The 72,089-nt window shown below is 41.6% G+C and overlaps 1 protein-coding gene across 1 annotated transcript; it reads left to right on the top strand.

Annotated features, from left to right (window-relative positions):
- Positions 1-12,500: 12,500 nt before the first annotated feature.
- On the top strand, positions 12,501-41,981 carry LOC145404848 (uncharacterized). Its single transcript, XM_080276348.1, has 6 exons — positions 12,501-14,109; positions 25,789-25,955; positions 27,127-27,337; positions 33,575-33,719; positions 39,230-39,369; positions 41,677-41,981. Exons 1-6 carry the CDS (start codon positions 12,648-12,650, stop codon positions 41,880-41,882), a joined length of 2,331 nt encoding a protein of 776 aa, XP_080132474.1. The 5' UTR covers positions 12,501-12,647; the 3' UTR covers positions 41,883-41,981.
- Positions 41,982-72,089: the final 30,108 nt, after the last annotated feature.

The following is a 72,089-nucleotide window of genomic DNA, read 5'->3' as shown; positions in this document are numbered from 1 at the left end:
CTCCATTCTCTTTCATTTTCACACACTCACACCTTCCAGAACCTCGGCTAATCTCTTTCCCCTTTACACGCTTGTCCTTCCCCGCTCCCTCCCACACCACTCTTACCCTCTCTTGCGCACCTTCGTTCACACTCTCACATATGCTTTAGATCCTTTTTTTCATTGTCACACCCACTCAGTTGCTCACACTTCCTTTGTCCCCCCCCCCTTTCTCTCTCTCTCTCTCTCTCTCTCTCTCTCTCTCTCTCCCCGTAACTAACTTACCACTCGCATACTAACATTCACACACCCTCCTCGAAATTCCCATTTGATCCTCCCTCTCTCGCACAGCACTCACTCTCCTTCTCTCATAAATCTCAGCCTCTCACTCTCTCACGCACGCAACTCCCTCACACTAGTCTCTCTTAAATGTTTCTTCTTTCACACTCTACTCCCTCCCCCTCTCTCACAGCTCTTCCCCTGCCCACACTCCACTCTGCCCCTCACACTTCCACAACTCCCTCCGCCTCTCTCGCACGCTCTCACACACACCCAACCACTCACACACCACACCTTACCCCGCCACCTTTTCGAGAGCCTCATCTTTTACACGTTAGTGCTTGTTGCCAGTTTACTGAGAGAGAGAGAGAGAGAGAGAGAGAGAGAGAGAGAGAGAGAGAGAGAGAGAGAGAGAGAGAGAGAGAGAGAGAGAGAGAGAGAGAGAGAGAAAGAGAAAGAAATTATTTGTGTATGAATGTGTGTGTGTGTGTGTGTGTGTGTGTGTGTGTGTGTGTGTGTGTGTGTGTGTGTGTGTGTGTGTGTGTGTGTGTGTGTGTGTGTGTGTGTGTGTGTGTGTGTGTGTGTGTGTCAGTGCATTGTGTGGGCGAGTGAGTTTTCTCATTTTCTGCCTTCTCTTATCATAATCATTTTCTCGTTGCTCTTTCCTCTCATCATCATCATTATCTCCAAAGCCTTATTGTGCTTCATCAGTACGCTTCCTTTATTCTCTCTCATTCCAGCATTAGTTTTTTCCCTCTCTCTCATCTCAACCTATATTATTTGTTATCTCACATCTCCTTTCTATTTTAGTTTTTCGCTGACTCTATTCTCTTTTCCTCAGTTCCATTCTTTCCTAAAATTTCTTATATTTCTTTCCTTATTTTGTCTTCTCTTATTTCACACTGTTTTTCCTCCTCAAATGGGAGCATTGTTCGTAGTCTGTCTGTCTATCTGTCTGTCTTTCACACACACACACACACACACACACACACACACACACACACACACACACACACACACACACACACACACACACACACACACACACACACACGGCTTTAGTATTCGAGGTGCCTCACTCGATCTTGACTTTAGCGACATTAGCCAACTTCCACCACTCCACACCACACATTATCACCTCCCACACCACATCACACCTGTGGCATTGATTGGAGAGTCCTGCAGCACGTTTTTCTTGGATTTCCCTCTCTTCCTTTTTTCACATTCTTTCTCACATTCTCCTCTCTCTCTCTCTCTCTCTCTCTCTCTCTCTCTCTCTCTCTCTCTCTCTCTCTCATTTCTATCATTTTGAATCTTTGCAAATAGCCCCTTCCTGAACCTTTCCTTTCCAACCTACCTACTTCTTTCACTCCTATTTTAGTTTTCCTTATTCTAAAGTAAACTCACTTGTTTTTATGTTTTCGATCCTCTACTATTGTTTTCTTTCCACCTACCTGCTCATACTTTCTACTCTGTAGGCCCGGGTTTTGTTCTTCCTGATAATGGAGGCAGTGAATGTGCGAGAATGCGAAGTTGTAGAGGATTTGGGACGTTCTCTTTGATGGTTGAGGTGTGAACTGTATAGCATATGATATGAGGGTTACACTTTTATATTTTCATCTGTGTTTAATCTGACAGTCGACGTACTGACTGTCTGACAGGTGTTGCACAAGCCCATCTGCAAATGAAAATACCCAGGGAAAAAAATGTGAAACTGGTTAGGCCTGTGACATGGAGTCAGGATTGCCGAGGCTGGAATGATGTGTTGATGATTGTGTTACTAATTTCAAAAGGCATGCTGTTAATTGGCCTCAGTTTCGTACATTCATTCTCCATATTTCTTGATCGTACTTCATCGCACGTTTAGGGGGTAGAAGCAATTAGGCTGAGGACTAGCATCATCTTCATCATCACCATCATCATCGTCATCATCATCATCATCATTATCATTATCATCATCACCATCATCTTTTCTCATCGCACTGAACTCGATTGTGTGTATATCTGTACTGCAGCAGCATATCTTGTTACTGTCCTCTGTGTGTGTGTGTGTGTGTGTGTGTGTGTGTGTGTGTGTGTGTGTGTGTGTGTGTGTGTGTGTGTGTGTGTGTGTGTGTGTGTGTGTGTGTGTTTTCTGGCAGTTCACTCAGATGATTGATTTGTCATTTTGTGCTCTCTCTCTCTCTCTCTCACACACACACACACACACACACACACACACACACACACACACAGAAGAATGAAGATGAATTACACAGTCTCTGTCCAAAGAAAAGACAAAGTAAGAAGCAAAGAGGAGGCTAGCAAAGAAAATATAAAAAGACCCTCAGCTGAAACTGCAAGAAAATAAAAAAAAAGTCAAAGCGAACATTGGGAAAACTGACACCTAGGATTTTTTTTGGAATGGAAAACTGATAGAAATGTAGCCTGGAGGAAAATATTACGGAAAAAAAATTGACAAAAATATGCGCTACATTGTTGGCATTGTATTGCTGTTTCGGCCTTGATAAAAAGAATATCCACAGTAATAGCGATATATGGTCTGTATCCTGATTATACTAGAAAAGAAATTACATGGATAACCAGGATTTTCTGCGGAGATGTACATGACATTTCTAAAGTATTCATGGAACTTGCTCCTCTACTGGTATTAATTCTATCTCTAATCGACTTGTTTCACTAGTTCTCTATTGTCTTTTCAAACCATTACCTCCTATATGCAAAAGAACATGAAGTTATTGTTATCTGAAATGATTTGCTACAGTTCCATCTCGTTTACTCCAAGCTGATTCATTTATTCAATCACCCAAGTCGCTTAAATTCATCAGCAAAGACAACCTGATTCTCTCCTTTGCTGATAACAATAAATGTAACCTTATCTAAAGTTTCTTATTTAAAAGGTTCCGTTTTAGTAAGAAAGTATTTTTGCTCACTGATTATACAAAGGTTATTAAGGCAGATAACGACTATGTGCTCAAGATATGAGGGCGGGGGGGGGGGGGTGGCTCTGGGATCTCCATCTCTTTTCTGTGGGGTTACTGATGCTGTGAATCATTTCATCATTCTTTTCTGAGCACAGTATGATTACAGTATCATCTCTAAATTATGGGCACCAAAACTGCACTGTAAAGCCCAGATGTTGTCTTAGTATACAGTAGTAGGACAGAACGCCAGTGTTATATCACTTTATGTCATCTAGCCAAAAATCGTTTTTACTTTACTTCAGACACCAGTATATTGCTGTAAATAATACTTGGCTTCTTTAGGTGGTTTTCATTAGATTGTAATTAGTTGACACATTTCTACGTTATTCTTCATATGGTATTCGTCTGCCCATTGGAAAGAATGTCAACGTCAGAATTACAGTAGTTACTGAATCTTTCTAATTTATTGCTTTAAGAATTGCATTTACCAGCGTACAGTATATCCTTTAATCCAGGTAGCTGGTGTATATGATAATCAACAAAGCATCACCTAAATCCTGAGATACTCCTCTGGTTACCAATCCCCAGTACAATGCATCGCAAGAGGTCTCTCCTATGATTAAGTAGAACAGCGAGATCGTTTGATACCACACCCTTGTACACGACCAAGTGAAAAAATTCTGTTATGCTCGCCAAATTCCTAATTCGCACTAGAGTTGCTGGCCACCGTTTTACTGGCTCAGATAAGCTAAAAATGTCTCAGTAATGAAGGTGCCTCTGAGGGAAATAAACCCCTGAAACTCTCCTGGAAGCTCTGTTGGGGTTGCAAAAAGCTAATTTCAGAATGATCCTCAGTAACTCAGTGACAAAGGAGGATTCTGCAATAAATCATTCATAATAAACTTCTAACATGACTAGGACTTCTAACTCCTTCACTTCATTTGATGGCCAAACGTATTCAGATTAAGGGAGTCATTTCACTAGCAACCAAGGGGAATTATTTCTACCGCACGATTATGGTTCATCAAAGCAGGCTATCACCCAAACACTACTATATAATCAAGTTGTAGGAGTAATGCAGCTTCGTCATGCAAACATAAATGACTACAGTGGCAGCAAGAGGAATTTAAAAAGGATACCCTTGTACTGAAGAGGTTATTGATACTTTCTGGTCTCTTCACCTCATGAAGTCTCCTATTATGTAAATAAAGTCGTCGGGCTAAATTATAAAATTATTGCCCTACCCCTGCAGCTTCGGTGGCTCAATCGACTGAGTACACTCCTCGCGATGGATGTGCACCGAGTGAAGGGTTCAAACTCAAGAAGTGGCGGACATTTAATATGCGCTGGTGCAGCAGTGCGCCTTTCACGTGGCTGTATATGTTCGCATCATGTCCGTTCTACCAAGGCATGTCATACAGTTTCTTAACACACACACAGAAGCATGGCCATTACATCACTTCTATCTCAACATGTTTCACTCTTCCTACAGAAACCCCTTCCTCATTCTTACTTGCCAGCATGTGGAAGGAATACCTCTGGCTATCACTCTCCTTCTGAGGAAAAGGTGTGTTCTTGGAAAAGCCTGTTATATGCTAATTCAGATACAGATATCCATCAAGCTGAATGGGTTTATTCAATTGACGTCAGTGTTTGCTGCTTCTCGTAATCGATGAAAACCCATCACTCTCACTACTCCTCTCTCTCTCTCTCTCTCTCTCTCTCTCTTTCGTTTATGGATTGTTTGTGAGTTGCCTTTCCGTGGTGGCGTCAGCAAGTCTGGATTTAGAACCTGCCGGGAAAAAGTTATCCCAGCCCAAACGAAAATTCTAGCCTGGCCTGCAAACGGCCCTCAACACACCCCATCTCCCCTAAAAGGAGGATGGTGGCCTGCAGTGCTGGTATAAAGCCACACTTCTGGAGAGGGTAGAAGTAATTAAGTGGATGTGGCAGACACAGAGCGCTCCACCGACGACGACCTACCGATTTAAGAACCAAATGTTTTATATTCCGTATGACTTAACCTTCGCCAGACTAATCTCAGATTTGACTTCCTTAATTCTTACCCAATTCTTGACCCTTTCAGCAACTGTGGTTCAGATAGAATCACATCTATCTGAGATGACATTCCCCAGTGACCTTGAGATTCGACCTTTTCCCGTTACCTTAATCTTTGGCCGACTTTTCTTAAATAGACTTTCTTTATTCGTACTTCAACCTGAACCCATCCACAAAATTAGTTTACATTAAATAAATCCTGATAAATTTAATCTTGCCATGTGATCTTGACCTTTGACTCATTGTTCTCAAAAATAAAATGTCATCCTCCTCGGTGATACTTAACTCATCCACCAAATCTGACCCAAATCAGCTCCAAATTCTTGCAGTTATTTTCTTCACACACAAACACAGTGGGTGAACTTATCTTGTCCTGTGACTTTTACCTTTGACTGAATGATCGCAAACTTGTTTTCCCTCGTTCTTTCCTGACTCTTAATACTTCCACCAAGTTCGGTTCAAATAAACAGAAAACTATTTTACCTATACTTGCCCTGTAACCTTGGCATTTCCTGTGACCATTACTTTTGATCTATAGCTCTAAAACACTATGGGTATATCCTATGCCTGATCGTCAACATTTCCGCCAAGTTAGGTTAAAATAGAATCAAAACTGTTTGAGTTATCTGCATAACAAAAACATATGCGGGACAGATGTGACCTTGCAGTGTCGCTTTGAACTTTGACTGATCCTTTCAAAACTAAACTACATAAATCTTACAGTACTGTTAACATTCTCCCAAAGCTTGGTCAAAATAAAATAATAAATATATATTAATTCTGCTAGGTCAACATTTGACCGTTTGACCTAACCCCGTGACCCTGACCTTTAACCTAGTGTTCTAAAAAAAACATTTTTACTCAGGGGCTATCGCTTACCTTTCCACCCACTTTATTTAAAATCGGATTAAAAGCTTTTCCATTTACTCTCTCTCTCTCACACACACACACACACACACACACACACACACACACACACACACACACACACACACACACACACACACACACACACCAAAACATACTACCCACTCTCGTCGTGCGAGTTGCGGGTGCAATATGTAGTCCCCACCTGAATGCTGATTAAGAGGAAAAATATAAATGCTAGCAGAGGTACCCGGCATTACCTGGGTAAGAAAACCAATACCGTGAATACCAACATTGTTTGGAATTCTGGAAGTCCACCCCTCTGTTGGACACTTCTCTTGAGTCCCATTTCAGTCACTGGACTTATGCTGAACATGCCCACTCATAAGTAAGAATAGCTAAAAAATAAGTTACACAAATAAGAATGATAAGATTAAATAAGGCATGATACTGAATTAACAAACAACAGTCATTTGCTTACCATTGCATAAGAGAGTCATATAAAAGTAAAAATGACAAAAATATACCCCACCGATAACACTGACAAAAATTAAAGAAGGAATGAAAATAAATACTGCTGGCAAAAAAATGACAGATATACATGACATTAACATAATCATCATTCAGTTCCAAAATGAATCATACTGGCAAACAATACACTTTTCATCTTAATCTGACCTAGATTTTCATTCTGTTGTGGTGTCCAACCCTATGTAGGAGGCAACCCTCCAGAGCCCCATTTTACTCATTGTACCCATGTTCCTCTTTGGACCCAGTTCTCCAGAGATGTATTCCACATGGACCCATTCATTCCATGGACCTAATCCCAATGGACACATTTTTTCCCTTTCACCCTCCCATTCACTCTTCCCAACCCTTATCACCCATCTGCTCACTCTTCCACCCTCATCCACCCATCCTATCTACCCCCTTATTTACCTGCACCGCCATATACTTGCCCACTAAATCCATTGTAGCTAATATTGATATGGTTCTAGAAAAAGTTAAAAACCCTGTTGTAAGTAGTCACCATGTTTCTACGATGTTGGCTTTATGGGCTATAATTGCTTCTAAATTTGACCATTAGGGACGCCACATCAGCAACTTTAAACCACACCAGAAACTTCCCCGTAAAAAGCAACCCTGTTAGACCTCTTTGGAATCCTCTAAATAGTTCCCCTTTAATTTCCATGAGAGAACAAACACACAGACGGACAGACACACTCTCAGAAATATAAAACAGTTTGTTGAAATAACTGCTGAAGATAAATGCGCAGACAAAGACAATTTCTTCACAATTGTACCAGTTGTCTCTGTGCGTGGTTGTAGCCAAAATTGTAGAATATTCCTGACGCCAAGTTAACTGATAAATACACCCCTTATTTCTTCACTATCGATGTTACTAAATCTTGGAAAGCGTTATGGAGAGCACGTCTGTCATCATATTCCAGGATGGTCAGCTGTGTGCAATGATATAACTGAAATCAGGTAAGACATCTCCCCCTCCCCCCAAAAAAAAATGACTAATGAGTTGTGGAGATAACGAGTTGAAGCATCCCTAGAAATTATAATAAAAACAGTTTGACATTTTTACCATCCCAGTTCTAATTATTTTCCTTTTCGTACTAATTCTATCCTTACAGTTAAATTTCTTTCAGGCATTTTCATCCAGCCAGTTGCCTCTTTCATCTTATTTCCCTTACATTTGATTAGGGAAGGACTTGGTGAAAGACGGAAAGGCTAAAACTTCTTCACCTTCTTCTTAATCACCATTAGTTAAATGAAAGTGTTAATTAAAGCCGAGGCACCAAAAACGTACTGTGAAGTTTGTGTGGTCGGTGCAACTATTGAAGACACACACACACACACACACACACACAAAATCTCTCTCTCTCTCTCTCTCTCTCTCAGTCGTGTTCAGTCTTATTTTCTTCCTCTGCCCTTGGATACACAGACCTCTCATACTTTTGAGCGGCTTAGCTTTTTCTTGCCCCAAATCTCTGTCTGTCTGTCTGTCTGTCTGTCTCTCTCTCTCTCTCTCTCTCTCTGCTTGTCCGTCTCTCCCTCATCTTTTATCCCTTCCTAGATTTTTTTTACCATCATTTAGTTTTTCTTTTCTTTAGTTCTCTCTCTCTCTCTCTCTCTCTCTCTCTCTGTTATCTTCAATCCACTCTAACTTTTTCTCTCGTTGGGTCGGTTCTTTCAACACATTTTTCTTGTTATCTCTCCCCCCACCTTCTCTCTCTCTCTCTCTCTCTCTCTCTCTCTCACACACACACACACACACACACACACACACACACACACACACACACACACACACACACACACACACACACACACACACACACACACACACACACACACACACACACACACACACACACACACACACACACACACACACACACACACACACACACACACACACACTGCCCTGCTCTGTACTCCCCATCTCTGCTCCCCTACTATAACTCCTATCTGCCCATTTTCATTTCTTATTTTGCACTGTCTCATCCCCTCCACTCCCAACCCTCGATACTTTCTCCTCCCTCCTCTCCACCCTTGTTTCCATTTCCCTCCTCTCCACACTTCATACTTTCTCTGCCTCTTCTTTACACCTTCCTTACCTTCCCTCTCCTCTCTTCTCCGCAACATCCATAATTTCTTTCCCCCTCTGCATCTTCCATACTTTCTCTCCCTCTCTTCTCCACCTCCCATACTCTCTCTCCCTCTCTTCTCCACCTTTCATATTTTCTCTTTCTCTCTTCTCTGCATCTTCCTTACTTTCTCCCCCCCTCTCTCTCTCCACCGTCCATACTTTGGCTTCCCCCTCTCAAACTTCCATACTTTCTGTCTCCTCTCCACCTTCAGCACTTTCCCTGCCAATTCTCTTCATTCTACTTTCCCTCCCATTTCTCTCGACGTTCCATGCTTTCTGTCTCATCTCAGCTTTCCCTCCTTCCCTTTCCCTACCTCTTCACATTTCATGCTTTTACATTCCCTTCCCTTCCATCTTCTCTATTTTTCCCTTTCCCTTATCTCCACCCTGCAAGCCTTCTCTTCCCCTTCCTTCCACTTTCCACACTCTCTCCTTCCTCCTTTCTCCTTCTCCGAACGTTCTTCCTTTCCTCCCCACTCCCTCCTTCTTCCCCGTCTCATCGTATCCTTTGCTCCTCTTCTCTCTTTTCACTCCTCCTCTCTCCCTCTTTCCACATTTTCCAATCCCGTTTTTTCTCTCCATTCTCCTCCCTTCCTCTTTGTTCCTCTTCACTATTTCCTTTCTCACTTCCCCCGCTCTCTATCCCTCCACATCTCCCTCCCCCTCTTCTCTCCTCCCCTCCTCCCACTCACCCCTCCTCATTCTCACTTATTCAAGGATGCGAGATGGCAAACTCAGACTCTGTACTCTCTGTGTATTTAAGCCAGTTCCCATATAATTCCAGGAAAGTTAAACCGAGAGAGAGAGAGAGAGAGAGAGAGAGAGAGAGAGAGAGAGAGAATGATACATATATACATACACGTACATATATACATCCATTGATATAAGCATATGTACATGCATGCGTACATATATACTGATGTATATATAGACTTTGATTCAGAGAGAGAGAGAGAGAGAGAGAGAGAATGATACATACTGTATATACATACATACTTACATACATATATACCTTCATTCATATATGCATACGTACATGCATGCATACATAACATATACTTTTGTATACATTGACTTCGATTCAGAGAGAGAGAGAGAGAGAGAGAGAGAGAGAGGAGGATGGGGGAAAGGGAGAGAGATGAATTTTAGATAAGAATAAAAGTCTGCAGGATAAACAGGGTAGAAAAACATCCTGGTAGGCTCCTGTAATTGCTAGAGCCATTTCGTATTAATGCGTTGGATGGGATCTGTGAAAACAAAATACAAAATTCAGAAGTAAACGTTTTATCTGAAACCTTTAGAAATTATGACTGGCTTTCCTGTTTTCACTCTATATCTCATTCAAAACTCAACCTTCCCGTTTTGTCACCTTCTGAGCCGGGGATATCTTTTGCCTTTTATAGTTGATGTCTCCTGATGATTTGATTTAGCATAGGATTAACATTTCGAAATATAGGGGTAAGAAATATTCATAATAAACCCCACTGATAAGAGAACCATCCATGAATAGAGAAATATCATCAGGTAGAAACAAGAGTAAGCTGATAATTGTTAGCCGCTTTCAGGGTGTCATCACTTCCACTCAGATAATAACTCTTCGTTGTTTATTTTTATTATCAATCAGGTTTGTCTGGGAGGAAGCAGGAGGCCAAAAGGGATAAGAACAGCCTCCCTTAAGCTCCCTTACTAAAAAAAAGGTCCCCCATAACTTAAGAAACATAACAAACAGGTGGCAGAAAGAACAGGATGAAAAATATACCCCCTGAGTAAATGGTTTAATGGGATGTGTATGATTTAGAGAGAGATAAGAAAAAGGTAATAAGCAATCCCATTTAATCCCACCAAGGCGCTGGGTACAAGGCTAGACTGCCATAGTCCAGCACATTTATGGGAACAGAGTAGGCTACTTTTGGTAATATTACGTAATCGAAAATCCTTCAGTCACTTCTTGGAGTTCAAAGTTAAGCAAGGTCGTCACTCTGGCTGGGACGTTCTTATCACTAGACCACCAGGCGCCTGTCATAAGAACAAACATAAATTTTTTAAAAAGTGTTATTTCAGGTGTTTTACATATGCTCTCTATAGCTCTACTTTCCTTTTTCGTTTCAGATGGAGGGGAGGTGGTAGTAAGACAGCTTGTGCCATGGAAGAGGACGACTCCAAACAACAGACTCAAGCAAGATAAGTCAGTCCAAGTCCACTGTCTTATATCATACCCCCCCTGGACTGCACCTTAACAGGATAAGTAAAAGCAGTCACCAACTTGTACTACGTAACAAAACAAGATAACTACAGTAAAGCCAAGGAATGCAGTCTTACTCTCCCGCATCCTTTGAACTACACAAGGAAACATATAAATAAATTCAGAGTTCATGGCGGTTTCCCTGAACTACACAACAAAACGTGATTCCTAAATCCATAATACCTTGCTTGAAATATATACTAGAACGGAATGTCGAAAACAGTGCATCGCTTAAAATAAATGAAAGTGTGAACTATTAAAACCAGTGTATCTCACTTGAAAAACACCTGCACAGGAAATCGGGATATCTAAAGCCAGAGCATTTCGCACGAACTGAAAAACTCATATCAAGGTTTCTCGTCCCAAATAACAACAAAAAAGGAAACCTAAAACTAAAGTACTTTGCTTGAATTATGTGCCAGAAGTGATGATTTAGAACGAAACATACACGAAGCAGGAAACATACACTGGAAACATACACGAAACTGGAAACCACAAACTAAAACATTTTTCTTGAAATGTACATCAAAACGGAGCAACTAAAAGGAAAGTGTCTGGCTTGACCTTCTCGCCTAGCTTATGAACACCCAGCTTCCCCCCCCCCCACCCAAAGGTCAAGACGAGGGTACGAACTGGGAGTTTTATCTCCTAAATGGATTCAGTGAAAACAGCAGCGGCGCTTGGAAGTAATGGCAAAAGACCGGGGGAAGAAGTAAGCAGCTTTCCATTACCGTGAGGCAGGGAGAGAAAGTGAGGAGTAGTGTGAAATACGAAGGCTTACCTCGGCCGAAAGCGAAGAGCAGTGTGAAATACGAAGACTTAGCGAGCCAAAAGTGCCGAGGCGTGAGAGACGGAGCGTTTTTCTTATACTGACTCACAATAGAAGCTTCCTGCATGACGGACAAGCCTACGTAAAAGCGGGGCTGGAGGTGCTTGGAGGTGATGGAGGCCCTGTCTATCTCACCTGATAACATGGTGCTCCTCATATCTTTTTCTTGACTGACTCCCTGACCTGATGAAAATTTAATATTAACATGAGATAAAAGACGTTGTTAAAATTAACTATATGCAGAAGTAAGCAAAGCTCCTGAAATCATCTGTTTGGGATATAAATATGTATTGCTCCTGAAAGATTCGGTCTAGTGACTCTGTGATTTAATATTATTGAAGAAATTCGTTCCCCCAATGAATTTACATTATGTTGTGTAAATCTGCTCGGTGAAAAATTATTTGAACTGATGGAGTGATAAGAAATACCGGTACTTAAATACTGTGAGTGAGAAAATAACAATGATATCCTGTCCCTCGAGACTATGTGGTGAACAGATACTTATTTCGATGAGAAATGATGAAAGTAAAAATGTATGATGTATCTACACGACTCTGCTTAGTGAACTACATGGCCTGATTATAAGTGATGATGTGGAAACCCAGCCTAGTTAAAGTGAGAAATGTTGAATCGAATGATGTTCATGAGAGACTGCGTTTGTTGAACAGCTACATATCCTAACAAGAAAGTGACATGTTGAAATGTATTAAAAGTTATGGGAAAATGTTGACTTTTTGCAACTGCACTCAGCCAGAAAATTTGTAACCTGAAATTCTCCAATAGTGATTTTGTAGAATATTTCCATTTATGAGAAAGGTAACGAAAATGCCAGAAAACTTAGACAAAGATCAATGGTGGTGGAAAAACTCGAACCCTGTGAAAAGCAGTAAAAAGCGTAGAAGCGTGGAGGGCAGCAAGACTGCGTGGAGAGGTGTTGTCGATAGTGAAGCCAATGGTAGTAAAGTCTGCAACCTTTATTGTGAAGACCTTGACATTCCTTACCTAGTCACAGAAGGAGACATGAGTTGCAGGAGCACCAGCGTTGTTACCTGCCACAGTATAACAACGAACCGGTGTGACCAACCAAATAGAGTTTGCCAAAATGTCGATACTCACAAGACCCCGACCACCTCCTCTACCGGCACTATCAAGACGCCAGATCAGTCCTACCATGAACCAGGAATATCCACCTTCTCCCATTCTTTCAGAATCAGGGCAAATCCGAATTCAAGCCACACCCAGATCAAAACTATCATTCCTACCACAACTACCAATCCTACAACCCACGACACCATTCCTACCTCACAGAGCTCCATTCCTATCAGTTACGACCACATTCCTAACAAACACGAATCAATCCCTCTCACAAGTAACATAAATTTTACCAAAGACGTGTCCCTCACCACACCCGTATCCCTTCTTGCCAAAACCACCGCCATTCCTACCACAACTACCATCCCTACTACACCCAGTGCCACCTCTACCACACAGCTCTCTCCTTCCCCTAACTCTACCACATACTGCCCATCATACATAGACTCAAATAGCCATGGTTCCGCTACTAATGATCTGACACCCACGACGAGCCAGATCCCCATTACCCATCAAAGTCCCATTCTAAATCGATCTGATGCCAAAAATCATGACAGCACAGGCCAAGTTGCTGTTACGGGTCAAGTCCCCACGCGAACTATGGATGCTACTGAGAGCCAGGATCCCATAATAAATCAACGTACCTTTATAAACCAACCACACATTACACAAAGGATCTCTGCATCAAATCATGAACCCTCTTCCATTCTGGCGCCTTTTAATAGCCACACTTGCTCTACGAATCAGGGCTCCATTGAAACTCTAGGTACAGTTACGAGTGAGGTAAACAATCTGTGGCCTGTGTCAGAAGAGAGCCTCATTACATTTTACATCCCCATTATAAACGAGACCAAGCGTCAATACCCATTAACTAATAAGGATTCCATTAAATATCAAACCCTCATAACACACCGGGACTCCATTAAAAGTCAGGGTACCATTACAAGTGGGGACAATGGTCGGTGCCCCATATCAAGTGAGAAAAGCAGTCAGTGCCCAGCTTCATGTGAAGAGACCATGACGAACCCTATCCCCATCAGAGGCCAATGCTTGAACAGCGGGTTGATAAAGGGGATGAGCACCAGGCATCATGGAAGAGGAGGCAAGGAAAGGGTGGCGACCGTGTGGCTCCCGGTGCTGCTGACGCTGTTGGGGGTGGTACCGGGACTGGCCAGAGGTGAGAGAGAGAGAGAGAGAGAGAGAGAGAGAGAGAGAGAGAGAGAGTGTTATGAAAAACGTGAGTAGAAAAGATATCTAATTATGGCATCAAGGGATTGGTGAGAGATGTAATTAAGTAAGATCGATCCACCCGGCTGAATACAAAGAACTGCTGAATAATTAAGGCTGACAGGCGACACTCTAATTTTGCTTCCATTTTTCTTACCTGAAAAAATCATCAAGCGTTATTGCGAATAATTTCCCTAGGTGCATCTATCTATCTATCTATCTATCTGTATATCTGGTGATATGCATTGCGGAAGAGACTCAGTTTCCTGGCATGGACGTGTGCGTGGCAGTGGGAGTAGGAAATGAATAAATTACGCACGATGTATGTACATTGACAACTTTGACTGAGCCGTCCTTGCTCACAAGGAATTGGCCGGAGGAGTGGAAAAGGAACATTATATACTGACCACCCAGTATAGACAGTAAGAAGAGGGTTAATTGAGCCTTTGGAGGTCGTCTTTACCTTTTTATTTATTTATTTATTTTTTTTGGCTATCTGCTTCTGGTTATTTTATATTTAGGGGAGGCATCAGGGTGAGAATGGATAAGGATAGTTCTATAAAAGAATAACCTCTACAGCTTGCATATCCTCTCGTAAGATGAATACAATCGTTTGGTATGAACAAGAACAAATTGAAAATCACCTTCAGGTTATGAATTTTATAGGGTACTTTTAATGAAGACCATTTTGTAAACCGAAAGTTATTTGCTGCTGCTTTTTTTTTTTTTTTTTTTTTTAAGGTTAAGAAATCATACGGTGTTAATCTGATTAAAACTCCGAAGTGCATCCGTAATGGCCAAGGGATTAACAGACATATTATTATTATTGTTATTATTATTATTATTATTATTATTATTATTATTATTGTTACTATTATTATTATTATAATTATAATAGGCTTTTGGAGAGAGCTTATGACAGAATAGATAGGCTAGGTATGTGGAATGTATTAAGAATATATGGAGTGGAGAGGAAATTGTTGAGTGCTGTGAAGAGTATGTACGAAGGAGCTAGGGCTACGGTGCGAGTGGATGGTAAGCTGAGTGATTTCTTTGATCTAAGTGTGGGACTGAAACATGGATGTGTGATGTCTCTATGGCTGTCTAATATATACACGGATGGGGTTGTAAAGGAGATGCAAGGTAGGGCAGTGGATGTGGGGGTGGCTCTAATGAATGAGGGTGAGAAGTGGAAGATACCGGTGTTGCTGTTTGCTGATGATACAGTATTGTTGAGTGAAGATGAATGGGAGTTGCAAGGTTTGGTGAATGAATTTGGGACAGTGGTGGTAGGTGGTGGCGACCATCATCCACTCACTTGATGTAGTGCTGCCTACTTCTTTCTTGGCCTTTATCATTCTTTTTCTGTGCCTCCCCTCCTCTCTTCCTATTTCTCGCATCTTTCCTTTCACTTCTTATTGCTTTTCTTTCCTTTACAGGTGACTTTACATTGAGTGACAAGCCAAATGGTTTCCTGTAAGCCAAGAAACCATTTACAACGCTGGGTGGTAACCATATAACCAAACCATACGTGCTCCCTACGTGTGAACAAGTGGGTTGGTGGAGGGTTAGTGCCCCTCCCCTTAAAACAAATAACTCAAAGTCAAATGGCCACCCCTTAAGGGATTATGGTGTCTGGCAATAGATAGATAGAGATAGTGTAGGAAGAGGAATCTGAAAGTTAATGTAAACAAGAGTAAAGCTATGGTGTTTGAGAGGAATGAAGTTACAGAATGTACAGTGAGGTTGGATGGTGAGGATATGGAGAATGTGAGTGCATTCAAGTACTTGGGTAGTGTGATGAGTAAGAATGGAATTTGGGGGGGATGAAATGCTTGAAAGGGTACAGCAGGGAAGGAAGGTTGTTGGTTCACTGAAAGCAGTGATGAGAAATAGGGAGGTGAGTATGGAAGTTAAGAAGTCACTGAATGATAGTATTGTGATCCCTACCCTGACGTATGGAAGTGAGGCATGGACCTTGCTAGAGGCGAACAAGTCATGAGTGAGAGCAGTGGAAATGAGTTACTTGAGAGGAGCATGTGGAGTGACATGGAAGGACAGGTTAACGAATGAAGAAGTGAAGGAACGTTGTGGGGTGGATGTGGATGTGGCTGAGAAAATTAGGAGAAATACACTGAGGTGGTTTGGACATGTGAAGAGAATGGAGAATGAAAGACTGACTAAGAGGGTGTATGTGGGTGAAGTGGAGGGAGGGAGAGGGAAGGGAAGACCTAGGATGGGGTGGAGGGATGGAGTTGAAGGTATATAAGGGAGGGGGGAGTGAGTTGGGGGGAGGGCAGTCAAATGGTGGGTAACAGAGCGACTTGGAGGCGTTCTGTCTGCGGCCACCCTTTGCGGGATTAGGGCATAGGGCTATACTGTAGATAGATAGGTAGATATATTATTATTATTATTATTATTATTATTATCATTATTATTGTTATTATTATTATTATTATTATTAGACAAATAATGATAATGGACAAAATAATGACGTTCATGATTGCTAGTCCCTTTAATGATATGAAAGGCAGAATGTATTCAGCGTTTTCAATGTCTGTACCTCAGGTGATTGCTCCCCCCCCAAAAAAAAAAAATAAATAAATAAAAGGAGCGTGTCGGTCATAAGTCCTCCGCATAGGACATCATTGTGGGCTGAATTCGGAGTGTCACCTATTGGACCCTCAGTAGTTGAGTGTGCAAGATTTCTTTACAAAAGTTAGTCAGGGATCGTAGTTTCGTTACATACATACATACATACATAACGTGAACAGTATTTTACATAAGGTCATCTTAATCTTATTCTTGGCTATGTAAACGATATAATCTAGCTTATGAAAGATTTTTGCGAAAGGAAAGAGTAAGAACTGCTTCAAATAACCATCCAGAGCATTTTTTTTTTTTTGTCTTACTGTCGTCAGAGGAAGGTATTTCTGTCACCTTAAGGGAAACCTATCGTATTGGAAAGGCTGTGAACGGTCATCTTTAAACCTTTCGGTATTCTGACATCTTACTTAACCCCTACAATCTGATGACGCATGTAGGCACTTTACTCTTAAATCTACTAGGCAATTTCATCAAGGCCAATAGATTCATTTTGTAAAGATGAGGCCACGATGAATTTATCTAATATGTTTGGGTTGGAAAGTCTACCTAACCCAAATTAAACAAGTACCAGAGAGACTATATTCCGCTTCGTTACAACCTATAAACCTATCTGTGAAAGTAAAGATAATAATCATCTTCTTTACTTTAACAGATAGGTTTACAGGTTTAAGTCCTTTATATTATAAAGGATTTAAAGATTTACAAAATAGAAAATTGGTCATAAGCCGGCCATCTTGGATTATTTCAAAATTTCGAAAAGACGGGCATCAACCTACAATCATACAAAATGTGAGAAAATTCCAACGAATGGTTTCTGAGATACAGCGTGGAACGGACGAACGAACATACGGACGGACGGACATGACCTAACCTGATATTCCATTTCGTGAGAAATGAAGTAGAATAAAAATCAGGAAAAAAGAGCAACTAAAACAGTACCTCATCGCATTCGAGAGTTTAATAAACTCTTGCTGCCGCCAGATTATATAATTCAGCTTAAGGCAGAGCATGCAGTGAGGGAATCAGTCTATCAGCCAAAGTATGTTTTCTTTATTTAATTCTGGCTACGTTCAGAAAACTATATTCAATTGAGGAAAGACTTTCCGAACAGAAGAGGTTAGATATTGCCTTGATTAGCTCCTTGTGCAAAAAATATCTCTCCTAATTGATTAAAATCATCTTCACGTGGGAAAAACAACCTCCCTCCCCCTCACCCCCCAAAAAAAGAAAAACGTCCTGAAAGTGGCGGAGTTAACACTGTGGTTTGGTAAGATTCAGTTAAATGAGAAGAATCGTCCGACATGAGCTGGAACAACACAATAGTTTTATGATTTTTTTTTTTCATCCTACATTACCCTTGATCAGAATAAAATTGTTTTCCGGTAACTGGAAAAAAGTGCAGAGTAATTATCTTCTCTTTCACACATAAAGATGGGGTTAGATACGGTCCAGAATGAAGGAAGGTACAAAATGGGGTTAACTGTCTCATGCTCTAAGTCACTCTATGCTCAATAAAAGTCATCCGATTTTCGTTAGAACAGATTAACTATACCATGAAATGCACAAAAACATCAGAAGTTATTTCGCTCGATATTTGCCCTCTCATGGTTACTTTCTAAATTCCACCCATTCCTTCTTGGCTATTACTGATATCGTCTCGCAGTGATGGGGTTTATGTTTCTTGGTAAAAAAACTATCTATCTATCTATCTATCTATTGTCAGACGCCTTAATCCCGTACGGGGTGGCCACAAACAAACCTCCTCCACGTCGCCCTGTCCCCCGCCATTTGACTGCCCTGCTCCCAACTCACACCCCCCTCTCTCATGTACCTCTCCACTCCAACCCTCCATCTCATCCCCGGCCTCCCCTTCCCTCTCCGCCCCTCCACCTCATTCACATACACTCTCCTCGTCAGTCTCTCACCCTCCATCCTCTCCACATGGCCAAACAACCTCAGTGTGTTCCTCCTAACGCTTCCTATCACATCCACATCCACACCACAAAGCTCCTTCACTTCCTCATTTGTCAGCCTGTCTCTCCATGTGACTCCACAAGCTCCTCTTAAATAACTCATTTCCAGTGCTCTCACTCTTGACTTGTGTTCTTCTAACAATGTCCAAGTTTCACTTCCATACGTTAGAGTTGGTATCACAATAGTGTCGCGTAGTCGCTTTTTCACTTCCATGCTCACTTCCCTGTTTCTTATCACTGCTTTCAAGGAACCAGTTATCTTTCATCGTTGCTGCACCATTTCAAACACTTCACCCTCCAAACTTCCATCCTTACTCATCACACTCCCAAAGTACTTAAATACTTACATTTACTTCACCTCTCTCAAAGAGCATCACTTTACTCTTCCCTACATTCACCTTTAGATTCCGTTTCTTACACACTCTCCCAAACTCATCCACCAAGCCTTGCAGCTCCCCTTCGTCTTCACTAAACAACACAGTATCATCTGCAAACAACAGTACAGGGAGTTTCCAAACACTATCCTCTCTCACTAGGGCCATTCCAACATCCACTGCCCTACCTTGTATCTCTTTTATTACCCCGTCCATGTACTGATTGGACAACCATGGAGATATGACATGTCTCTGTTTCAACCCAACCTTCAGTGAGAGAAATTCACTCAGTTCACCATCCACACGCAATGCAGCCTTAGCACCCTCATACATACTCTTCACAGCATTCAACAACTTCCCATCTGCTCCATATATTCTTAATACTTTCCACAATCCTTGTCTATCCACCCTGTCATATGCTTTCTCCAAATCCAAGAAGGCCACAGACAACTTCTTTCCCTTCTCTAGAAACTTTTCCACTAAATATCTAAGAATGAATATCTGATCTACACAACCTCTTCCCTTCCTAAAGCCTCCTTGTTCTTCTCCAACTAATTCCTCTGTTATTTCCCAATAAGTATCCTACCATACACTTTTCCTATTACACTAAGAAGACAAATGCCCCAATGATTACAACACACTTCTTTTTCACCTTTTCCTTTGTACAAGGGAATAACTATACCTGACTTCCAATCCTCCGGGACTCTACCTTCCTCCCAGGCCAATCTGCACATCGTCCATATCCATTCTACTACTATCTCTGCCCCACGCTTCAGCATTTCACCACACACTTCATCAATTCCTGGGGCTTTCCTCAATTTGACTTTCTTCATTGCTTCCACAACTTCTGTCCTACTTATTTCTTCCTGTCTTCTCACTTCCCTTCTTCTCCTAGACATTCCTTAGCCACTTATACCCGCATTACTTCCATTCTCTCTGTTCAACAATTCCTTAAAGTGTTCTCTCTATCTGCTCACTTTTTCTCCCTTCTCCACTAGTAATCTACCATTTTTATCTTTCACTCCCCTACTAACTTCACTGCCACCCTGTCTTACTCTCTTCACCTCTTTCCAGAACATTTTCTTACAGTCCCTCCACTTTACACTCAAATTCCTTCCAAATTCCACATCCACTCTCTTCTTACTCTCTCATACTAATCTTTTCACCTCTCTCTTCCTTTCTACATATAACTCTCTCTTCCGCCTCTCAACTTTTTCCACGCACCCATTTCTCATCCATTCATTGTATGCTTTCTTCTTTTGTGTCACAGCCTGTCTCACCTCTTCATTCCACCATGCTGTTTCTTGCACCCCCTTACATCTTCTCTTCACCCCACGCACCACATCACATGCTGCACATATTTCTTTTGTGAATATCTTCCACACGCCTTCCACGTCCCCCATCTGCTCCAATTCAAATTTACCCAGTCGTTCCTCCACTTCTCTCTTATATTCTGCCTTTCAGTGTTGTGGTTTTTGCTTCTTGTTAAAAAAAATGATTTGTATTATCAATGCATCACTCAATTCAGTTTTGCTGTCAGGGGCACTGGGGTCCGAGTATTCAGTCCGACGTTTGATGCTAGGGTGACCAGCATGGCACTTCCCTGAGTGGCATTATGTGAGCAATAAACCCTAACTATCCCTCCGATGGGAATACTGCGGACCCCATCTACTGTACTTGGAGCGTCTTAACCCACTAGACTACCAGACGTCCATTTGGGTGTATAGTTACCTCCCTACGTTGTAACTGGTTTCCTGGATTACAAGAAAACATTGAGCTTACCACTCAGTGATGAGAAACCTTAAGGTTGCACTTCAACAAGTGGATGGATTGTGGGCACCCCCACCCCACATTCTCATTCCTGCTTGATCTTTAGTGACATCGTTCCGCACAGTGCTGGGGCTTGTGCTAAAGTCCTAGTAATGAACCCCATAATCCAACTAATGACTTACTGACGGTCATTGACATTATTGTAGCGAATTATCCTTTCATAAATACCTTCACAACTAAGACAAATTGTGTGTCTCCAAATATGCCTGAACAAAAGTCATATCTGCCTTCAGTGGTTGCATAATTGTCAAGCGGATCTTCATCAATGTCTTCAATGTCTTCATGAATGTCCCGAAGGGAGCTGGAGGTCACAAAACCTCTCCTCTTCACAATTTAAGCCCATAGCAATTATCCTCTTTTATAAGGCCCTTATGCAATCGATAGGCATATATCTGTTTAATGAAAGAAAAGCATTTGGGAGCCGAATGCTAATCGCCCTCCAGAATATGCTGTTGGACAAGTCCAAAGTTTTGGCCATATCTTGACACTCTGAAGGTTTCATGTTGATAGCTAACGCCGTTCATGAGGTATAATGGGGCTAAAGGCGGGCGATAAAAACTAGTTGGCCACTGGCAGCCATTTTGGTGACCTTGACCTTGACCTTGACTTCGAGTGCCCATTTTCGAACTCGGCAAAGATTTTGGCCATATCTTGATACCCGAAAGGTTTCATGTTGATAGCTCAAGCCGTTCATGAGATATAATGGGAACACACACACACACACACACACACACACACACACACACACACACACACACACACACAAGCGGACAAAAACATTATCGCCCCGCTTTGTAAAGGTGGGCGATATTAAAAAATATTACCGTGTTCAAATTGTTCATTCCATTAATACCGATATACCGGTATATAACCAATACCGTGTAACATTCAGTCATTAATTCACAAAACTATGTAAGCCAATAGAAAGCATACGCCTTTTCGAACAACAAGTTTTATCTACAAATAAGTAAATATTCACAACATTCTCCATGAGCCCGGCAATGAATCATTTTCATTTTCTGTTTAACATTTATGGAATCGAATCAACAATTTGGACAACATTTTGGATAATTATTAGCCTTTTCGAAGTCGGAACACACTAGTTTTATACCAGATGATTTTCTATCAACTAGTGAGTCATAGGAGTCTGAATATAATAAGGCTGCCATTTCTTCTTTCATAGTCGAGACAATTTTTAGTTTTTTTCCAGATAGAACCAGAGGATTCTATTCAGATGAGGATTAGTTACAGGATTTTATGAGTGTCAGTATTGTCACCATTCACCCTCTCATGGTCGAAGCTGCTTTAGCATTAAAAGAGTGTTAACGCCAGACGATTCTTTTCAAATGAAAGTGAGTCAGAGGGTCGTAGAAATGAAAAGAGTTTAAATTAATTTCTCAGCTTTGGTTATCGAGCTCATAACTTTTTGAAAACTGAAATATTATCAAAGTTCGGAGATTTGCGACACTGAGCACCGGTCACATAAATATTCGTCAGACCAAGGACTTTGGCAGAAAGTTTATACAATCTGAAATAATTCACATCTACATATCGCAAACCAGAATCCCTTCAGTCCAATGACGTCCCCCCCCCCCTCCGTTCTTGTTACAAATTCCTTGAAGTTTATGGGCAGGCGGCTTGTTGTAAATAGGTTAACGAAAGGTACATTAACTCCTCTGATTTAAAAAAAAAAAATTATGCCCAGGTTGATTAAATGGGCTGGGAGAAGCAAGAATAAAATATAGAAAATTCACTAAAGCAAATGGCTTAAAAATTATTTGGTCGAGAGTTAAAGCTTTCTTCACCAATGCCACGATTTTTCATCAGCTTCAGCATTCAGCAGTGAGGTTTTAAAGCCTTCGTTATGATCATGTTTTTTTTTTTTTAGACTTTATTCATGGTGACCAGGCTACTAGTAAAATTTTTATCTGGCTAAGGGGTATTTGGTTCAAGGTAACGAGGCTAGAAATTATATCCACTGTTTTTGTCAATCCAATTTCTCTCCCTAAAGCTGCTTAAAACCGTATGCCTGCAACTATAATGAGAGAAAAAAAAAATGTCCTGTGTGTGTGTGTGTGTGTGTGTGTGTGTAATTCACCGGGTCGGTCAGGATCACTTGATGGTCGTCATCGTCAGCTTTTACCCTCCCGGAAGGGAGCTGAGAGCTCATATAGTCCGATCTAAGGGCAAGGCTGTGACCTTCACACACCCACACACCCGTCCCCTTGCTCAAGGGGGACAGTAACCACCCACTTCGTCAGTGAAACTTTTCGCAACCTGAGCGAGGCGCGAACTCCCGTCTACCAGATGGCAAGCGAGAACGTTACCACTGCGCCAGCGAGCGGTGTGTGTGTGTGTGTGTGTGGGTGGGTGGGTGGGTGGGTGGCTGTGTGTGTGTGTGTGTGTGAAGCTTTGTCAGTAAATTGAGGTGGTGAATTATTTCTTTCTTTTTACCCCATTTTTAATTCTTCAGATCTTATTCCAGGTCACCTGGTCTTTTATCTCACAAATAATTGCTCTGTATTTAGTTCGCTATTTTTCTAAATTTTCTCGTCTTTTCCATTTGTTGTTCGTATATAATTTTCCATTGTCTTCTTGTTTTATTTTATGGAAATTATTCCTCTGCTTACGAATTTCATTTGCACTGTGTATTTATTCTTGGTAATCCCTCCTCTCCTTGTATTATTATATTGTTTGCATAACAAACATATTTCCTCATAAAACGAGTTTCAAATGTATGTATTTAGAAATATCTCCTGTAATTCCTCCACATTTCATCCCCTCACTTTTTTCTTCCCCTTATTCATATTCGGATGGCATAAAGCTCCATAATCTTTTTTATCTTTCACTCCATCTGTCTCGTCTATTCTGCTTTTCTCTCACCTTAATACATCCTACTTGGCTACCCTTACCTTGAACTCCTCACTTGTAATAGTCATTGTGTTTTGTTACTCACACCTTTCTTTTGTACTCCTTCATTTAGTTTCTCCTCCCTTCATTCTATCTCTCACTCTAGTAAATCACGCTTTCCATCACACTATTTCTCACTTTTATCCTCTGGCTTCTCAGTATACTATATCCTCCCCGTCATTAATCTCTCGCCTTCAGTCATTGTCACGTCGTCACATCACATCTCACTCTATTCCTTTTAACCTCTACCTTTCTCTTGCTCTTTCTCTCACCAGTCAGTCTGTTTCTTTCATGCTCTCACTCTTGATATTTCTCTTTTCCTTCAGTACCAGCTCTCATTCTTCGCAGTCCATTCTCCCTTCATGCCGTCTCTCGTTCTCAGTCATTCTCTCCTTCTTTCCTGATATCTCTCACTCGTCACCAGTTCTTCCTCCCATCAAGCCATATTTTAACTCTTCGCAAGTCTCTCGTCTCTTCATACTGTCTCTCTACCATATTCAGTCTTTTTCCTTCACACTGTCTCGCTCTCTTCTCTTTAGATTTATTATATTTCCCCTTAATTAATCTATATACAGTCTCCAATCCCTCAACACAACCTTCTTTCACACAATCCCTCACACTCATCACTTCTCTTCCCCTGTCACACTCTTTATCTCCTCAATTTCTACAGTATCTCCTACTTTTATACTCCCTCATCACTCCATATTATCATTCCTCCCTATAGGCTACCTCACCTCTGGTTGTTATTACTCGATTCTTATCGTACACAGGTCTTCAGCTATAGCTCCACACTTTCCCCACACCTTTAGCTAATCTCTCCTCTCTTCATCGTATCTCTCACTGCACTCAGTTTATCTCTCTATCTTTCATAGTGTCCTTCACTTTTCACTTGTCTCTCTTTCCATCGCACTGTCTCTAACTCTCCAAGTCAAATTCTGTTCCCTTAACACTACCCGTTCACCCCTCAGCGATCTACCCCTTTACGCAGTGTCTCGCACTCAGCTTATCTCTCCATTTCCTTCCAAAAGCCTCACACTTAATGCTATCTCTCCCTATATTCAGTTGATTCCCTCCAGCGACCTCTGTCTTCATGTTACATCTCTCCCATTATCAGCTTTATATCTCCTCTTCCTCCGAGCAACCTTTCTCTTCGTACGATCCCTAACCATACTCATATTTTTTTTCTTCTACCTCCCTCCAACAACTTCTCCTTTCTTAAGATCGCTCTCCTTCCTCAGCTTGTCCCTCCATTTCCAGCAGCCTTTATTATTCTTACGATCTCTTCTCAAACTCAGGTTATTCCTCTACGTCCAACACCCTCTCACTTCTTGCGATCTCTAACCATTTCTCTCCATTTCCATTTCCTCCTCTCTATTTCCTTCCAACAGTCTTTCTCTTCATATTATGTCACCCCATCCTCATTTAATCTCCCCACTTCCTTCCAGCAGCCTCCCCCCTAACTCTCTCTCTCCTTATCATCATTTTATCTCTCAACTTCCCTCCAACAGCTCCTCCCTTCACACCATCTCTCCCTATTTTCATTTTATCTTTTTACCTCTCCGAAACAACCTCTCTCCTCTCTTCTTACGGTCTCTTCCCTCATCATTCTATATCTCCACTTCCAACCATCTCTCCCTTCACATTATTTCTCCTCCCATTATTGTGTCTCACCATTTCGTTCCAGCAACCTTCCGCTTCACACAGTCTGTTCCCTCGCCATTTTATATCTCCACTTCCCTCCAGCAACCTCTTTCCTTTGACGATCTTTCCCCATAATCATCTTACCTCTCCACGTCTTACAATCTCTCCCCTCACACTATTTCCCTTCTCATTATATCCTCTCTCAGCTTTCCTACACAATTTATCTCGCCACCTCCAACAATCTCTCCCCTCACACTATCTCTCATCATTTTATCTCTCCCCTTTCCTGCACAGAACCCCAAGGCCACTCGTCTAACAGCCTGGGTGGGTATGGATACGGTCGGAGCAAGGTTGGAGCAGATGGACTCTTTATGCAGTCCAATAATACGGAGATCAAGGCACAAGCTGGCTCCACCGCTGCCCTCCCATGCCGCCTCACTACGCCGCTGGGAGATCGAATGGTGAGGAGATAGATGAATAAACATATAGTATGTAGGTAGGTAGATAGACTGTTTGGGGTGGTGTTACATGGAGACTCTTTATATAGTACAATAACACGGAGACACAGGGTGGATTTACAACTGCCCTTCCATGTTCCTTCACCATGCCATTTCTGGATCGCATGGTGAGACGAGAGAGAGAGAGAGAGAGAGAGAGAGAGAGAGAGAGAGAATAAAGTGCTCCTAGGCACAAAGTGGAAACCTTGCTAGAATATTGCTGTCCATCTCAGTTGTCAGTTGTTCTTTCATGAAAAATCCTGAGTGAAAGCCAGAGTGAAACCGGATCGGAGAGAGAGAGAGAGAGAGAGAGATAGCACAAATCACACAAAGACAGAGAAGTCCTATTGCCACACATCTAGTTGCACATCAGTTACTTCACACAGCTAAAAATAATTAATGATTTGAATCTAAGGACGTCTTGTTTTTTATTTTTTTCATTCTTTATTCATTCTTAATTTTTTGGCTATCACCATCAAATTTTACATCTTAAGACAGAGACTATCTAGTGGAAGGATTAAAAACAAAGTCTGTTCAGTCTTTCATTACAAGGGATTTTCCTAAAAGTCAAAAACATCATCTGCTGGTAGATCGAATGCAACATGAGAAACGACATATATTGAAGAGATTAAGTATACAGTTCTCCCATCCTCCCTCAAGCCTTCTGCCATTATCTGTTTTTAAGCATTTTACGGAGAAGTCTCGTGGTGAATGACTTAATGATCACCCTCCTCCTTCCTGGGCTGATTTTTGTATCAGTCTTACAACTTTGCAATAATTTCCTTTAAAGTAGACCAGAGCTATCCCTATGTTGATTGATTTTTTTTTTTTTTTAATTTTCTTGATGCAGTGCTATAATTTTAATCATCTTTAGGGAGATATAGTGAAAGACTTAACCCCTTTAATCTGATCGTTATTTTAGTCATTTAGGGGATACGTTTCTCAACTGAGAGGGCTGATGAAACCTTCCTCATTAATTACAACGATGGAAACCTTATATGTTGAATAAATCGTAAACCAATAAAACACATCAATAAATTAATAGGGTAAATAAAAATATCCCCCGTCCTCCTCTTCTTATTTTTTTAATAATTCTTATCACCGAACTGCAATTTTATTTTTCTGCTTTGTTCAGGTGTCGTGGGTGCGTCGACGTAACTACCAGGTGCTGACGGTGGGGAGACAGGTGTACTCCAGCGATGCACGGGTGGGGGTGAAGGTGGCGGAGGACGGCAGGGAGTGGGTGCTGACGGTGCGCTATGTCGACAAGATGGATGCAGGCGCTTACCAATGCCAAGTCTCTTCTCACCCACCCAGGGCACTCACGCTTTACTTACAAGTCGTTGGTAAGTGTAAATTGTTCATGAATTTCGTAGCATACCTCTAGATCGTTTAAGTAAGTTTTTATGTATCAAGATGTTCTAGTCCGTTCACTTTCACTTAGTGGATACTTGCATCCTTTTTGCAGCATATTTCTCTTAACTCGATTGATGAATCAGACTATGCTACGTATCTACATCGTCAATGAACAGCATCTTATTCTAGCATTAACTTTTTGCTACATCTCACCACTGAAGATGGAGAAATAGAAACTTAGGCGAAGGTAAACTTGACATACTAAGATACAGTGAAATGCTAAGCAACATCATGTAATGACATAAGGGGATGAGGCTGGTTTCGCCTGCCCGAGAATTAATTACGCACCACATCACGGTGATAATGAAGGAAAGTGGTGATCAAGTCTCATTAGCACCACTTCTAATGAAGTGTGCCCCGGCTCCGCGCCGACAGGAGCATCTTATTTATTAAGCAATAAGGACACTTCTGTATCCAGGGATGCGTAGACTAGAGATCGGCAGCACAGTCTTATACATCTATAGTGTACCCTCTTTCTGGTACAGCTCCTACCTCCCAGAACTCTAGACAAACAGCTTCTCCTGCCACGAACAGTCTGCCCTTCCCTCTTCCAGTGCTGGCCCACACTTTCTCTGCCATCATTTTTGTACCCTGCCCTTCGAACCCTTTATTCCCATGCCGTTATAGTACGTTTATCCTACTTTATCGTCGCACTGGATATATCTCCTGCTGCAAGAGAATCATCTGGGGAAAGCCCACTGCCTACTGGTACGTCACCTCGCCCTTACACTGCTCCAAAAGGCACTGTTCCTGTGCTACACCCTGCATTTGACTCCCACTCTCCCTTCATTTTCCTCAATTCCCACTCATTATGTTCATCTTATAAGGGACTCTTCCATGGCATACCGTTTATCAAGTAACCAAAACCTATTAACCATTGCTGCCTACCAACAGACCGTCGCACGTATCCAGGGCGCTGACACTTTACTCACAGGTTGTTCTCTCCGACAGGGAGAGTATGTTTTCACCCCAGTTTGTTAGTTTGTTTGTCTGTTAGCAAGATAACTCAAAAACTAAAAAAGGGATTTGGACCAAATTTGTTTGGTAGATAGCCTATGTCACAGGGAACAATCGATTAACTTTTAGGAGCGATCCTTTGGTGGTGTAGTGGTTAGAACGCCCCAATCAGAGTTACAATCTTGATTACTCGAGTATTTGATCCACAATGACTGGGTATTTTTCCTTTCGACAAGGAGAGGATGTTTTCACCACTGTTTGTTTGTTTGTTATGTTGTCTGGTAGCAGGATTACTCAAAAACCAACAGAGAGATTTGGCCCAAATTTGGTGGGTTGGTAACCTATGTCCCTGGGAACAATCGATTAACTTCTGGGACAGATCCGGATCGTATTACAGATTCGGGATCCGGAAAACACTTTTTGCGAAACCCTAATCAATGATGGGAAGCCCTAACCCATTATGAAGAGTGGTTTGGAAAGTGCCTTGCCCTAGTCGTAGAGATGCACTCCAGTGAGTGCCCCTCTAGTTGCAAATATTGTGATATTAGTGGGATAATGGGTAACTGGGTGTTCCTCTTGATCATTGCAGTCTACCTACCGGCTGTCATAACCAGGGTACTTACGCTTCCTTAAAGGTAGTTCGTATTATCAGCATCTATCCACACCTAATCATAAGTTAGTGAAGTTCTTCGTATCACACTTGCCTTACTTAAGAAAGGAATCTACCCACATTGGTCACAACCCATCTACGGGAAATAATATCCAAAATTTCTTACACTCTTCATATAGGTCATTGGCAGCTTGATAATTACTTACATGTTGTCGACAGTGGGTAGAGACTTTTAGTAGGTATTAGCATCTCATCACACATCATTAATGAGAACTGTAACAACGTCCACTTGTCACTTCGGGATAATTAAGAGCGATGGTGAATTAATCATCATCATCGTCATCATAATCATCGTCATTACCATCATCATAATCATCGTAATTAAAATGTCCTTAATAAAAATGTACTCGCTTAATGAAGTGGTACTTTGAATAATGAATTGCTCCCCATGGGCGCTCTTTTATGTAAGTGGGCTTTCATTAATGTTATTGCTCTCTCTCTCTCTCTCCCCCTCTCTCTCTCTCTCTCTCATTCCTCAGATCCACCCACCACAAAATCATCATCACTAATATGTACAGTCTAATGCTGGACAAAAGCCTATCCAATCTTCACACACTATGTTATTAGCTCTAAGATTATTCCATTCCAGTCACAGAAAATATCCCAACTTTATCTCGCTGTCTTACTCTCTGTCTGTCCTCTTCGCTCGAGATCCGTGTTGTCTCTTAGTCACCGTATTTGCCTATCGGTTATCTATTCCACTTATTTTTCTGGGGATCTCATTCTTTTTCGACCATTTTCCCATTTTATCGTTCCATGTGACTCCTAACAAAAACCTTGTCATTCATATCTAAGCATTCCTAAGAGACATTCTGAGGATTTTATTTCTTGTTTTTAACTTTGCGTTTTCGATCGGTAGGTTAAAACAGGAAGGACACACTGCTTACATAACCGCCTCTTATAATATGACAGCTGCTTAGTCTTCACATAGCTGAAGAGTTTACCGAAGCCTTCCATCTCAACACAGTCTTTTGCTATATTTCAGTTTTATATTCTGGGTCTGTCTGAACTTCCAGTCCAAGGCATATTTTCCCACAACACTGACTGAATATGTGTGTTAAGCCTGATTTTCGCCTTAAGCATGATTTTGTCTTCCTCATATTCATTTATTGTCTTATTTCTCTTCGTTTCAGCTATCGTTTTTTTGTAGTTCCTCCCCTGATGATTTGCTGAACGCATTAATGTGGTCATCAAATCAAAGACGGATCAGTCCCTCACCGTAAATGCGAATTCCTTTGCTATCCCAGTGTAAATTGCTGAATAAACGTCCTGTAAACATAACATGAATAATGTGGGTGAAATTGTATGTCCAGGTATAACACCTCTGTTAATTATTACTTGTTGGCTGTCTTTATGGATCTTGATGAAGGCAGTGCTGTTTCTACAATATAATATCTTCAAGTTCATCAACAAAAGCTTTTCCACACCCTGACCTCGAATTGCTTTCATAGTTGCAACTGTTTCAGCCGAACCAGTTGCTGTCTCATGATCAATAAATGCCATGCACAAAAGTGTCTTATGTTCAGAAGTATTTAATTCGTTTTTTAATAACATGAATAATAACTGGTGTCGAATAACCACTGCGAAATCAGACCTGTTCTCTTAGCTGATTTGCATCTAGTGTAGAAATTAATGTCATATATTATGATGTTTATGAAGAGTATTTACACAACAGAAAGGAGACTAATTGGACGGTAGTTTTTTAAATTTACAATGTCATCTTTTATGACTCAGAATGTAAGATCCGTTTTCCATCTCCATTATATACAGCATATACTTAGTAAAATAACCCATTACGAAACAACACACGTGAAAATTATTCTCCAAGCTAACGATGTTTCTCTGTTTGAAAGACCTGTGGGCAAATCGTGTGAAGCCAAGGGGCACTAGCGCATGCATCTTTTTTTTTAGGAACGTTCCTAATCCCCACTTCTCAATTGACGTTGCCATAGAGTAAAGTATGGTAAAATAGTATATGCTTTTTGACACATCCTTCCAAATGAAAAAAAAAAAAAAAAATCCATGTAAAGGCATAATCGTGTATTTTCTCTCTTTACCCCTCCCCTCACTCAGTCATCACTCGTGGCTGCGGAAACTTTCACACTCTCCTATGATCCTGAGTGAGCATTCAAGAATAGCAAATAAGAATCAAAGTACGATTTCTCTTCGCACACTGCTGAGCTAAGAAAGACGAGAAAAACGATCGGAATATGGATCTGTAATTCCTTACTGCGGAGGCGCCGGCGTAAATCAAAGGGAGTCCATAAGTTATCTTCGTAACTCAAATTGTATGTGATCTACGAACTAGCCAAAAATACGGAAACCCGGAAACGTGCAGCAAGACCTAACGTTACACTTTGGCTAATGCAATGGCCTAAACAAAGAAACTGGGTTCAGAAACGTAGCATAAGGTTGCAGACAACTGGAACTACTAGCTACACATCCACTGGTTGGTTGGATGTACTTGGCTGTCCAGACACAGCAATATGTAGTATTTATGAATGAACTTCTCATGAATTAGTTCATACTTCTTGGTATATATGTTCGTATTAATATCCAGAAATTTACTGAGTGATATAAATACCAGTAATCCAACTGTGCTACAGTGGTAGATTCAGTTGCCTGCAATTTTACAGGCTTTTATTCACTTTTGTTATTAAATATACAGGAGTGTGAAGTGGATTTGGAGTGGATTACTACCTTCAGTTCACTGGCCGAGTTGTTACTGCTCTTAAATATGAAGCTGCCCGCCCCATACAAAAAGAGTCTGAATCATGGTTCGCGTAGTTGGTGGTACTGGACTCATGAACCCATCCACCCTTTATGGGCTGGTGGACAAGATGCTAAGGGTAGGACCTATGGGAGGTAACTGGGGGAACTTGGCTGATACAGTGGTCTTGTAACCCAGAACAATTAGTAGAAAATCGGTCACAAACTCAAAAACCAAAGTTACAGCTATGAGCTATTTCCTGGCATCTGTTCTCACATTTTCCTCCACCATGCTGTCTCTAAGCGATTATACCCAGTTTTGGTGAGGTTTTCTGAACTGAAGGGGATAGATACAGCCTTCTTTAATGCCTTCACTATCAAAGCATTCTTCTAGGCTGATGAAAATGTCTGATAATAGCCAAATGAAGTATTTAAAGAGGACACCACATCGAAGGGATCAATATAAAAGTGCTATATATTATTACCATTGCAGGGACACAGACGGAGATTGTAGAGAGTCCAGAGAGATATAGTTGTTGTATTCCAAGAGAGTCCGTAAATTTCGTAACATCTCATCTTTAGCGATTTATTCTGCACTTTATACCCCGATATCTTCTGTGTTATTAATGCTAACTACATCAATATTAAATGCAATACGATAATATAGATCAGACTGTTAAAGTGTAATCTGTAAAATAAAACCGCCAAGGAAGAGGGACTAAAACCTGCTATGCCAACTTGAATACATCCCATATTAAAACCACATCTCTCACATCATTTAAACTTCGAACCAAAAGCACAGGGAGAAAGCATGTTGTCGAGAGAATGTTGCATCACAGACTTTCGATGCATTTTTGCCATGGCCGAGGTGCAGGTGGAGGAAATGGGTTCAGACCGGTACATCACGAATTCACAATACATTTTCGCTATTGCAGAGGTCCGAGCGAAGAAATCAGGGGGTCCAGATGGGTGCAATAGAAGGCTATGGTATATTTTCGATATTGCAGGGGAAGAGGAGGAGGAGAGCACAAGGAGACAAGAGGGGACAGAGCCACAGCACTCAGATACAACTGACAATAAGAGTTAATTACAAAGTCTGGGTATTCCAGGAACCGAAACGAATAAAAATATATCAAGCCCAAAAAAGGTGTATTACAAACTTCCGATGGATTTCTCGCTATTGCAGGGTCGCAGGCAAAGAGCGTAGATAATCATGGAGGTTATATGCACAGCACTAAAATAAAATACAGTATGAGCTAAAGATTCGAAAAATGGAGTACCAAAAAACTGAAATACAAACTTTTCGATATCTAGATTTTTTCTATTACGGAAGTACAGACAGAGAGCGTAGGTGATGCAAAGAGAAATTGGAAATGCAAACTTTCGAAACATTTTCACTATTTCCTAAGCGGTGGAAGAGATTGAAGGCACAGAGACGAACCACTACAACGCAATCTACAGCACGAGCTAACGATGTGAAAAGAAAGTCCAGAAAAGTAATATATAAACTCACAATACATTTTTCTCTGTTTCAGAAAAGCAAGTATTCCAGAAAGTTACAAGTATATTCATAACATACAGGAATATCACCAATTTTAGTTAACCATTATCTGGACGTAGCAGGAACCCAAATGGAAAAGAAAAAAAGAAGTCCAGAAACTGATAATGCAAACTTTCAATATATTTTCACTGTTTCAGAGGTGCAAGACAGATTTATAGGGGGCTCCAACACGTAATACTTCAAACAATATTCAGTAAGACCTACGAATGTGAAAAAATTTAGCCTAGAAAGGTGAATTATAAAGTCACAATTCATTTTTCTCTATTACAGAAGCGCAGGCGGAGATTGTAGGTAGTCCAGAGAGATTCATCCACCACGGTTCCTCTCTACTGCTGGTGTGTCTACTGAAGGGAGCTACCGAACCACCAGTCTACGTGTTTTGGTACCGAGGAGACAGGATGATAAACTACGACCAGTGAGTACCTGAGTGTTGGGGAGACAGTGGGAGAAAGTAGAGTGGGATGGTGGTAGATGGACAGAAACATGGGTAGCATGGTAGGTAGTATACAGAAAAGACAGGTAAGAATAGATTGGTTCACATGAAAGTAGGTTGTAGACAGATAGACAGGTATATTAATATGAAGGTACACAAGTAGGGAGGTAGGTAGACAGATACGCATGTGCATAGGCTGTAGGTATGAGATGGATATATCGATCGACAGGTGAGACAAAAATAAACACAGACAGGTAGGCTGATAAGCAGCATGAAACTGAAAGAGATAAATAATTAGAGAGATAGACAGATTGATACATAGATAGGTATGTAGGGAAATAGGAAAGACAGACAGACAGACAGTTGTGCTAGACGAGAGAGAGAGAGAGAGAGAGAGAGAGAGAGAGAGAGAGAGAGAGAGAGAGAGAGGGGGGTCATTACTCCTTTGTGTGTGTGTGTGTGTGTGTGTGTGTGTGTGTGTGTGTGTGTGCTCGCAAAGGGGGTATGCTCGTCCTAAATATATTATTAACGTTGATGCGTGTAGCTTCACTTATTCAGTTAGTGTAATTTCACCACTGGGGTGCGTCAGTTACCCAGCATACAACAGTATATAATTATTTCCCCTGTAATGAATGTGTCGGGTTTAAAGGAAATACATACCTAAATAATTCTCAGGATCAAAGCACACAAATCGCAAGAAATAAAAGTTTTAACACCTTGCTCTTTACTGCAGTCTCGTTATCCTGAAACTGATTTGTTTGGTTCGAGAAATTCTACTCTGTTTAGAAGGGTTATTTACCGCCTTCATTAACCTTTACACAAAATATACTGCTCTCGAGTGGAATAAAGTCGTATGTAACTAGCAAGAATAAACCAATGAAAGACGTCACCTAACTCAAGAGTTTCCTAGGGCATCTCAGAGTATGGTTAGTGAGGAAGACCATAAGTTAGACGCTGTTTGAAATATGCATCTTACAGTATTTTCAGTGTGCTTCTTGTATGTATAAATTGGTGGGAATAAGTTATCTCGGTGTACAGCCATTTTCTTTGTATAATAATAGATTCTTAGACAAACCACACCAGCGTACAGTTATCTTGCTGTGTCTATGAACAAAGCGTTAAGAAGCACGTTGTACAGCAGAAGTCAGTACCACACCCCACACTTCCCCCTCCCCTTCATTAAATTACCATTGCTTACTCTGGCACTCCTCAGCTCATACTTTACACTGCCACCACACCTCGCATTAACACACACACACACACACACACACACACACACACACACACACACACACACACACACACACACACAGTATTATGATGGCAGACTCATGAATTTATGTACATACTATCATTAAAATTTACGCCTCTTTAATACTGAAAACGCATCTAATTTGTGTACATACTGTCATAAAAATTCATGCCTCTTTAATACGAAAAATGCTTCTGCTTGCTTCTTTACTGAATACCTTGTGTTCGACATATCTCCTTACATTTTCTTGAATTTACTCACTTTTTTATTTGTCTATCTATCTATTGCCAGACGCCTTAATCCCTTAAGGGGTGGCCACAAACAAATCGCCTCCATGTCACTCTGTCCCCCGCCATTTCACTGCCCTGCTCACAGCTCACATCCTCCCTCTCTCATATACCTCTCCACTCCATCCCTCCATCTCATCCTCGGCCTCCCCCTCCCTCTCCCTCCCTCCACCTCACTCACATACACTCTCCTCATCAGTCTCTCACCCTCCATCCTCTCCATATAGCAAAACCACCTTAATGTGTTTCTCCTAACGCTTCGTATCACATCCACATCCACACCACACCGCTCCTTCATTTCCTCATTTCTCAGCCTGTCTCTCCATGTGACTCCACATGCTCCTCTCAAATAACTCATTTCCACTGCTTTCACTCTTGACTTCTGTCCCTCCAACAACGTCCAAGTTTCACTTCCATACGTTAGACTACGTATAACAATACAGTTGTGTAGTAGCTTTTTCACTTCCATGCTCACTTCCCTGTTTCTTATCACTGCTTTCAAGGAGCCAGCAACCTTTCTTCCCTGCTGCACCCTTTCAAGCACATCACCCTCTAAACTTTCATCCTTACTCATCACACTACCCAAGTACTTAAATGCACTCACATTCTCCATTTCCTTCCTATCCAATCTCATTGTACATTCACTAACTTCACTTCTCTCGAAGACCAAAACTTTATTCTTCCCTATATTCACCTTTAGATTCCGTTTCTTACACACTTTCCCAAACTCATCCATTAAGCCTTGCAGCTCCCCTTCGACTTCACTTAACAACGCAGTATCATCTGCAAACAACAGTACAGGGAGTTTCCAAACACTGCCCTCTCTCATAAGGGCCACTCCAACATCCACTGCCCTACCTTGTACCTCTTTTATTACCCCATCCATATACAAACTGAACAACCATGGTGACATGACACATGCTTGTTTCAATCCAACCTTCAAATAGAAAAATTCACTCAGTCCACCATCCACATACTCTGCAGGCTTGGCACCCTCATACATACTCTTCACGGAATTCAGCAACTTCCCATCTACTCCGTATATTCTTAATACTCTCCACAATCCTTGTCTATACATCCTGTCATATGCTTTCTCCAAAACCATGAAGGCTGCATACAACTTCTTTCCCTTCTCTAGAAACTTTTCCACTGAGGATCTAAGAATGAATATATATACCTGATCTACACAACCTCTTCCCTTCCTTAAACCTACCTGTTTTTCTCCAAGTAATTCCTCAGTTATTTCCCTAACTCAGTCAGTAAGTATCCTACCATATACTTTTCCTTTTACACTAAGAAGGCAAGTGCCCCTGTGATTACCACACACTTTTTTTCCCCCTTTTCCTTTGTACAGGGGAACAGTGTTATACCTGACTTCCAATCCTCCGGGACTCTACCTTCCTCCCAGGCCAATCTGCACATCTTCCACATCCATTCTGCTACTATCTCTCCCTCATTCCTCAGCATTTCACCACATACTCCATCAATTCCTGGGGCTCTCCCCGTTTTAACTTTCTTCATTGCTTGCACAACTTCCATCCTACTGATTTCTTCCTCTCTTCTCACATCCCTCCTTCTCCCAGCCATTCCCCAGCCACTTATACTCGCATTACTTTCATTCTCTATGTTCAACAATTCCTTAAAGTGTTGTCTCCATCTGCTCACTTTTTCTCCCTTCTCCACTAGTAACCTACCATTTTTATCTTTCACTCCACTACTGACTTTCACTGCCACCCTGTCTAACTCTCTTTACCTCTTTCCAGAACATTTTCTTACATTCCCTCCACTTTACACTCAAATTCCTTCAAAATTCCTCATCCACTCTCTTCTTACTCTCTCTCACTAATCTTTTCACCTCTCTCTTCCTCTCTACATATAACTCTCTCTTCCGTCTTTCAACTCCTTCCACGCCCCTGTTTCTCATCTACTCACTATATGCTTTCCTCTTTTGTGCCACAGCCTCTCTCACCTCTTCAGTCCACCATGCTGTTCCCTGCATGCCCTTTTGTCTTCTCTTCAGTCCACACAGCACCTCACATGCTGCACAGATTTCTTCTGTGATATCTTACACACACCTTCCATGTCCCCCATCTGCTCCAATCTATACTTACCCAATCGCTCCTTTACTTCCCTCTTATATTCTGCCTTTTTTCCATCCTCTTGCAGCTTTTCCACCCTCCTTGTCAGAACTACTTCCTCCTGTCCTTCCCTTCTTCTATTTCTCCATTTTGTTTGACCACTGATTCTTACCACCACCAAGTGGTGGTCTGAAAGTCCACTCCCCCAACCTCTATATACTCTTTTATCCACCACACAGCTGCTCATCCTTTCATCCACACACACATAATCAATCATTGCCTTCCGTTCTTTCAGTTTACCACCCACCTTTCTCATCACTCGCCGTGTATACCTGTGGATCATTTTGTGCCTGAAGAGGGTATTAGCTATCACCAACCCCCTCCCGGCACAAATGTCCACTAAGGCACTGCCATTTTCACCCACCTCTGCAGGCACACCCCACTCACCAACTACTCCACCCACCTTCACATTCCCCACTTTTCCTTCATATCTCCAATCAAAAACACTCTCTCATTCCTTTCAAACTTTTCCAAGCACACTTCCACATTTGTCCAGAACTCTTCTCTCACTCTACTTGCACGTTCTTGCGTTGGCGCATACACACACATAATCACCCACATTTGCAGTCCAACTTTCACTCTTACCCACACAATCCTTGAGCCAATTGATCCATACTCTCTTATGTTTTTCTTCCACCTGTTACTCACAACAATACACACTCCTTCTTTTGCCCTCTCATTCTCACCTACTCCTGCACATATACAGTACCCCATCCATACTCCCATTCTCTCACACTCTCACATCTCCATTTAGTTTCAGTTAATCCACATACATCCACTTTCGCGCCCTCAAGCACCTTCACAATCTCCCTCTCTTGCACCTCATCATTCGCACCCCTTATATTCCATGTAGCTATCCGTACCAAGTTTTTTAGTTTCTTCGAATTATTTCTGTTATATATATATATATATATAGTAATATCGGTGCCATCACGTGAAGTAGTTCCACTCTAGGTGCTGATAAAAGGGATTAAGTTGTTATAAGTCTGGATAAAATACTCCCGCACCAGCCAGAATTAGGGCCTTTAGTAAGATGATATTTTGATTTATTCGTTATTTATTTATTTAGATCCCGTTATCACCACACCAGTTATTTCAGCTTAGGAAAGACTTTGAACTGGAAGGGGTAGAGGCAGCCTTCACCAATCGTTTTGTTACTAGAGGCATCCACTTATGCTCAGAAAGTCGTGTGTGTGTGTGTGTGTGTGTGTGTGTGTGTGTGTGTGTGTGTGTGTGTGTGTGTGTGTGTGTGTGTGTGTGTGTGTGTGTGTGTGTGTGTGTGTGTGTGTGTGTGTGTGTGTGTGTGTGTGTGTGTGTGTGTGTGTGTGTGTGTGTGTGTGTGTGTGTGTGTGTGTGTGTGAGAGAGAGAGAGAGAGAGAGAGAGAGAGAGAGAGAGAGAGAATCCGCTTGGATAAGTTCAGTTCTCCATACGGAAGGTCTCTCCAAACTTAATAAAACTATTTTAGATAGCAAGATAAACTAAAAAACGGCGTCACCAGAGTCAAATGCTTAATCTCGATCTTACTCATGAGATTAGAGTTCCTGACATGCACAATAATCCCCTCGTTGCTGCTCCGTCTCTATTTTTTTTTCTTTTACTCCAGATAAAAGCTATTCATTTTAAAGCCAAGTTTAGTCACATGAGCCTGAGTGTCAGTGCTGGTGCTATTAACCATCTCATGATGGGAGTAAATCTAGTATTCTATTCCAGCTAGCGCCACACGAGTTTGTGCACTTGAGAATGAGTCATTGTAGTTTAAAGAGTTACTTTATTTAATGCTTTTTTTTTTTTTTTTTTTTTTTTTCTGTGTACAGGGAGGCAGGTGTAGCGGTGGACAACTCTCCCCGGTCATCCAAGCTGTACATCGCCTCAGTGTCAAGTCGTGACGCTGGCAACTACACCTGCGTACCATCCAACGCCGCACCAGCATCGGTACTCGTCACCGTCATTCAGAGTAAGGCTCCAGTTTTTATCTCATTTAGGTAAAGAAATATAGGCCTAGCAAATTATAAATGTCTTCGCGCACATCATTTGCTGGACTTGGACTCATTCGGGACCGTGCCGTCAACGTAGGTGACTGCCAAAGCATCCCCTCGAAGGACAGAATCTTTACTAAACTTGGAATGTCAGCTACTGAACCATAATGTGTGTGTGCGCAACATCAATAGTGTAGGCGATATAATCCACTTTGGAGCAGTCCAAATTGATGCAAACTATCTAGACCTGCCCACACGCTAGTGAGAATGGACGGAGATCGATCTCGTCCTGACAGAGGCTCCTGCAGGATGGGAGGATTTAGCAGGTGTAGCCATGAAGAAACGGGCTGTGTTTTCTATACAAAAAAAAAAAAAAAAAAAAAAAAAAACGAAAGAAAAAGAAAAAGAAGCCTCTATCATCATCATCATCTACAACAACAGCCTGAGATAGTCCACTGCTGGATGCCTCACCTATCTTCCTCTAATTGATCTATTTATTATCAGCCTATTCCATTTGTCAGTTATGCAAATTATGTCTGTGTTAGCAGCATATAATTGGTTCTGTTTCATGCAAAGATAAAAGCGATGTAATAACTCAGCAATGTGTTCGCATCAAAGTCATTATAATCGGGCTATTGCAGTGCCATAAAGTGAAATAAACCTGCAGCGCACCTTGTTAGTGAATATCAGAATGTAATTACTCTATCCAAGCCTTGTATTAATCGTTGCTGTGGAATTATTAGTGGGATATAATTCCAACTGCCAGTCTTTGCTTAGCAGTTCTACATAGATTCCCAAAGTCTGAGCTTCTCTCGATATAGTTATAGACCTATGTACCGTTACTCCCATCCTTCATTTATGCAACAGGTCAACTCTGGAACTGTCTCCCTCTGTCTGTATTTGCTACTTCCTATGATCTCCAGTCTTTCAAATGCAGTGTGTCCAGGCATCTCGAAATGAACGGATATTGAATTTGGCTCTTTTTTGTCTTTTGTTTTTGTTTATTTCTTGGAAGGAACTGTTTTTCGGGCTCCCAGCCTTTGGTTCCTTCTTCCTCGCAAAAAAAAAACAAAAAAAAAAAAAAATCGCATTGTCGGGGTGTCCCGAGTAAAACTTATTGTACCTCATCGTAGCGAAGGTGATAAAGGAGTGGGTAGCTGCCTAGTGGTTACAAAATTTATTGGTTACTGCAAGGACGCGAGGTTCAAGGCTGCGGCTGGGAAGAATTTGATTATGTAATAATCTGATTATCCTCAGAATCCATTGACGTATCATAAAACCTTCCCTCTAATACCACCACACCATCTGAGTGAGACAGCCTATTTAGCCTGTTTAACATGGACAGTGAATATTAGCGCCGAACTGATGACATGCAAAGTGCGATGGCACGAAAAAAGACCGCTGGACATCAAGTAGCTGAGGATCAGGAGTATACTGAGGGACAAAAACGTAAAAATATTACCTTTTACTATTACTGCCAATAATAATAATAATAATAATAATAATAATAATAAAATACTATAACTACTATTGCTGCTACTACTACTACTAATAATAATAGTAATAATAATAACAATCTACATATCTATCTGCCAATAACCAGACGCCTTAATCTCACAAGGGATGGCCACAAGCAAATGCCTTCATGTCATCTCTTTCCCTGTCATTTCGCTGTCCTCTCCCCAGCTCATATCTCCCTCTCTCATATACCTCTCCATTCCATCCCTCCATCTCATCCTCGGTCTCTTCCTCCCTCTCCTTTTCTCCACCTCACTCATATACACTTTCCTCGTTAGTCTCTCGCTCTCCATCCTCTCCACATGGCCAAACCACCTCAGTGCACTTCTAACGCTTTCTATCACATCCACATCCACACCACAACGATCCTTTACTTCCTCGTTTGTCAGTCTGTCTCTCCATATAACTCCATGTGCTCCTCTCAAATAACTCATTTCCACTGCTCTCACTCTTGACTTGTGTCCTTCAAACAAGGTCCAAGCTTCGCTTCCATACTTTAGGGTTGGTACTACAATATTATCATGCAGCGACTTTTTCCCTTCATTTATCACTCCCCTATTCCTTATCACGGCTTTCAAAAAACCAGCAACCATTCTTCCCTGTTGTACTCATTCAAGCACTTCATCCTTCAAACTTCCATCCCTACTCATCACACTAACCAAGTACTTAAATGCACTCACATTTTCCACTTCATCACCCAGCCTCACTGAACATTCACCGACATCATTTCTCCCGTATGCTAATATATTCTCGCCTGCTTTTTGCAGAAGAGAACCCAGTCGGCCTCCTTCAAAACTCCAACAGCGAGAGTGGGACAGCCTCCTCCTCCACCGCCTCTAAGACCTCCCCCTCCAAGGCAAAGACCGCAGGAGCAGGACGACCGACAATTCCGAGTATCGTGGTGTTTCTGGTCTCCTCTTACCTTCTCGCCCTCCTTCCCAAGCTTCTCCTTGCCCCTCACGTCCTCAGATGATACGATAGCGAGCATGTTGATTGGGTGGAGAAAGAGAGAGAGGGAAAGAGAATGAGGAGGGAAGAGAAGGGAATAGAAACAAACATGGAGAAAGAAGGAAACTAAGAGGTAGCACTGAAAAGAGAGATACAGGAAGAGGGAAAAGAAGAGAAATGAGAGAGAGGTAAAAGAATCTATGAAACAGGAAAGAAGGAGAGGAAAATACATATGAACCTGGGGAAGGAAAAAAATTGAGGATGAAAAGGCAAGAGAGAGGGGAGTAAAGAAAGGAAGAATGAAAAAACGAGGAAAGGGAAAAGAACAATGAGACAGATAGACAGACAGATAAATAGATGGATAGAGATTGACAGAGAGACAGTTTGGTAGACAGACAGACGGAGATAAATAAACAGATATAGAGGGTGTGAGAAAAATGAAAAACGTTACAGGGAAAAATGAAAGTGGAGGAAGGGGCAACTGAAGACAAAACAGTTAAAAAGTAAAGATAAATACAGTATGAGGCAAAAAGTGATAAAGACAGAATGAAAATGAAGGAAGAGAGAAAATTATAGAAAATAAAGGGAAACGCATAGGAATGAAACAAGGGGAGAGAAGAAGGAAGAGAGAGAGGAAAATTAATAATGCAGAGAATGCGATATATGAAGAATAAAAATTAAGGAAGTTGAAAAAATATAACAGGAAGAAGAAGAATACGTTGTTACCAGCAAAATAAGTCGATTCAGAAAAGGCGTTAAGGAGCTTGCTTAACAGACGAAAATACACGCCTCAGTCTCCCACGACCTACTCTTAACTGAATGTCTTATGTCGTCAGCTGAATCAGAATACTAGAGCTGAGCTGATCATGAAAGAGGCAGTGAATACATTATTAACAATCTCAGGCACCTAAGGCTCACTCTCGTATGAATGTTAACAGTTGGCGTCAGCTGGAAGAAAATGCTAGGGTTATCCCGAGCAGGAGGGTGTTAAGAAAGAAAATAAAAAGGGACACTGAAAAGAAACTGGACTAGGAGAGAAAAAATGACAAAACAGAGAGAATGATAAATGGAAAGTAAACTGTAGTAAGGCAGAATAGACTGGGATGTGTGTGTGTGTGTGTGTGTGTGTGTGTGTGTGTGTGTGTGTGTGTGTGTGCGCGCGAGAAACAGACAGAAAAAGCAGTGCACGATTGACAACGATCCCTACTGCTTCGTTTTCTTGCTGGCGGGCGACTGAGAGAGACAGAGATAGAGAGACAGGGGCAGAAAGAGAGGATAAACGAAAAAAAAAAAAGATATCTATATCCATGTATAAACCTATCATTGTTGTATCTATATGTATAATGCCCTATATGCATTTACTGAGATATCCCTCAATATCTCGTAGAATATATATTTGTATGTGAGTTATGTATCTTTTTTCTGTAAATAAATGGGTATAAAATGCTTGTGTATGTTGTATTCTTCATCTGGCATACCTGTGTGCCGTGGTACTCTTTCATCTATGCAAATTATACAAACAAACTTCGTAACAGTGATAACACAGGAACGAGCATTCATGAAATACGACACTCGCGTCCACCAAATTGGTTTCAGGGTCCGAACGTTTGACTTTCACGTGTTACCCGATTACTCTCAAAATCAAATTACTTCAGTCTTCCCTGGCCCTCCACTCCTTCGATCAAGTTTGTGCCAGACTGGATCGAAACTGCTTGAGTTGACTTTGCTTTGCACCCCTGACCTTTCTCTGTGACATCTACCTTTGAATGACATTTGATTATTCTCAGAACTGACTCCCTTTGTTTTTGCCTTGTTCTCAACCCTTGCACCAGTTTTAGTCTATATCGGATAACGGTTGTTTATGTAAACCTTGTTAGATCACACTATGAGTTAGTCTTGTGACCTTGCCGTTTCATCTATTGTACTCAAACATAACAGATCAACTTTATGGCTAACACTCAACCCTTTCTCAGAACTAAAGTAGAATAATGCCTGAATCATTTTGTTCGCACACACACACACACACACACACACACACACACACACACACACACACACACACACACACACACACACACACACAGCGAGCAAAACATAACCCCCACTCTTAAGGGAGTTAAACGAAGGTGGTAGATTTAGTCTACGCTGTGACTCTAGTCTGTGCATCCCCTCCTGCCATTGTTTCATCCCGGACCCCTTTAAGATCATCATTTTCTTTTTCTTTTTAGCGATGGTAAGATTCGCAGTAGAAGATTTTTACTTATAAAATCTTTAAGAAATAATCTGCAGTTCCACAAGATAATTTTGTCTTTTATAAAAACAAAACGAGTTTAAAAAATTGTGCTTTCCTGTAAGTGCAACAAAAGTGCAATTCATCAAAGCGTCGAACAAAAGTTCCTGTTTCCTATAAATATACAGTAACCGCTCTCAAACCTTCCATTGCCCGCTCTTATTAGCCACTACCCTCTCCCCTTTCACAGCTTTCTCCCCAGGTATCCTCCATCCCCTTTTGCTTTGTCTCGCAGCGGCAGTGGTCAGCAAAGGTAAGAAGAGGCTCCAAAGTTCGAACTCGGGTCTGCCACTTTAAGATATCGCTGTACTGACTGCTAGACCAAGAAACTGATATTCATATAACAGTGTCATGCATTTTATTGTTTAATAGTGAAGTTACCCAACATCCACTCACTCGATGTAGTGCTGCCCTCGAGTGACTCTAAAGTGAACCCAGGAAACTATATACCAAGCTGCATGTTAACCATACAATCAAATGATGTCTGGTGGTCTAGCGGGTTAAGGCTCTCCAACCTGATTATTACGATACCTTAATGTTTATATCCAAGGGCTGGTTGTTTAGAACTCACATAACGTTACTCAGGGGCAGGCAAAGCTGATCACCCTCGCTTTAAATGAAGGGACTGAGTAATGTAGCCTCGGGTCCGTGCACTCCTGATGGAGCAAAAGGGATAGGATGGCAGATGGATAGATATCGGTTGATGATGTATGATGGTAAACAAGAGGGATGTTGTGATAACACTTTTGGGGAGGGTTAGACCAGGGTGAGGAAGAGAGAGAGAGAGAGAGAGAGAGAGAGAGAGAGAGAGAGAGAGAGAGAGAGAGAGAGAGAGAGAGACCAGGGTGTGGAAGAGAGAGAGAGAGAGAGAGAGAGAGACCAGGGTGTGGAAGAGAGAGAGAGAGAGAGAGAGAGAGAGACCAGGGTGTGGAAGAGAGAGAGAGAGAGAGAGAGAGAGAGAGAGAGTTGAAAAATTCAAGACTTAAATGATGACATCCACAAGGTTCAGTTACCTTACCTGTTATTTGTCTTCCCTTTTAATACATAGTTGAATTCTCTGGTTATAAGATTTCATGGACTTTACTCCTCACTTGCCTTTCAGCAGACTGTAATGTATTTTAAAGTGAATGAAATCAGTCCTACGTGAGTAACCTGGTAGTCCTCTAGTTTGCTGCTGCCTCTTGGTGAGTGGGAAGCTGCTACATAATCAGGTTTTGCACTTTCTTTATTTATGAGTTCCCTTCCTGTGTGCCATGGATAATGCACATCAGCGACAGTAAGAGTGGTTTAGTGGTTAATTATGACACTGAAGTGAGAGACATTCTAACAGTATTCAGATGAAATGAAGAAAAAAAAAATGGGATGCGTTTTTAACCCTATAGAGCGGATAGTAATTCCTAATCTGAGAGAAATCCTCTGTCGTTAGTATGAATATATTCAATGAGGTTTCTCACGTCTAAGTGGAGATAAAGCCTTGTCATTTTTCTCAATACATTTCCACTTATACTGAGGGTATTCAAACTCAACAGTGTTCTTTACATGACAGCGTGTATCTCATTTTCGAGTGTCGGTAAGAGCCTTTGCACATGCGTAATACCTGCTCAAGACCTAATAACTCACACCAGTATTTAACTTTGAGAGACGCAATAGTTAGCCTTGTTGTGGGAGCTGGCACTTATAATTACCGCACTTTCGGAGGAAGGTAAACATATCGCCTCACTTATAACCTAATGTTTGATGATTTCACAATATTTCCATTTTTGGGCCGAATCAGTTTCATGCACTATTCACATGTAATTTCGCATTGCATGAAATAATCTGCTTGCTTAGAAGAATCGTGTTACATTACAATGTATATTATTCGCGTAGCCTTTCCTATTGAAGCTACGCCTTAATTAATTCCTTGCATATACATAAAAAAAAAAAGCCTATCCACACTCGCCATCACTCATTATCCATCACTAACCTTCCTTCAACATATCTACCCAGTTACCTGCTTTGTGTCTCAGCGGCAGAGATCAGTAAGTAAAATAATAATACGAAAAACCGGGATCATAACAGCATTACCGATAAAGATAACGCAATATGACAAGAAGAACAACAACAGCAGAAGCACAGCAACAATAACAACAATAACAACAAGAAAAACAACAACAGCAGAAGCACAGCAACAATAACAACAATAACAACAACAAAAACAACAACAGCAGAAGCACAGCAACAATAACAACAATAACAACAACAAAAACAACAAGAAAAACAGTCGCAACAATATCAACAATACCTCCACCACTACCACCATCACCAACACCTATGACAATAATTGATTCATCTCATCATCACCATTATCATCATTTACAGCCTCTTTCCCACGGACATTGGATGGCAGGAATCCAGGATCAAGAACAAAAACAGGAAAATATTTAAGTAGCAGAAATACCAACAGTGTCTTGTAATAATGGGCCATACATTCATCCACTCATCATACAGTCCTCCGAAAGTCTTGGCTTTAGCTCAGAGGCTGAGGAGATACAGCCATTCCATTCATTAATAATAATAATAATAATCTATCTATCTATAGCCCGACGCCCTAATCCCGCAAAGGGTGGCCGCAGACAAAACGCCTCCAAGTCGCTCTGTCACCTACCATTTGACTACCCTCCCCCCAACTCACCCCCCCCTCCCTCATATACCTCTCAACTCCATCCCTCCACCTCATCCTCGGTCTACCTCTCCCTCTCTCTCCCTCCACCTCACCTACATACACCCTCTTAGTCAGTCTTTCATTCTCCATTCTCTTCACGCGTCCAAACCACCTCAGTGTATTTCTCCTAATCTTCTCAACCACATCCACATCCACCCCACATCGTTCCTTCGCTTCTTCATTCGTCAACCTGTCCCTCCATGTCACTCCACATGCTCCTCTCAAGTAACTCATTTCCACTGCTCTCACTCTTGACTTGTTCCCTTCTTGCAAGGTCCATGCCTCGCTTCCATACGTCAGGGTAGGGATCACAATACTATCATGTAGTGACTTCTTAACTTCCATACTCACCTCCCTATTTCTCATCACTGCTTTCAGTGTACCAACAACCTTCCTTCCCTGCTGTACCCTTTCACGCACTTCATCCCCCAAAGTTCCATCCTTACTCATCACACTACCCAAGTACTTGAATGCACTCACATTCTCCATATCCTCACCATCCAACCTCACTGCACACTCTGTGACTTCATTCCTCTCAAACACCATAACTTACTTTTGTTTACATTAACTTTCAGTTTCCTCCTCCTACACAATGTCCCAAATTCATTCACCAAACCTTGCAACTCCCATTCATCTTCACTCAAAAGTACTGGGTTAGTGCCCCACCCCGTAAAAAGAACTAACTAAAAAAGCGAACAAATAATAATAATAATAATAATAATAATAATAATAATAATAACTACAACAGCAACAACAACAATAATAATAAAAATACTGTAATAATAATAATAATAATAATAATAATAATAATAATAACAGTAATAATAATAATCATCATCATCATTATCATCACCATCATACCTGTAACAATAATAATCATAATCATCTTCATCATCATAATTATTATCTCATTCTGCAGCATATAAACAGGAACACAAGGGCCCTAGGCAAGGTTAATTAGTCTTTTAAGCAATGATGACGAGCCTCGCCAACCCTTAAGTGGCACTGCCAAAGCAATAAATCCCAAGCACTCTTCAGGTAGATCCCATAAAGGCTTCATGCGGATGGAGTGCATTATCTCACAAACCACGAGGAGTCACTTGGTTTCATGATTACCACTAAATGTAGGAAATAGTTTCCTAGGACACAGAAAACCATTTGGCTTGTCACTCTCCGTAGAGTCTCCTGGAGAGGAGATACACACACACACACACACACACACACACACACACACACACACACACACACACACACACAATCTATGTCCATGTCTATATATCTTTATATATCTATATTTCTATATCTATCTATGGATCTATCAATCAATCTGTCTATCCATCTGTCTAGTATATAATACATATATATATAGATTAGATAGATAGATAGATAGATATCGTTTCGTTTTTAAAGGCTCCAACATACCTGTATGCGTTGGCCTTGGTCACCTAATGGCTGCTCTCCATGCCACTCGAACTCTGGCGGCTTCCCTATTAAGTCCCTTATCCCTGAGGTCATGCTAAATGACTTCATCCCAGGTCTTTTTTCGGTCTGCCTCTCGCAACCCTACCACTAACATCAGCACTTCTCACTTTCTACACCCAGTTATCATCCACTATCCTCTCCACATGCCCAAATCATCTCAATCTACTTCTCATCACAACACCAGTACACTGCAGTCCTATCCTACCTCCCAACTCTTCCATCGTAAACCTAACCACCCCAGGCCTCACAATCAGGGACCCACTGCACATCCACCTGAACATTGTCATTTCTGTACGCTTGAGTCTGCAAATATCCTCTTCCTTTACTGCCCAGGTCTCACTATGATGCAGCATTACACTCCTAACGCATGCCGCATACAAATATCTTTTAGCAAGGAGGGAGAGAGGAAACAGCTCCCAGAACTTCTTCCAACCACTTCTCATTCTAGCCACAGAGCTCCAGCCCTCCTCCAGCACATAACATGTCTCTCAAATAATAAAACGTTTCCACGCACTCAAGAGACCTACCAGCAAGATCAATCCTTTCATGCCTGACAATCTCCACATGCTCTCCCCGACACACCGCATATATGAAATCAGCATTATCTCGCATTCTACCTTTAAAACCACAACATCTCTTGTGCACCCACTTATCACAAACACTGCACAAGATGGAACTACATCCCACGCCCTTGTGGCGAATTGCACATGGTCACTCTCCCTCTTCTTTGACAGTACCACCACCAGCCCTAGATACGATTACGTTTGTTTTATCTTCATTTACTCTTAAGCCCTTGTACCCCATATCATCTACCCAATTCCTAAGTCTTTCCTCCGCCCTCATTTCATTCTCTGCAATCAACAGAAAATCTTCAGCATACAACATCTCCCGCGGGAGTCCATTTCTAATGCTACGTGAGAGAATTTCAAATGCCGTAATAAACAATAAGGGGCTCAAGGCTGACCCCTGATGCACACCAGCATTCACGGAAAACTCATCACTCAAATCTCCATTCGCCCTGACCTGGGTGCGAGCACCCACATACAGATCCATAACCACCCTAACCAGCCACTCCTCGATCGCAAGCTTTCTCATTGCCCACTTCACCACCTCTCTAGGGATTTGTCAAAGGCCTTCTCCAAATCAACAAAAACAAAGTACAGACCCCTTTTCTTTCCTGCTGCCTTCCCCACTTGCATCTTGCCTATTGCCTTGCTCACAGGAGCAGCGTCAATCAAAGACCATGGACCAAACACTGGATCAACTGGCTCCAAACCTTCCCTATCCCAGTCAAACTCCTCATTCAACAACCGGCTATAATGCTCTCTCCAGGCGTCTTTAATATCCCCATTGTTCACCATTACCTTTCCTTCAACATTCTTCACTCACTGCTCACCTACGATATCCGTGTTTTCCCTCTTCATCTGATTTGCTGCCTTAAATATCATACTGTATTCTTCCTTTCCACACTGTTTAGGCTATCAAGTAAAAGTCTCTGAGACAGACTTTGCATTGTAAACCTCTTGTCTAGCCCTACGCTTAGCAGCCAAGTAATCCTCTTTGTTACCACCCTTTTTCCATTTCCGGAAAAGCCTCCTTTTCTCCTTAACTGCAGCTTCTACACACTCATCCCACCACCAAGTTACTTTATGTCTTAGGGGGGCCCCTTGGCCATCCAAACACTGAATCATTAACTCTCAGGAGGTTGTTCTTGAGAGCTCTGTAGTGTTCATGAACACTTGTGTTAACGGCCCAATGTTCAGCCATAACACTTTTCATCTCGCTATAGAAGACATCACATACTTCTTGTTTTTTTAAATTCCATACCTTCCTCCTAGGTGCATAGGTCCTCTTTTTCATCACTCGCTCCTAAAGCACCTTGTTACAGTTCAATAACTTGTGTTGCTGCACAAACTCCTCGCTCCGTATAACTTTAATATCTCCCACTAACCTCCTATCAGCCTTCCTGACCAGGAAATTGTCTATCTGGCCGCTATTTCCTCCTGACTCCTATGTAATCATCCTACTCTGTCGTTTCCTAAAATGTGTGTTGCAAACAATCATGTTCATTGCCTCCCAAACTCAAGTATCCTTTCCACTTCCTCATTTCTTATACCATATACACATCCCCCATGTACTCCTTCATATCCTTGAGCTGCTTCACCCACATGACCATTCTAGTCTCCTCCCAAAACTACAATCTCATCATCCCCCATACCACTTACTACACGTATTATGTCATCCCAGAATAATCTTTCTCTACCTCATCCAAGCCTCCTGTGAAGCATACGCCGATATAAATGAAAACATTATCCCACCGAACAAAATTTTCACTAGTATTATCCTTTCACTTACTCTCATTACATTCATGACATATTCCACTCATTTTTCCTTAACCAACACACCCACACCACCATATTATATATATATATATGTAGTGCTGGACCCTAATGACAATAGAATATTCTGGTCAACTCATAATTCTTTCAATAATAACTTTGACAAGACATCTTCCATTCCCCCACTAAAATCTTCAGATGGCGACATTACAAATGACCCGCGTGGGAAAGCAAATATCTTTGCCAGTACCTTTGCCAGAAACTCTACCATAAACGATACCAGCCAGAATGGCCCAGTACTGAAACTTGATTCTCCCGAAATTGACCCACTTAAAATACAGACAAGATACGTAAAATCCATCCTAGACAATTTACCTACCAACAAAGCTCCAGGCCCTGATGGAATTCCGCCAATTGTTTTGAAAAAGTGTTCCCCTGAACTTGCCTCTATCCTAGCTAAATTATTCAGACTATGCATACGTACTTCTTTGTTCCTAAATTCATGGAAAGAAGCGAATATCCACCCAATTCCGAAGAAAGGAAGTTCGTCTGACCCCTCTGATTACAGACCAATAGCTCTCACATCTTCTCTTGGTAAGGTATTTGAAACTTTAATTAATAAGCACACAGTTAAACATCTTGAATCCAACAACTTAATTAGTGATAGACAAAATGGTTTTCGCCACGAAAGATCCATCATTGACATACTCAATCTCTTAACTCATACCATCCATCAATCAATTGATCTTTTTGGAGAAACTCATGCAGTAGCTCTTGATATCTCTAAAGCTTTCGACAGAGTATGGCACCGTTCCCTGCTGTCCAAACTCCCTTGCTATGGACTACCGTCTATGTTCCTTTGATTTCTTCATATCTTAGTGACAGGAAAATAGGAGTAAAAATAGATGATGTATATTCCAATTTCCACTCAATTAACGCCGGCGTGCCGCAGGGATCAGTTCTGGCGCCAACCCTATTTCTGGTTCATATTAATGATCTCTTATCGGTCACCCACAATCCCATTCACTCATATGCAGATGACTCAACACTACATAGTTCATTCACACTCAGACACCCATTTACAAAGTCTAGTATCTCTACCTCTTAACTCAGTACAGCCATCTCCTAAATCAAGATCTATCTACGATCAGTGAATGGGGACAAAACAACCTTGTCTCTTTTAATGCTAGTAAAACTAAATATATACAGTTTACTAATAGACAGATATTGCCAGATTCGTACATTACCTTCAGTGCTACTAATATTCCCATCTCCAAAAGTATTGAAATTCTTGGTGTCTCACTTAACAGTGCCCTCAGCTGGACCTCTCATGTCAGATCACTTGCTAAAACCGCCTCAAAGAAACTTGGATTATTGTACAGAGTCCGTAACTTCTTCGTCGATGAGCAGTTAGCTATAATCTATAAGAGTCATGTGCGCTCTCAGCTTGAATATTGCTCACCCCTGTGGAATGGTTGTGGAGAGGTTGCATTAAGACAACTAGACAAAATTCAGAACAAAGCTGTTAGAATCATTAACAACCCTGTTATTACATATAAACTACCTCCCCTGCATGTAAGAAGGAATGTTGCCTCCCTTGCATTATTTTACAGATTTTTTTTTTGGCAAATGCTCAGACGAAGTTGCGTCCATGGTGCCACCTCTCCATGCCTTCCCCCGTGCTATACGAGCATCTGCTAGCGCTCATGACTGGAATGTCACTTAGCCATATTGCAGAACTTCTGCCTATCAGAATTCTTTCATTCCCCGAACTGCATCTCTCTGGAATTCGCTTCCCCAGAGTTGTTTCCCTCCAAATTTCAACCCACAGCTGTTCAAGTCTAACTGTTACAGATATTTTATGAACGGAGGACGCCAGTAATCTGGTGTATAGATTGTTTTTTTTTTTCTATTCATTTGTTTTTTCTTCCTCCGTTCTGTTATTTAATATGTATATATATATATATATATATATATATATATATATATATATATATATATATATATATATATATATATATATATATATATATACACAGAGAGAGAGAAAGAGAGAGAGAGAGAGAGAGAGAGAGGACAGCACTAAACTGAGCGAGTGGATGATGGGCCTCCACTTACGATAATAATGATGATGATAATAATAATAATAATAATAATAATAATAATAATAATAATAATAATAATAATAATAATAATAATTAAAGAGAATAATAAAATAATGAGTTTACGCACTCCAGCTTGATTAGGCCCAATAGGTATGGTTGAATTTATTCCTCACATAATGCCACTCAGGGACAATAACAGGTCACTGACCTTTAATGTGCTGCCTAGTCTATCTATATAAGCAGCCTAGGTATACAGATAGACTACCTAGACAAGCCCCATACCCCTACACTTCTGATGGGACAAGGAGCGATAGGCGATGGACTGACAGACACCAATGTCAACAAAGGAAGCAATGACAAAGGAATACTAAGCACACAAACACTAGTGATAAAACAGTACAAATACTCCCATAACAACAGCATCAACCCCTGAATGGAATATAATGGTAATACTAAGCACGATATTGCAGTGAGCCCCCGTGCCAGGCTAGGGCGCAGGGTGTCACCTCTAAGAGCGAGTTTACACAAGGTTGCCTCCCAATTATAGCAACTTTTATATTTGACCGGCCCAATAATGCCTTTCATCCACGGGCTACCAGGCTGAGGGTGAAACTCGTTAAAGTGAGAGGGTGTAGAATATGGTGCAGGGTATATGAGAGGTGTAGAGTATGGTGTAGACTATGTGAGAGGGTGTAGAGTATGGTGCAGGGTATATGAGAGGGTGTAAAATATGGTGTACGATGTGTGAATGGGTGTAGTGTATGGTGTAGGGTATATGAGAGGGTGTAGAGTATGATGTAGGATACGAGAAGGTGCAGAATATGGTGAAGGCTATGTGGTAGAATGCAGAATATGGTGAAAGCTATGTGAGAGGGTGTAGGCCATGTGAAAGGGTGTAGAATATGGTGTAGGCCATGTGAGAAGGTGTAGAATATTTTTTAGGCTATGTGAGAGGGCGTAGAGTATGGTGTAGGATATGCGAGAGGGTGTGGAGTGTGGTACAGGATTTGTGAGAGGGCGTAGACTATGGTGTAGAATATGTGAGAATATGTAAGCATATGTGAGAATATGTAAGCGCTGTAGGGTATGGTGTATGGTATGTGAGAAGGTAAAGGATAAGGTGCAGGATATGTGAGAAAGTGTAGAGTACAGTGTAGGATACGTGAGAGGGTGTAGAGGATAGTGTATGATATTTGAATGAGTGTAGGGTATGGTGTAAGATATGTGACAGGGTGTAGAGTATGGTGAGAGATATGCGACAGGGTGTAGGGCATGATGAAGGGTATGTGGGAGGTTGTAGATTATGATGTAGGATATGTGAGAGGGTGTAGATTTGCGTAAAGGTATGAGAGACGGGTGTAGGATATATCGTCGGCTGTGTGAGAGGATTGTAGGCTACGTGAGAAGGGTTTAGGATATAATGTCGGAGAGATATGTTAGACGGCTTTACGACAAGAGAGGGGTTTGTATTGTATATAATGGGATTTAGAAAGTAATGGTAGACATGAGAGAGAATTATAGAGAGCGGGATGGTGTAGGATATAACGCCTGAAATGTGAGATATATAAATAATAAAGTCAAGCTGTGTATGTGTGTGCCTGTCTGTGCGTTTGTCCGTTTCTTTCACGATAACGGTAATAGATATCGACCTAACTCTTTTTGCATTAGGTCAGGGTAAGTCCAGAGAGTATCAAAGAATACTAAACAAAAATAACAGCAATCGCGCGCAACGCGCCGTCGCTTAATAGTCGGAAATCGTGAAACTCAAAAATATGAGAGAATAGTTTTCTCGACTTTTTGGTCAGAAATGGTCATCATGGGCTCCATAACGGCATGAAAACAAAGATTATGGTATTTGGAAATGTTTTGTTATGGAAAGGCCATTAGTTAATCCAGCAAATTTTCGTCAGCAAGCACTAGTTCAGATATAATGTTTGATACGTTGAAGGTTTGGGGGGGGGGGAATGTGAGAAGGGTGGAAAATATGTGAATGGTGTTTTGGATACTTGAGAGAGGTGTTGGATAGGTAAGAGGGGTGGAGGAAATGCGAGAGGGGAGAAGGATATGTGAGAGGATTATACGCTTTGTGGGAGCGTATGTCCGAGGAATGTAGGATATGTGGGAGTGGTGAAGGATTTGTGAAAGGACCGTAGAATATATGAGATGGATGCTGGATTTGTGAAAAGAGTAATTAATAGTTGAAAGATGCGTAGGAAGTGTAAGTGGGAGTTGGATGAGGCGGATGTAACAGTTGAATATACCAGATTATCACTCGGTTTATATTGCACAGACCCCTGGCGATGCAGTAATTCTTTAATCGTTTGGCTTTACTTTTTCCTCTCTTTGATGCTAACCTAATATATTTCTCTGGTGTGACGGTAGAAGAGAAAGAGTTCCTTGGAATAATCTTTGAAGATTATGACCTTTAACACTGCGTGGTAGCCTGAACAAAATATCAAAGACAGCCAACCTTAGAGACAGTCTATTTTAAGGTTACACTATTGGAACAAACATGTACCTTCGCTTCTAGGTTGAATCTCCGGGCCACGAATGAAGGTTTTTGATTATGACGTGCTGTCAAAGGATTAATCTTGCCATCTACCTTTTAATGGCATGGATCACACTAGCTTTTCTTCGGCCCTCTACATCTCTAAAGTTGTGGTGCTGGTTGTTATGATTTATATATTGTACAGTTGTGTTTTAAACCATTTTGTACAATGACATAATTCCATGGTTTATTCTGGCAATCTCTGGACAGTTTTATTAAACTATGGAAAGTTCCCATAATGAAGTCCAAATAATCTTTAAACCGTAAACTTTGTAATGAGTACTTGCGGAAGTTTTGAGGAAGAAGTACAAGAAACTGTACAGGATGGAAGTTAGGTTATGGACACACTGACTGCAGGGTAAGGAATACGGAAGAGGTAGTGAAATAAAAAAGTCATTGCATTATTCCAGTGTGATCCCAGTCTGGTCTATAGAAGCAGAACTTGGACTTTGCTGGGAGGACAAGTCAACAGTGAAAGAAGCAGATTTTAGGGTCACTTTTGAAGTTAAGCGGAGAGACAGACAAATGAAGGAGTTAAGGAGCGTGGCAGTATTGTTGTCGATGTGCTGAAAAGCATGATTTGGCAATATGAACTGAATAACAGAGTTTCAAGAGTGAGGAGGAAGGGGAGAGGGGGAAGGTGAGATCGAAGAGGAAATGATGGAATGGAGTGTGTGGTATATGGGTGAGGGTGGTGAAAGTTGGAGAGAGGAAAGCCTGATGGCAGAAGAAATTGACCCATATTCTCATCTCCGATAGAGCCTTCACGACGCCTTTTCCTTAGCGATTTGTTTTCCAAACTACCCATTACTACCAGCTTTTTTTTTTTTTTTTTTTCTGATGAGATTAAATGAAAATTTTCTAGCCCGTTCATTACCAGTGATCTCTCCCGGTCTGTATTAGGTTCATCGGGAGGCAGCATGAATTAAGAATAAATGATATTCAATTACTGAACTGGGCGATTCTTAAATACAGCACATTTTCGCGTATACCTTTTACAACACAAGGGACATTAAGGCATGTAACCGCTGTGAGTTTAACATTTAGGGAGGGTAGGTTCTGATCCCTCTACCTCTCATTCTTGAATAGGTTGTTAAGAGACAAACACTGATTGAAAACTTAGCATAGGAAGGAGTAGGCAAGCCACTAGTTTATGCCGGGTAACTTTTAAACACGTTTGAGGACAGGAAAGAGTCATTATTTATTGTACTGGGTAACTGCGAACAAAAATACTCATTCATTTTCTGGGATAAGTAGCAAGGAACTGAACAATAACTTTCCAAACCCAGTATTACGATCTTTGAAGTTCAACAGAATGTCAAGTACGAGATTCGTGATTGTCTGAATCTAAAATGGAGCTACATTATTGTCCGAAACTCTACAAAATGCTATCAACAACGACGTCGAAAGGTCACACTTCCCTTTGCTATTTTCTATTGTGTTTCAGTTTCAGCGTTCGCAGGTTTAACCCCTGTAGTCAAACCTAGAGTCTGTTTTTAAACTTTTAAGGTTAGCTATATTCTCCATCAACCCGTCCACTATGCAATAACTCCCCTGAACTGAGTAAATACGTCAGGAGGCATCAAGAAGGCCCTCACAAAAGATGTCCTCAATTTGAAGGAGCTATTTCGACGCTTTTTTAAATAAAGGTATAACCACCTTTTGGAATGAAACAGACAGACAGACGTATCTGGGTGTGTGGAACCACATAATAACAAGACTTTACATCTTTATTATTGTTTTTAAATCCACCATATTTCATGATATTCGTCTTTCAGAGTTTCAAATTTGAATTCTCCTGTAGTTTCTTGAAGCCTTTATAAAATCACCAAGCAATCCTCTTCATGTATATTCTACATAAGAAGGTCTACTATCTACTATCTATCTACCCCCAAACGCCCCAATCCCGCAAGGGGTGGCCACAAAAAAATCGTCTCCATGTCGCCCTGTCGCTCGCCATTTCACTGCCCTCCCCCCAGCTCACATCCCCTTCTCTCATATACCTCTCCACTCCATCCCTCCATCTCATCCTCGGCCTCCCCCTCCTTCTCTTCCCCTCCACCTCACTCACATACACTCTCCTCGTTAGTCTCTCGCTCTCCATCCTCCCCACATGGCCAAAGAAGACCAATAAGGAGAAATACTTTGTCACTTCTCCATGCACTGTCCGTAAAATATGTTGACAGTGCTTGAAAGGTTTCATTAATACATTATATACACGTGTCACAGGAAAACAGTCATCGGAAATTGTTCTCAGTACCAAATAAAATATAAAAGTTCTGCTTCGGGTTTCTGCCTCGTAGTCTCCTACATGACAACCAGTAATACTGAAGACCATATGGATCTTGGCCAACTGGTGATCGCACAGCTGCCCTTTCGCTTAAATGACTGTCGCTTGGTTGTCTTGTCGCTCTGTTGTCTGTCACCCAGTTATCAGACACGTTTCCTCCCTGAAACCACACACACACACACACACACTAACGAGGGCAGAGGGTAACCTAAGCGATATAACAACAGATAAATTAAAGGCAACAGTGTCCATCCCGGAAGCTAACACACCTGATACTGCCCCGCCCTTATGAAGCCCATGAGAGAGAAGGTTAGGTTAAAATTCTATGTTCTAAAATATTCACACGATCTTATTACGTTTAGGAAGGTTTTGTGTGTGTGTGTGTGTGTGTGTGTGTGTGTGTTTATGTGTGTGTGTGTGTGTGTGTGTGAACTGGATTGGTCAGACATTGCTTTAAACATTCCTTGATAACGAGAAGCTTGTTTTAGGTTTAAGAAATATACCTGTAACTAGCAAGAACACACACACACACACACACACACACACACACACACACACACACACACACACACACACACACACACACACACACACACACACACACACACACACACACACACACACACACACACACACACACACACACACACACACACACACACACACACACACAACCTGATTCAGCGAGTTAACCCTTAGAGCCAAAAGACCACATTTATTTTATATTTTTGGTGTTATGGGACTACTTCATTTAAATTGGAGAGTACCCACGTAGTGATGTGGCTAACTGAGGGTATATTTAATTCCTACTATTAGATAAATTCGCCTTAAGATGAAGAAAATTGTCTTGATATAAAGCTACATCTTCAGACTGACCGGACTAATCTTTTTCTTGTCATGAATCTTCCCACTGAACTAAAATGTCTCGAGTAAAATTACCACAATGAAAACGTTTACTTTAATAGCCTTTTCAATGCCAAGATTTTGTGTAAAGAAGCCTCGTCCTCGGGGAATTGCCTGAAAGAAACACCTGAATCTGTCCATAGCTGCAATGGATTATCCCCTTCACTATGGTGACGTTATTTTATTTCTCTCACTACCGCTAGACAATTGTTACTCATATCCAGAGAGATATCTAGCAGTGAATCACTTCTAAACAAACTCCGTTAACCTATTTTACTATGAGAAGTCACACACACGCCGAATATAATGATCCATGAGTAGTAATAAAAAAGGGAGACATCGTAGTGATGGCGATATTGGAGGCCTTGCCTGTAAGTCGTGTTCTCGTGGGTGCCGGCAGCTCCCTAGGGCCTTTTCCTTACCAGATTATTTTTTGCATACGGCACATTAATATTCTCCTTTGTGTTGTTTATGCGAACTGTATCAGTTCTAGAAAGCTAAATGCAAATGCAATATAACACACTGTTAACTCTTAGAGGAAAGGGAGACGCGCCTGAAGTACTTAAGGTCACATGTGGATAATAAGAAAGTAATTATCATTTAATCTGATGTTCTGAAATGATCACTGAATAGTGTTAGCCCCGTATGGAAAGAACTTCATTTCTATGCTGAAAACTGTAGAGAAAAGAACAGAAATTCTCCAGACGCTATTTTCGCCAGTTGATTGCGAGAGGGTTATGACGGCTGAGAGCCACTTTGAGTTTTTCATAGGGTGACGTTGGTTTCAGCGACCGCCATCTCCCATCCATAGTTGGTAATTTTCGGCTTTACACAAAACTGATTTATGTCTATTGATTACACACGGGTCAGCCAGGTAGATCACGACTATGGGTTTTTAACGCGGGGAGGGGAGATTCTGCCACCTCAGTCTTTCTTCCGGTTTGAATACAAGTGGTAAATCTATAAATATCGCATGCACGACGGTCGTTAAAACAGACACGCTGTTTATCTAAGTCGCAGTCTTATGTGGAACACCACCTGCAGAGTTCGATTGACATTTAGGTCCCCGATCATACTAATGGGTTAACAGTAGGTTTCTTACTATACAGTACAACGACTAAAAAGGAATTGCGTCAGTTTCCATCGCACATGAGATTAATATGTGTTATTATTTCATTTTTTTTGGTCTGTTTTTACTGTGGCTGAACAGATACGACTCCCATAACTATCATAATCCATCCTAAGCACTTTATAACTTTAAACAGATCTGTCAGTACTAGCTTTCCCTTTTACTCCTTCTCACCTTGTCCTTGTTTTGCTACTCTTTTCTAAGTCTCGTCAAATAGGTACCGGAATCTTTCTTTGCAACTCATTTAAAACTACACCATAGATGTTTCCTGCAATTTTTATTTCTATGACTGTCATATTTCATTCCTACTTTAGCATCCTTATTTCCAACAAAGAATACACACTAGTCACAGACTTCAAACAGTCTGAAAAGGACCAGTAAGTTTGCTGCCAGTTTGTTTTTAACTTCTCTGTTGTGCGCCGCGTCCTCTAACTTTCACTTATCACTCTCATCAATTTCCTTAACCTTTCTCTCTCTCTCTCTCTCTCTCCTTCCAAATATATATATATATATATATATATATATATATATATATATATCTCATCAGCCGTTTGTGTGTCCTCTGCAGGACCGGCCTACCCCGACCGAAGTGGGGACGATACAGCCAATGTATCTCTACCAAGTGGCTTAGGCTGTCTGGCAGAGATTGTATGTAGGATGAGAAGTGCTTATAAGTATAACTGTAGTGTTGGAGTGGCTTTGGATGTGTGTGTAGTCTGTGAACCAAGTGTAACAGGCCCGCGCAAGCTGACTGGGTGCAAGCATACCTTTTTTATAGTATGCGACACTGGTTCAACCACAGCACCCCTTGTGTCCGCCAATGCAGTACATGGCCTGAAGAACGCTCCCAAAGTTTATTACCTTGGCAGGGAGCTAACCCTTGTTCTTCAGTGTACGAAAACGCACACTTTACCACTGTACCACAGAGGCTCCTTATATATATGTGTATAAATATATATCTATATCTATATCTATATATCTATATCTATCTATCTATCTATCTATCTATCTATCTATCTATATATATATATAAGTGCTCCCTTAACATCCACGGGGGTTAGGTAACAAGAGACACCCGTGTATGCTAAAAATCCGCGGATATCTGCTGCCCCTCTTAAAAATTCCGCCGGACCCCCCTTAACCCTTTGGCTACAGCGGCTGTGATGACAGCCTACTGACTGTGCTCATTGCGGAGAAATAGGGAAAAAAATGTGTGTTTTCAACTCATGTTTTAACCCACTTATCGTTAATCTTGAGAGCTAAAATTTTCGTCAGACAAACGTCAATCTTTCTACTATCGTTTGCAATAAACTGCATGTCCGTAGGCAATCCAAGCACAGAGAACAATTCGAGAGAATACAAGGTGTGTTTTGACTGTCTGACGCAAGAAATAGCCCAGGGAGCTGGAAATTTCCACCAAACCACAATTTTTTTTCCATACAAAACAGGGTTACAGCCACGTTACCTCATCACAGTTTGTTATGCTAGGTGTTTAAGGATCGGCTTCCCGTCCCTTGAACGCCTATTGTGCAGCTGGGTTCCCTTTCTACACTGGAGCTTAGGAGAATAAGAGACACACAGGGCACAAAGACTCAGGGCAACAACCTTACACGTATATTGGTAAATTCTAGATGTGGAACAGGCAGACGTCACAAAACAGGAATCTAGACAGTTATATGACATGCACTGAGATCATGGGTAATAGTATCACGCAGGATACTGTTTGAACAATAGTTCTGGGTGAAAGTGAATAGCGCAATGAACAGCACTTATAATGTTGGGCAGGAGAATTAGTCACTGTCACATCAAGGGAAATCTACACTGTTATTAGAATGGGTGACTCATTTTAGGTCTTATGTCATGGAAGAATTATATTACTAGAGCCGAGGTACACATTCACTGAGGTCACTGTAATCACTGCTTGTCTTCTCCCCTCTGTCACTGTTTCACTGTTGGTTTACATTTCCGTCACTATAGCACTGGCAGATCTTTGACTTAATTTCCCTCTAACATCTTAACACACTGCCCTGTATCTATGTCACTGTTTCACTGTCACTGCACTTCCACTATCACTCACTGTCAGGACTGGGTAGGGTAGCGGCGATGGCAGAGGGTGGCGGGAGAGCTCACAGCCCGGCTCCTGATGGGGGCTGAGTTGTGCCAGGGGTCTGTGTCCCATGGCCATGGGATCACTCGTCGGGGCGTCCTCTCTCGTCCGGGGCTGTGTGCGGCGAAGGGCGCCCTCTCTGTCGGAGCTGGGAACTGGAGTATGGCCCTCAGGACTGGGGCCAAAGAGATTCCTAAAACACTTAGTCAGGTGCCTGATGGAGGATGAGTGTCGCCTGCGTCTGGGTGGGGAGAGCTCTCGCCCAGGGGTTCTGGGGGTGGCCTTGGGGGTCCGTCGGCTGCGGTCTCCTGTCGTCGGAGACTCCGTCAGGAGCGGGCTGCGGCGTTGGCCTCCATCAGAATCCGTCAGGTAGGGTCCCTCCGGAGCTGGCTGGGCGGAGGATAACCCTGGGGATAGCACAGGGGCTCTGCACGGGCCCCTGGGGCTGAAACCTTCCTCCTGAAGGTTGCCTTGCTCGTGGTGGACAGTAGGGTCATCTGCTCCCTCGCCTGTCAGCAGGTCTGATGGCAGAACGCCCTCTCGTAGTGGAGTTACAGGGGGCGAGGGGCTTTGGTGCTCCTCCCCAGCACTGCTACCAGCCGTCGCTGGGTTCCCGTGGGCAACGAAATGAGGGCAGCTGCTGGCCGTCTCTTCATTGTAGGCATGTCTACTGGCCGTTGCTTGGGCCCGACTCCCTGACAGGGGTGCAGGCGAAGTGTGACTACTGGCCGTCACTTGCCTGTCGGCATGGCTACCGGCCGTAGCTGAAGTCCCGTGTGGAGGATGACGTGCTGACGAGGAGTGGCTACAGGCCGTCTCCTGCCGACGGGTGCGGCTATAGGCCGTTGCCTGTGTCGTGTCCTCTGAGGCAACTACATGAGGAGAGGGAACATACCCTTCTCTCCCCAGCGAGGCTACCAGTCGTCGCTGGTTCCTGTAAGGGGATATAGCAGCACCTGACAGGGGAGCGGCTACTGGCCATCTCCTATCGTGTGGCCCGGCTACAGGCCATGGCCTTTTAAGGGCATGGCTACCTGTGGCTCTTGGGGTGAGCAGCTACCGGCCGTCAAGTGAAGTGCTGAGCGGCTACAGGACGTCTCTGGGAAGCCTTCCAAGCGGCTACTGGCTGTCTCCTGCAGGGCTGAGCGGCTACTTGACATCTCACAAAGGGGGCCGCTGCTGGCCGTTGCTGGGGTGCTGCTTGGAGCTGAGGAAGTAGCTCCACTCCCATCCTGTCGAGGGTCAGCTAGAGCGCAAGGTAGTCTCTGTTTCCTGCTATGGTTGTGGCGGGCGAGTTCCGGGCCATAAGGGCATGCGGCCAGGGCGGACTTACGTCCCTGTCGCCTGGAGCGGGGCCGCGCTCTGTCTGTCCCTCTGTAGGCTCCTCCTGGGGGTGTTGTGATGCCCTCGGTGACTATTCCCGGCATTTTACAGTTATTGCAATAATAATAAAAATAAAACACTTCTAGCCAGTCTCCTATGATTTTGTTACGATATTCCAGTGTTTACGTTAGACTTTAGTGAAACAGTAACGATGTGAGGAAAATCATTACAGACTTCATAAAACTTCATGAATGACTTTTATTACCACTTTCTTTTATAAAGCTTATTGATATAATGTCATGAGCCATTTCATAGCATTGCTGCACAGTTTGCAACTGAAAAATGTTCGCTAGTTAATGCGCTTAGCATCACGAGTTCTCTGATTATAGCAAAAATATCACTAAATCACTTATATTTTATCAGAGCAGTTCACAATATAATATAAAATAACACTTTCAGCCACTCGTATTATTTCAGTGCGATTTGAATGCGTATTGCTTCGTATTATTTACGAGAAAGAGATGGGGGAGGGGAGGGCAGCAAACAGGTTTAGACCAGCTCATCGAGGGTACATGGAAGAAAAGAAATACTCCCAGCCTGTCCTAACTTTGCCCCTGATGAATTACTGGCATAAATGAATGAAGTGGCCAAAACGAAGTGTGCTATATTTGATACACTGGATAACGTCATCACTAAAACAGTCATGAACTGTGCCTGGGATAATATTACATTTGCAGTGAACAGCGTCAGCAGAGTTCAGTGAGATAAAATGCTTTAGTACATCCAGCCCCGGTACTGCATCCACCTGCGGAAATTTACAACCGTTTATGTTATATCCACCCGCGGATATTTAAAACCGCGTATGTTAAAACGCGGATGTTATTGCATATATATATATATATATATATATATATATATATATATATATATATATATATATATATATACACACACACACACACACACACACACAGTAAGGTCGCGGGCTACGCCACCCTCGAGTTACCGTCAGTCTCGAGTTTACGACAGTCCGCTACAAGGAAATTTTAAGAAATAAAATAAAGGAAATAAACGTAATGCGCAGGTTTTAAAGTGTTGCTATCTGCCACGAGATGTCTCTTTCCATTCTGTTCTCATCTCTCCTTCCTTATTTAGTCTCCTCCCTCTTTCATTCCCTGTCGTTTCCCCATTCCTGTTTCCTTCCTGAACTCCCTCCTTCTTTTATTATCTCCCCTCTCGGTCTCATTCTTTTTCATTCACTGTCCATTTCCTCACAAATCCTTAATCCCTCATCCGTTACTCGTTCCTCTCCCCATTCCTTTCTTCTTTTTCCCCTCCCTTTACTCCTTTCTTTTCCTAGTTTCCTACACCCATTTATTCTTCTCTTCCCCCAACACAACACATGCTTCCTTCCCCTCCCCCCTTTTTTTCCTCTCCTCCATTTCGTTCTTCCTCTCCATTCCTTTAATATACTCTTCCCCTTCACCATTCCTCTAATCTCTCCCCCTTTTTATCCCTGTCGTCTGTTTTTCCTTCAATTTCTTTCATTTTTCCCTTTCCTCTCACTTTTATCTCCCTTTTCCCTACTTCTGTTCATCACCTTCTCGTCTCATCCATTGTGCATTCCCTGCCCCTCATATTTCACATCACCTCCCCACCTCCTTAACTCACTCCCTTTTCCTTTAATTCTCTCTCGTCTTCAATCCCCTCTTATTCTTCCCTTTCCCTCCATTTCCTCCTTGCCTCCTTTCTCCTCTCCTCTCTTGTCTCATTTTCCCTCTGTTCCTTTCTCGTATCTTCCCTTCTCGTCCTCTCTTTTTCCACTCTCTCCATTCTCCTTTCTTTTCTCACTCACTCTGCCTCTTTTTTATTTTCTCTTCTCTCGCCCCTTTACTATCTTTCCCTTGTTCCCTTCCTACTTCTTCTGTTTTCTCCTCTTTATTTCATTAGGCAATAATCTACAGTTAAGTCTGTGTGACAGAATGACAGAATTGCTTGTTTACATTAGTGTTAAGGAATAAATTGTGTGTTGGCAGTGTGCACGAGTGTGAAGACGATGGAAGAGTGAGGATGCGGCATAACTCAGCTGCCACCGCCGTTGCCACGACGACGACAACATGTGCTGGTACCACCACGACCGTGACGCATGATAGGCTCGAGAGGAGTGACGTGGTGGCCAAGGAGTACAACACAAGTAGTTCAGAAGTATATTTAACGTACATACGTGTTATCATAGCAGTATATGTACAGTATACGATGTATGGTTGAAAAGTCCATATATGCGTTGACGTAACCTATGTGTTGACGTAAGGTATAAATGTAGAATATACCGTCAGAAACTAGAATTACATTCATAATCGACTTAGGTCTCGTCTCAAGAACGGAACTCTGACGTAACCAGGAACCTTGTGTGTGTGTGTGTGTATATATATATATATATATATATATATATATATATATATATATATATATATATATATATATACAGGCCAGCTCCATGCTCCCCTTATTGTTAGTCGCGTTTTCTTTCTTTCATTTTTTCTTTCTTGCTTAACTGTGGTAGACACTTCTACCCGTCGTAATTAATCGAGTCAGACCAAATTTGGACACAGTAACAAGCCTATGACCTAGCTGTTGCCGCAAGGTTTTGATTGCCAGGCAATAAATAATTTCGAAGCAACGGCTGAAAAACAACTTTTTTCGTACTTTTCACGTTTTGAACTCTACAACCATTATTAAGGGACGTAGAAATATCTGACTTCTTCAGGCGTAATCTTGAGGTCATTCCCTATCGGAAGTGTCCCATCCATTTTTCTCCTCTCTCCTCTAGTTTTCGAATGGCAACCCTGCGAAGATTGGATTCAGCGTCCCTAGAAACCAGTACCAGTTTTCAAAAATGTCCCCTTAGTTCCCCAGCGGTTGGATGGAATTGAATGAAAGTTTGCATGCTTATAGACTTGGACTAATACTACAACTTTCTACTGCACCTTTATGTGCTTCATTGGCCAGGTCAGGGGTCAAAGGTCATCAAATGGAAAACGGTGAAAAAAACTAAAATCATGATTATGGTCGCGCAAAATGCCAAGGCTCCGAAAATTATTAAGCCAGGTCCATGACTCTTAGGTGGAATCTTGCACTGGAGTACATCCATACAAAACTGACATTTAGTATCGAAACCCACTTTCAGTCACTGGCACCGCCACCTAAAAGTTGTACTTCTGGTGGGCCATTCTGTGAATTTCAAGTCCCCTAGCTCCACACTGGATAGATGGACTCGAATGAAACTTTGTATTTTCATGCTTATAGACGTTAATGAGTACAAGTATGCTTCATATATGCATGACCTATATCTGCCAGGTCTGGGGTCAAAAGTCATCAAGTGCAGAAAACATGATAAGCGCTTAAATTACGACATTGCTTGCGCGATATGCTGAGGCTCCGAAGGTTGTTGACCCCGAGTCATGATTCTTGGGTGGGATGTCCTTCGGTACCGCAATAAAGGAGTGACTTTCCATACCGAAACTAACTTCCCGTCGGTGGCAAAGCTTGGTCCGCTTAGAGCTGGCCATCATCTCCTACTGGTTTGTGTGTGTGTATCATAATCATTCGGACCTCCTTTCCCACCCAAGGGCAGGGTGAGGAGTAGCAATGTCCAGACAGCCCAAATTTGCCCAGTCCAATTGGCCACTCTTCCATTCACTCATCATTCAAGCCCCCGGAATCCTGGCTCTATCAGATACGCCAAAAACATTCACCACGTTCTGTAGCTTCACAAAAATATATCCGATTGAGTCAGTCTATCTATCTATCGATCTATCTATTTATCCATCTATCTATATATACATCATAATCATCCCGACCTCATTTCTCACCCAAGGGTAGGGTGAGAAGTAGCAATGTCCAGACAGCCCAAATATGCCCGGTCCAATGGGCCACGCTTCCATTCACTCATTATTCAAGCCCCCGGAATCCTGGCTCCATCAGATACGCCAAAAACATTCACCACGTTCTGTAGCTTCACAAAAATATATCCGATTGAGTCCATCTATCTATCCATCCATCAATCTATCTATCTATATCTATATTTATCTATCTATCTATCTACCTATCTATCTGTATATATACTGTATATATATATATAGATATATAGATATTTATATATATCTATATATATTTATCTATATATATAGATATATATACCTATATACGTTTAAGTACTTGGGTAGTGTGATGAGTAAGGATGGAGGTTTGGAGGGTGAAGTGCTTGAAAGGGTACAGCAGGGAAGAAAGGTTCCTGGTTCTTTGAAAGCAGTGATAAGAAACAGGGAAGTGAGCATGGAAGTGAAAAAGTTACTACATGACAGTATTGTGATACCAACTCTAACGTATGGAAGTGAGGCTTGGACGTTGTTGGAAGGACACAAGTCAAGAGTGAGAGCAGTAGAAATGAGTTATTTAAGAGGAGCCTGTGGAGTCACATGGAGAGACAGGCTGACGAATGGGGTTATAAAGAAGCGTTTTGGCGTGGATGTGGATGTGATAGGAAGCGTTATGAGGAACACACTGAGGTGATTTGGCCATGGGGAGAGGATGGAGGGTGAAAGACTGACGAAGAGAGTGTATGTGAGTGAGGTGGAGGGGGGAAGAGGGAGGGGGAGGCCGAGGATGAGATGGAGGGAAGAGGTGGAGAGGTATATGAGAGAGGAGGGTGTGAGTTGGGAGCAGGGCAGTGAAATGGCGGGGGACAGGGCGACGTGGAGGCGTTTTGTTTGTGGCCACTCCAAACGGGATTGAGGCGTCTGGCAAAAAAATATATATATATATATATATATATATATATATATATATGTGTGTGTGTGTGTGTGTGTGTGTGTGTGTGTGTGTGTGTATCTATCTATCTATCTATCTGTCTATTTTCTGCCCGTTTCATTTACTTCCATTATATTTCTTGCAGTCTCTGTGCCAGCTCCCATCCCACTGTCCATCTCACTCTTAGCCGCTTTGCCCTCTTCCGTCCCCTTTCAGCCTCAGTTCCTCTTACCTTCGCCTGCTTTTATTTCAACTTCCTCATTCCCCGAAAACTTCCAATCCTCTTTTCCTTCAGCAGTTCGTTCTTCCCTTCCTGCTTCGTTTTCCTCTCCGCTTTCGTTCTTTTTTAATTGGTTTGTAATTTCCTCCTTCATTCATTTATTTACTCTACCTCATTTCCTCCTTTCTATATTTTTTGCCCTTTTTTTTAGTACCGTCTTTATCTTATTTTTCCTTCCGTCTTCTTTACTTTTACTCATTGTCTATTTTATCCTTAACTCTCGGCTGGCTTTAATTCCCTCATGCTGAATTGCTTCCCTCGTTCCACAGTCTTATATATATTTTCCTTCTCTATTCCCTGTCCTCCTTCATTTCCTTCTTTCCTTCCTTCTTTCATAGCTCCTCTCTTTCCTTCCTTCATAACCACCCTCCCTATACGTCATCAACTTTCTCATTCTCTCTCTCTCTCTCTCTCTCTCTCTCTGCATCTTACAAATATAAAGTTTATGAGACAAGGATAATACCACACGTGAAAAATATACAAGAAGTTTATTATAAAGAAAATGAGCGAGAAAGACGATGGTATAAAAAATATAGTAAAAAAAAAATGAAAACGCAAATGATGGAAGTGAGAGACAACGGAAATTACTGGAGATAATCGATAAAAAAGAAAAGAGAGAGAGAGAGAGAGAGAGAGAGAGAGAGAGAGAGAGAGAGAGAGAGAGAGAGAGAAAGAGTGAGAGAGAATAAGAAGAAAGGAAAATATATCATCACAAGAAAAGAAAATATGAAGTGCGACAAAGAAGTGAGAATCAGAAAAGAAAATTAATGAAAAGAGAAATGTCGAGTGGAAATGGGACGGGACAGAAAAAATATATACACACAAGTCGCTGGAAGAACTGCTATTTCTTGATGGTTGCAGAGAGAGAGAGAGAGAGAGAGAGAGGGAGAGAGAGAGAGGGAGAGAGAGAGAGGATGGAAAGATGAGAAGGAGAAGGAAACGAGGAATTAGTGAAAGTAAATATTTAGACAGAGATTACAGAGGAAAAAATAGGACTAGACTTAAAAAAAAAAAAAAAGTGAACGAGGTGCTTGGAGACTGGCATATCAAAGAGAATATTAAATGATGGACGACGAAAAGAAGACAGGAATGAGGAATTGCACGAGAGAAAGCCTGCGACAGAGAATTAACGGTGTAAGTGGCATCTCTCTCTCTCTCTCTCTCTCTCTCTCTCTCTCTCTCTCTCTCTCTCTCATTTATTAACATGTTTTCTCTACACCTTCCTACGATTTCACCTTACTTAGGTGAGTTTTCGAACCGGTTGAGTTAGATGTACTTTCCTCTATTCCCTTGGCTGACTTTACAATTTCTTGGCGATGATCAGGTTAGGAGACTGACAAGGGATCGAGCTGGCTGAATGCTCTTCATAAAGAAGTGTGCATACCAAGGTGTACCACTATTTTTAACGAAGTCATCAGATTATATCTACCTGATAAGCTGTATGAAACACTTATTCTCTCTGACAAGCAGATTATGTCTTCGTCCCCGTTTGTTTGTTTGTCTGTTAGCAGGCCTACTCAAAAACTAGAAGAGAGCTTTGGACCAAATTCGGTGGGTAGATAGCCCATGCCCCAGGGAACAATCTATTAACTCTTGGGACCGGTCCGGATCGTATTACAGATTTTGGACTCGGAAAACACTTTTTGCGAAACCCTAATTAAAGATGAGAAAACCTAACCCATTATGAAGAGTGGTTTGGAAATTAACATCGCCCTTGTCGGAGAGATGCGCTCCATTGAATGCCCCTCTAATCTGTGAGTGGTTTTGCCTGTGAGATGGCTTATGTGGGCTTGAAAGGTGAGGGAATGAGTCTGTGGCTCACTTCACTTGGAGTGCTCTTAATTAGTTCTACCGCTTTCATGTTTTCTCCTTGCCTTCTGGGCCTTATGTCAATACACCTGTGAGTGGGAAAAAGAGGGATGATGATGGTGGTGATGATGATAGTGATGATGATGATGATACCTTGATACATACATCATAATATTAAACATGAGGATACTGAAGCTATACATTCGGAAGCAGGACTATACTTGTAAAGAAAGACTGGGTAGCCGTCTAAACCAAGAAGAATTATGGTCCTTGACTCGCACTCTCATCGGTAAAGAAAGCTCCGCATCAACTTTTTCTAAATGATATATTTTACTAGCAATATAGTGTCATCCAATGTGCCACATCAATCCTTCAAATATCGCATACTCTTCCTAAATAACGTATAAAAAGGATAAGAAGCAGCCATGTCCAAAAATAAGGCTGTAAGGAAGAGGGGTTTGGGAGCTTACGTGACGAGAATACAAGTATAGGCCTTTGTCCCTTCTAATTTTTCGTCAGCTTCTTCGAGTTACCTATTCTCTTACACTTTCTTTGCCATCCTTCAGTACTTATTTCTATCAAAGTTCAACAGAGCATCAGAAATAAAACAAGACTTTTCAGATGTTGTTCACTCTTCTTGACCTTTCGCTAGGAATGACCTTTATTACGATGAAAACAATTGTATAATGAAAATAGAAATAAGGAAAAAGGTCATAATTTTTTTCTTTCTTTCATTGATTCATCTGACGTCATTAGTTGCCTCCCACACACACACACACACACACACACACACACACACGACGCACTGGGTAAGGTTTATAAATTTCTGATGATCTATAAAGGAGAACGTTGACCACTCATATATAACGCACACATGTGAACAGCCTATAGGAACTGCTGTATATGGACTATGTAACCCAGAACTCTTTAATTTTGTTCTTTTTTTTTATTTTTCGTTATTCACTGTTTTGACTGGCATTATAAGTTTTACAATGAATATTAAAATGATTGCTTGACTTGTGATATCTCTTTAAATACTCTATACAAGTTCCTTTATTTCCTGTCGTTGGTATAAGGGTGTCTCGATGATATTAAGCTCAGTAAAATGTTCCTCTTACTCGTCTCTCTGTTCGGCTGATGACAGGAGGGTTATATTAGAAAAATTGCAAAACCAGTCTATCATCTCGTAGGGAAAGTGGTGACCAGAATAAACTATCATCCATGCTGGTGAAGTACGAATGAGGAAGAGATGCCTATAGGAAAGTGGTGCACGGGAAAGGAGAAGTACTGAAGTTTTGAAGTATCGAAGTGCAGATGTAATGAAGAATTGAAATATCGAAGTACTGAAGGACTAATGTAGTGTATCGAAGTGCTGTAGTACTGAAAGAGCATCTGAGTCAAGAAGTACTGAATCACAGAAATATTCAAGTACCAAAGTGCTGAAGCACTGAAGTACTGAAGTATCGAAGTTTTGATGCACTGAAGTACTGAGACACTAAAGTACAGAAGTGATGAAATACTGAAGTATCAAAGCGATGAATTACTGAAGAACTGAAGTATGGAAGTGCTAAAGTGCTGAAGTAACGAAGTGCTGAAGTAAATTTGTGAGTGCCAGATTATGTCTTCAGCAGAACCACCGGGACGTCAATATTTACATGGATTTGAAAGAACGTATTACCAGCGGCCATCTTAATGTCAGCCTCGGTTTGGAGTTGAGCCTTAGACTTTGAGATCATGTATCGCTTGATGAGAACTATAGTGTAAAACAGGAAAGAAAATCGACTATGGTGTAACTTTTGTTTTTAATTCTTGCAAGTCAGTTCACATTTCACCCCTGATTTGCCTCACAATCGTTTTTCTTATAAATCTGACTGCAACACACACACACACACACACACACACACACACACACACACACACACACACACACACACACACACACAGACTGGCAGTGGTCCAAGCTGAATGATAATTTTGATGCGCTGTTAACCCTTTAAATCCGATCACATTATTTTTGTATTATAGTCTTGCTACTTATAGACGATTTGATTCAGCCTGGTGAAGCCCCCTAGCTGAAAAATTAATGAAGTCTATAATGTAACCTTTCCAGTTCC

This window comes from Coenobita brevimanus, chromosome 65, assembly GCF_032717465.1.
Source record: "Coenobita brevimanus isolate Jiangsu-jjx chromosome 65, ASM3271746v2, whole genome shotgun sequence".
Taxonomy (NCBI): Eukaryota; Metazoa; Arthropoda; class Malacostraca; order Decapoda; family Coenobitidae; genus Coenobita; species Coenobita brevimanus.
The sequence above is the reverse complement of the archived record's forward strand: the minus strand, read 5'-3'. Positions and strand labels throughout refer to the sequence as shown.

Bases quoted from the DNA above. Each gene is read 5' to 3' on its own strand.
- LOC145404848 (XM_080276348.1), top strand. From the start codon at position 12,648: ATGAGAAAGGTAACGAAAATGCCAGAAAACTTAGACAAAGATCAATGG. The intron at 14,110-25,788 runs GTGAGAGAGAGA...TTTCCTGCACAG, and splicing joins GGTACCGGGACTGGCCAGAG to AACCCCAAGGCCACTCGTCT. The intron at 25,956-27,126 runs GTGAGGAGATAG...TGCTTTGTTCAG, and splicing joins CGCCGCTGGGAGATCGAATG to GTGTCGTGGGTGCGTCGACG.